We start from the raw sequence: 72,089 nt of genomic DNA, 5'->3' as shown, positions 1-72,089 counted from the left end.
CATTCGCATTGTTAAAGGTTGATAACCGCGCTTCCATTGTGAAGAAAAAAGAACACATCTACACCCTGCGACATAGTTCTTTCCCAATTCTTTAAGAGGGCTGGGCAAAAAATGTCTAATTTGAAAATGTGTAATCGGAAACAGAACAACAACAAAAGCCAATGGATAAATTCAAAAAAACTAAAAAGCATTAAATTTTTGATAACTGCTGAGTTTCGAAAAATAGCTGGCGGAACAAACGCTTTTTGACAATTAAAAGTGCTTTTTGAAAACGCTTTTTGACAATTAAAAATTTGTCAGAACTGGTTTTGATAAAAAAACTTCACAATAAAGCTTTGATTTCGAAAAAATTTATGTCTGATTGCTCTTTATGTTTGTTATCAGAGTTTGTTATAAGAGTTTAAGAGTTTAAGAGTTTGTTATCATGGGCTTCTATTCAATGATATTGCGAAGAAAAAAGAAATCAACAAGCCAAAAAGAAGTAAGAGCGTGAAAAAGTTTTCCTATTTCTTCCTGAAAAGATCGAAAAACGGTCGTTCATTGACATTTAAACGCGACACAGTTCGGTTGTCGGTCCTTTGATTTGTGAAAGTTTCTAATGATTTCTTGGCAAAAATGTTCATACCATTTATAGCTAGACTGGTGGCTAAGTTGAGTAGCAGTGTGGACTGTAAGTAGGATGAGAGGGTCTCCCCCGCATGTAACACGTACACCAGGTCCCCAAAGTCCCAGTCCTGGAAAACAGAATATAACTGTTAATTTGTTGTATTTCAAGTTGACAGTACTGATGCCTCATAAAACTATGACACTGTTTCCACATCCCCACATTGCAATATTTCCATTCTCATAAAACTTTTCCTTGCTATTTTGGCGTTGTAGGGCACGCATGAAGGTCAAATAATCAGAACAAAAAATTGCGGACCATCAAATGGGGGGGGGGGGGATGTTCGGGAAGGGGCGGCGAAAGGGGGAATTATCTGGTGTGAATAAAGATTTGCGTTTGTTTGGCGCACTGATCTTTAAGTCTGCCAGTTTTTCCAGTGATTTGTCACAAAGTCATAACAACAAAGTAACTGAAATAGAGAATTGAACGAGAAGTGGTGCTATGTGGGAAAAAAATAAAAATAGTTAAATAATGGAGCTTCCATACTCCATATTTCTGGGCTTGAATAACTTTTACTGTCAACTGATAGTGTATTTTATGCGTGTTTTTTCTTCGAGCTCTTAGCTTACTCATTTGTTGCTTTCTTCACATTCTGTATCAGCACACTCTCTGAATAACCACTCTGCTCTAAACTTTTAGCCAAATCTATACCGATGATCAACGGAATCGAAGCTAGTCAACCGAAGCTTATTTGAGTAAATTCTAAGTGAAATTTGAACCATTTTGGGCATGATTTTTATAAAATAAATGTTTATACTTATTAATACAAATACATTTTTCATGTGTTAATGAAATAATCAACTACTAACGCTGAATAAAGAGTGCAGTTGTTGTGGGGGTAGGTCGACTGGGATGTAGATGAGTGAGATGACGAGACTCTTCAGGTAGGTGACCCCCTGGTGACCCTGGATGATGTAGATCAAGGCACCGTTGATACTGGCCGACATTATTGGAACCTATAGAACACTAAACTCGTGTAACTATCAGACTAGAATTTTTTTTTATATTATTGTATTAGAAACTATAGCACTGATCTGATATCATCATACCATCTATCAAATTTTGGATGATAAATCTATCTAAGTTGGAAAAGAGAAATGAACGCAAAGAAACAGAAAAAAAAACTGACTTGTTTTTTGAAAAAACTTCAACTCTCAAATTTCAAACAAAAATTTAATGCCCTTAAAGCTCTTTGAAACTCACGAAAAAATTATGGCCGACCCTTCTTGATAAAATTAACCGAATTCGACAAAACTGGATTAATAGAAAATTTTTCATTCCGCTGGGATTAGGTGCGGATCTAGGATTCTCTCGCTCGAGGGTGGGGGGGGGGGGGGGGGGAACACTTTCAAAGGGATTTTATCTTTTTTTAGGTCGACCAAATTGATATTTTCCGAGCTCAACCAGAGCAAAAAAAAAATACCCTGTTTTGACAAAAGTTTCTGCGCCGCAGGCAAAGTTTTGAAAAATAACAGGCTTTTTTTGCACTTTTTGGAAAATTTTGACCAAAAAAATGATTCCCCCTCAAACTTAGTACATATTGGCGCCAAATGCGCCCTTAGAAAAAAGTTAGCGTCGGTGGATTTCTTAAAAAGTATTTTGGGTCGGCAAGGGGACAAATCCCTGACGGGGAAGGGGGCGTCCCCCCTATCCTGCCCCTTCCCCTAAATCCGCACCAGGCTAGGATATCCGTAAATTAAACTCCAAAGTCAAAACTAGAAGTCAATCACAGTTACGTGAGCATCACACTTTTGCTGTTTGAGATAGCCTTCCTTTTAAACAAAGAAATGAGAGAACTTAAAAAATTAAAATTGCCACGGCGAAAAAAAAATTGAGCGTGAACAAATTTTAAGACTTTTCCTGAAAAAAACTACAAAAAAATCATCAAGACGTTTAAAAGAGTACTCACTACGTTCAATAATATTGATATAAGCAAACTTAAATCGCTCAATGAATGCAGAACGTTCTAGACTCATTGAAAAAATTCCTTTTTCTCCAAGAGCGTGAAAAGGAACTGAGCCGAAGCCGCAACAGCTAACTAGTAACAGTTCATTAATAGTTATGTCCGGCTCGAGGGGGGATTTTTGAAAAAAGTCGAAAATTTTGCCGACATTTTTTTTGGGCAAACCAAATTGATTTTCTGAGCTCTCCCGAATCACTATAAAAACCACATTTTGACAAAATTTTCTTTGGCGCAGGCAAGTTTTTAAAAAAATAGGCCGAAAAAAAAACGCGTTTGAAAACTTTTTGGGAAAATTGGTATAGTTTGGCGCCAAAGGCGCGCTTAGAAAATTTTTGAAGTCAGCCAAACATGTCAGACAACCGTCAGTCAAACACGAATATCTCAAAATAGTACAAAGGGGGGCCCTCTGGGTCGGCAGGGGGTCGAAACCTTGAGAGGAAAGCGTCCGTAACCCTCCCCCCCCCCCCCCCCAAAAAAAATCCCCAGGTGATATCCGGGACTTAAAAAAACCCAACTATAAATTATTGTTCAAATTTTCGATGAAAATGACGGTTTATTTATACGTGGTGTGATTTCGTTCAGACAATTTTTTTAACTTTAAAATAAACGTTTTGATGGGACATTTTTGAAGCTATCTGGAAATTTGTTGTCTTGAGCTCAAATATAAGAAAAACATAAAAACCAAAAATTTGTCACAGGCGTTCTTATAACCCTCATATTAAATGTTTTTATTTGAATTGAACCCGGCTTTTTTTACTGATTTGTTTTTTTTTCTCAATTTTTGAACACTTGACGTCCTTAACGGTCTTCAAATTTCTCGTATAATTCATGATTGATAAAATTAACTCAACTTTGGAAAACTGTATCAAAAAGTAAAATTTATATTCCGCTGGAAAATTTAGACCTGAATATCAAATACCACTTTTGAAACTTGAAATTGATCTCGTTTTTTGTAACCTTTGCTTTTTGGTGCTAAGATAGAGGAGTTTGCCTTCCTTTTAACAATGGAAATGAACTGACCTGAAAAAATCACAAATCAAACTGGGAAAAAGTAAGTTTTCACGAAAAAAACTTCTTCATGACCCTTATAAAAGTCTGAACTGCGTTCATCGAATTCTAATCATTCAGGGTGTGAGTTGATGTAGAAGCAGTCTAAAAATTATTTTATTCCTTTCTAACAAAGACTGTCTTATTGTTTTGCCATTGAAATAACTTTAGAATGACAACCCGGGTTTTTCAACAACCCAGATTCATCATAATTGCTAAAACTACTATTTTTGATAAGTAGCTTGTTTGTTGATTTTTAACATCGAGGAAACCAATTTGAGAATTTTCTACTGCAATAACAGAAATTTGATTTGATAAGCCAATTCAACTTCTACGATATGTCATTTATATACCGGATTTTGCGTTAAAAATGCTTCCTAACCCAACATTGTTAGCGAAAAGCGCTGGTGGTGACCTTTTTAGCTTGAGATCATTTGAAAACGCGACAACTCAAGAAAAAAGACAACTGCAAGAAAAAAGCGACGACCATCAAAGTTTGAAAAAGTGACATTAGCAAATAGGACACACTTGCTTCGCTCCGCGGAACGAACTCAATTTCAGCTGGAGAGAAAAAAAACGCGTGAATTAGTGTCAGCCACTAGTGGAGATTATTTTCAGATTATTTGAAGAAAGTGGCTGAATATTGTGCTCGGCGTGTTTTTTCTCCAATAAATTTTGTCTTTTTAACTGATCTTCTGGAATGGAATTCTTTAATCATTTGAAAAGTAATACAATACGAGGCCAAGCTGGGCACTGGATAGGCGCTTAATTTGGTTTCTATTTGTTCCTCAATTCTAGAGACAAGTCTTTAATTTTGTTCTAAAATGTAAATGGATTCCACTTGAAAAATTTCCATGGATCCGCTTACAAATACCTGTAACGTAAATTTTGTCGTCACCGTCGTTTTGATGCGGATTCCGCAACGAAAGAATATCAGTAGTTGTTCCGGATTCCGTAAATTTAGGCGAATTCCGCAAATGTAAGCGGATTCCGTAAACTTATGCTTTTTTCTCGTACAATTTGCGGAGTCCGTTAAAAATTTGCGGAGTTCACTTAGAAACTGCGGGTTCTGATTACAATTTGCCAATTTCCTTTACAGTTGCCGATTCGACGACAGCTTAGGTTACGTAACACATATGTGATTAATTGTTTGCGGATTTCACAAACTGTTCCAGATTTCGAAAATTTTGTTGTGAGTTCCACGAATTTCCTTCTCAAAGTTTTTAGGGAAATTTTGAGCAATACAGAGTTTTAGCAATTTGATCGTGAAATCCAAAACAGCAATGTTGCAGATTCTGCAACAATTCTGCTTTTGGCCTGTTGCGAAATCCGCTTACACTTCACAAAATGCACAATTTGGCACAATAGGAAAAAAAAACTTTTACACCTGCTCAATTTTTTTCATCTTTTGGAGAAAGTGAGGAATATTTATGCTCTTGGTGACTTTTTCTCTCTTTTTTTACTTTTTAACTAAGCAATTTTGACGCAACTTTTTTATACCACCTGAAATATATTGTTGTCTTGAATTTAAAAATATATTTTGCCTGTGATTGTTTTTGTAAAATTATGGGTGTTTGAAAATTGGTAAGTTGAACTATTTAGAATAATTAACCCGAGATAATTTGCGTTTTTGAAGCAAAATATAACAAAATACCACGCAAAATTACTAGCTACCGTACTTACCAGTGTGCAGAATAGAGCCACCGCCCTCAATGGTATCTGTGGTTTGTTATTCTGTCTGCTCCCGTGACCTGTGCCTGAATTGTTGTTCTTCACTAGCATGTTGCACCTTCTTGGGAAGGACCACGCAGTGTGGAAAATAAACCCTGGCAGGATGAAAGTGATGTAATCATGCACGCCAATAGAGATGATGGGCTCATTACCTGCAACAAAATACGCATGCATCAAATTACCAATTGGAGGTACGTCAGATAAACCTTGCTTTCAATGCTATACGGGTCAACATTTTTGGCTGACGTTTTCCATGTTAGCCGAGAGATTGAACCCCCTTCTTTAATCGATTGGTCCCCTAGCATATTTGTTCAATTTTTCACAAAAATTTGGCTAAATTTACTCTTTTGTTTCAAAACGAAACACCTGAACCTCAAACTTGCACGACTTTTGTTTACTCTGTACCAAACTACAGCAATCTTTGAGATAATTTTGTGCTGATCTTCCGCCCAATTGTTAAAATGAGGGACGAATGAGCTCAAAATGAGAAACTTGGGCTCATTTTCTCTTTCAGCTAGTGCTTATAAAACTGAGCTCAATCATCTCCGATTAAAATTTTAACTCATTCAGCCCCTCCTTCCAGAAATTGGTGACCAACATTTGGCACAAATTTGTTGAAAATTGAGCTCTTTTTCTGCACTATTCGGGCTATTTATCCTGTTTTTTTCTTCAAAATTTTGGCCGCATTTAGCAAGCGCATTGGTAAAAAAGTCTTAAATTGGTCGACTTTTAACTAGAATCAATCAACCGCTTGATTCAGTTTGGTTCTTTTTGCTCTGTATTTTTTATCTAAAAAGATGAGAACACAGAAGACATTCAATTCAATTCAGTAGACTTAAAAAAATCCTTTTTAGCTTCTTTTTTGATTTTCAAATATAATATATAATATCAGCGATTTCTGAAATTAAAGAAAATTTTATGATACGCGCTTTCTGTGAAAAAAAAACAATTCAGAAGAGTTGATTATTTAAGTTTAGCTTTATGTCCACATTAGAAATTGAAACTCAAGTTTCATCTCTCCTGTAGATTTGGTGACTCTACTGTATTACATGCAATAATAACCTGAGCTTAAGATTGAATCGTCATTAAGTTAAGTAATACAGCAAAAAAATGTCGAGTTCAAAATAGTTCATTGTTCGAAGATATTGTCCATCCTATGCCAGAAAAGAGAATATGACAAAATAGGCGAACTACCCCCCCCCCCCCCTCCGAATAACTAAGGAAGCTAATGTTATGAAATTCAGAGGAGCGAGACTAGAGATGAATTGACCCGGGCACACGAAAAAACGGGACCCCTCAGACCCTTGGGGTGCAAGTGATAACGGTCCCCGGAAGTGAAAACGGCCCTATCAGAACTCGGAAACTAGAGGCGGTTTTGGGCTCAAATTTTAGTATGTTGTAGGCCTAGTTGAGGGAAGCTTAAGTTTGGAACCCTAGACTCCAAGGACCCCCACTTCCGGTTTTATGCCGTAAGTAAACAAAGCCTCCCCTAACTTCCGGAAGTCGTTTCTCGGCCTCCAATGAGCACAGGGAGCTGAAACTTGGAGGGATGATAGGTAATGGCAAGCTACATTGATAAACAACCTATTAGACGGGAAATAAGCAATTGACCAAAATAACGAACGGTGGCATAATAGTTTTATTGCGGCAATCGACATAAGATATGAACCCCGAAAAAAGACCCCTAGTGAGTGAAAAGCTTCCGGTGTTAAAAGCCTTTTTCCGGAAAAAATGATAATGGACCTTAGAAATGGGATAACCATTGAAGTATTAATGTGATTTGGATGGAAATTGGTAGTTAGGACCCCCATGGGATTCTGAACCCAAATATGTCATCTTGCTAAAACTTGGGAGGAAAACTTATATAATGGGAACTAGAGCAGAAGATGATAGAAATATTGCTTTTACATTGCAGCCTTGGAGTAGTAGAGTTAATTCAAAGTGGACTTGGTAAATATTGGATTCAGTTTAGCTCGGCGAATGATCTATTAATAGTAGGTCAACTAGACTAAAGAAAAGTACTCCCAGAGAAAATTGATAGTAATAGGACCACAGCATAAGAATTAAGTCTCCTAAATAGTATGAACGGACGGGGAATTCACTTAGCTTGCCGAAGGTGACTTTTTAGTTTAATTTGACACCTAATAGACAAACTACGTTTCCCTGATAGCTAGAAGGTTGGGGTTGGAACAGAGTACAGATCGAAATTTTACATGCTTGGATTGAATTAGCTACCCATGAAAAGGGTCTCCACCTACCCTTGGGAGGTCGGAACGTTAACGGGATAATTAAAAAGAAGACCTTGAGAGGGTCACTGAGTAAACATAGCATGCTTTGGAGGTTGAGTTGAACACGAGGACTGAAGTCACTGAGGTCAGGAATTAGCTGATTAGAATCGAATGACATTTGTTTACTTGGTCAAATTGTGACACCTACCACATACCGGGTATCTAAAAAGCGCGAAAAGATCGATAAAAGAAAGCGAACTTGGCACGTGGCAGAGTTGACAGGGGGAGGGATGTAGTCTTAAACATGAGCGGACGAGTTATTTAAGAGGATGTCAGGACCGATAGGGAATGGCGTGACTTAACTAAAACTAATTGAAAAGAAAGATAAGGAATTGGAGTATATCGGAGAGCCTGTAAGAGTTAGAAGAATTATTGCTAGCGAATTGAGTTGTTGGTTCTCAGAGTAAAAGAACAATTATAGCAGAAAAAGTAGATGTTTGATTCTCATCAGAGTTTATCTAGAGAGAGAGAATAGTTAAGTGTTAATGAAATTAGTGGAAGTTAACTAAGTTAACTTTTGAAGTAATTTAAATTTGGAGATCATTACGATTGTATTGACGAGACAGCCCGAAGAGCAATACACAGAAGGGGCAAGCTACATAGAGCAGTACAGAATAGTTGCCACCAAATTAACGCTTTCGGGATTGTAGATAGTTTGGAATCTAGGTCGCCCCGCTGAATTCACTACCAAAGGGACCACTTTCGAGAAGAAATCCCCTAAATCTATATCTCCATTCATTTGAATTTTTTTTCCTAATGATGGCGAGTAGTGCCTTTCATTTAGCAAATGAATTCAAAGCGATATTAAAACTGAATCAAAATCAAACCGTCAAAATGATAAGTTGTGCGTGAACTTATTGAGCGAGAACAAAGCCTGAAAAAATTGGATCTGAAAACTTACCTCAGTAATTAGACTAATCAGTTGATCGGAATAAAACCTTATCCACACCTGTTTAACTTATCGCGCTGTCGGGAGACGTTATACTGTAGCAGGTGAAATGAAAAACTGATGGTTTAAGAAAGGGTAGTTCAGATCATTTACCGTCAGTCAGTTTTGTTTTAATTGGAAAAAAATTTCCGCGGTGATTTTTGAGAGGAGGCGTTTAAGACTTTAAAAAATTGAGTAAGCAAGAAAACTGAAAATTAAAAACCACTTTCAAAACTAGAAGTTTGTGTTTTTTGTGATCTTTCCTCTTTCTAACAAGATGAACTGAATTCAATTCGAAATCAAAAAATAAACCGTGAAACATCAAATTTGAGCCTGAACACAAAATAAACATCACGACCTATTTAAGAGTCTGAACTAACTTCTTCGGCTCGGCTCTTTTTCTTTTTTCCCCACCTCGCATGATCAAAAACTTTATGGTGTAAATTTTGTTTGTCGATGCTTAATAAGCCCGTATGTCAATTTTAAAATTATTCGGATAATGCGAACAATAATTTTACTTCTTAAGGTTCGCAGGTGAGGGAACAAGAGTCATCGAGATTTAACCAATGGGCAAAATTAGACGCAAATTAAGGTTTTTACACCATGATTAACCTTATCTGTATAAACAATTTGGACAAGTTTTCCTCTATATTCATACTGACTTTCGATAGGGCGACAATTTGTAATATGCGACTATTAGAAACTGGTGACATTTTGTAACAAGCGAAAATTCGTAACAAGGCATTGACAAGAAGAATACGCTTGCTCGGCTTCACTCCGCTGCATTTACATGTAAAACGTTGGTTGAAAATAATCCTGGAAAGTGTGGTCCAAATTAGTATAGGCATACAATTTTTTGTGAGTAAAAAGTTGGCCCAGATTTTGATAGAGATCTGTATAGAGCGTTCGGCACCAACCTGCACACGTGTAAGCAATGAGCGCAAACACAAAGCCTGAAATGAAAAACCAAATGTTTCGCAGCTACGTTTTGTGAGCTTTAATCGAGCTTATAGTAAAAAAATTTCCCAACCTTTCGCCAAATCACTTCACATCAACAATATATATTTTTTGATGAGTAGAGTAATTTAAATCAATATTTTGCTCCTAATTTGAAATTTTTTACATCAGAATTCGTTTTTTTGTACAATTTTTACATTATAAGTTACTTTTTCATAAGCTTCTCATAAGGTTCAAGATAAATACATTGGCTCTTGAGAACCAAAACAAGATTCTTCTAAAAGTTTTTCGAACAATATGAGAATGCCAGCGAAAAATTCCCAGTTAGAAGCTTGCAGGTATATAGATGAAATGGCAAGTCAAATTGGGTGAAATTGTGACCAAAATGAAGAAAAAAACGACTTAGATATCTCTCCACCACAGTTACTGTGTTGCTATTTATTTTATGAAAATCGGGCATAAAGTAGTGTCAGTTTACTTATGTCAGAAAAACTGAATAATTCAAAGCTATATAACCTGGAGTAACCCCCCCCCCCCAACCACCAGACTGACAGGTGAGCGTACTTACTGAATGTCATGATGATGCATCTTTCCGGGACACTGAGAGTTATCAATCTGTTCCATCGGTACAACAAAACCACACTGCAACCACAGCAAAGAAAAAATAACAAATGAGCTTTTCTATTTAGATAACTTTTAATCAATTAGTCCGGCTGGTCTCATACTTGTTCTTTTTCTTGTTTATCTTATCTAGATTTTGAATTAAGGAAGAAAAACCTTACTCATCCAAGATTTTATTCAGAAGAAGCAATTTTCAGTGGTGTGTTTTGACCTTTTTCCTTGAATTCACAAATGACTGTTGCATCAGCCAAAGGCCAATGATCTCATATTCTATCAAAAATTGGGTTTCTTTAAAATTTACTATCGGTTTTTGAAATACCAGTTTTCGTCAACCTTTTTTAAGCTTTTTCTAATCAGCAAAAGTTTCATGAAAACTAAGTTTGAGAATATGAGGGAGAAGAAAAGTAGAGTTAGAAAACAGTTTTGAGTTTTTGTTGGACCATTTCCTGACTGTAATAGAATCATATTGCACAAAGTTTGACACAATCAATTGATCGATCACTTGAAATGGAATTACCGCAAACTTTGATTTAAATTAACTACCAAACAACGATAAGCTTCCTTGTGGACTTGCAATGAGACAAATGTTTTTTGACTTACTACCACCTCGACTAACTCTAGTCTCACATATACTGAATTATAGGACAATTTGATTAGTTTGACTATCAAAATGAACAAAAGGCTTGAATTTAAGATTTTTTCGACAATGCAGCTTCATTCAATTTCAAAACCCTAAAGCAAACTAGTCAGTTAAATTGAGTTAGAGCTCAGACTGTTAAAAAACGCTTCTATAGTTTTTATACACGACCACCATTGCAAGGCTGAATGCTTCTTCGTAGATACCGTTGAGACATTTTTTTGGTTTTGTTTTGTGCAAACTGGAGAATTTTTAAAATTATTTTCAAAGAAAAAAGAACCCAGAGCTTGATAGATTAACTAGCAAAACTTTTAGTAGACGGTATTGTACAAGGCACTACTGTTTTACCTCAAGTTTTCCTATTTATATAGTTTCCTTGTTTTGTTTCAAGATCTAATAACAATTGTCAAGACTAATTTCAAAGTTTTCTTGTTCATGAGCTTAAGTCAATTCACTTCTGTCCTTTTTGGAATATCTTCACTTTCTTGTCGTTTTTCGTCATTGCATGTATATGCGTGCAACATCTATATGCCTTGATGTTGTTGAATTTGTGTATCAAACGGTAGTGCACTGTACAGTCGGCCCTATTTTGCAATCGCAAAATAAAAAAGGAAAATCGGGAGGGGTTGGGGTGGGGTGTCCCCTAGCTTAGTCCTAAACTATGTCCAGATGAGTGTGCTAGCTTGTCGAGTTGGCCGACGTGTAAGTTGAAGTCGTCGGCTGTCGAGATCAGGTTCGTAGGATGTCAAGTTGAGGTTTCTCTGTTTTCCTGAGCTCACTGTTCAAAAGTTCGGCTACGGAAAAGAAAGTTGACGTCTGCTGATTGAAGGAACTGGTCGATTGTTGCAGTTGATCATGTTCCGGAGTAGAATGCAGATCTGATGAATCAATGAGATTGGCTGGTCGTTGTTTCTGCTGTTCCTTGTCAAAGAAGATCGACTAGTCGTTGTCGTTATCCAAATAATTACAGGTTGAAGAAATCTGGTTGCATTCAGAAATTTATGTAGAAAAAATTAGAGCATAAACGAACTTGGAGTAAACATTGTGAGAGTGTGCTCCAGGCAAATAAAAACTGTTGTTGCGTATTAGGTGTCGTTGTCATACAAAACATATTTTTGGCATCGATGTATCGTCGTTGCTGTTTGTCTAAATTCGTTTCGGAAGGCAAAGCTGACAGGCTCTTCCGTTTTACCATTTCAGGATGTCGGCGTTGGAAAAGATTCTTCAGTTTAATCAGTGTTTTTGGGAGCGGATTGTTGAGTGTAAAAGTCTGGACAAACAGGAGCGAGGCGTATTGCTGGTATTTGAACACTTCCACGGCGGGCTCTAACGTTGTGTTGTCGTATTACCTTGTCGGCTGATGGGATCGGCAATTCTATGCGACCTAGTGGCCATAGTCCTCGAGGAGCTAGATCTTCTAAAATCCAAACGGGTTGTCCATTTGAAATAGGCGGGGTTTTCGATGTCCATTTCTGTCGGGGAAGCAGAGTTGGAATGAACTCTTTCAGTAGGCGGTTCCAAACATGCTTTCAGTAGGCGGTCTGATAGCTGCTGTGCAAATTCCCATTGCTTCATCAATTTTATTAGCTTACAATTAATTCTTGGGGCATCTGTCAAATATTCTTCCGAAAAGGAAATGGTTAGGGGTCAGGGCTTCGATGTTGCAGGGACAGGACGATACAGTGTTGATGGGTCGTGCATTCATAAACGGTTCAATCTCGCTCAACAACTTAATGAAAGTGTCATCAGTGAGGGCTTTAGATCCAATGATGGCGTTAGAGAGTTTTTTACGCTACGAATGAGACGTTCCCAGACGCCACCAAAACGTGCTACCTGGTGGTATTCAAAATAATTGGTTCATCGATGAGCTGTCGAAGGTGGTCATCAGTTCTTTTTCTGCTGCTGTAAAGTTCGTTGCGTTGTCAGAGCGGATTCCTGAAGGGGTGCTTCTTTTTGCAAAGAAGCGGCGGAGGGCTGTTAGAGTTGCGTCGGATGATAGGTCATGGCACATTTCCAGATGAACAGCCCGAGTCCACCAAGCCACCAAAACCAACCACTTTGAATGTTGCCGCGTATTGCAACCAAGTTTAAAGGGCAGAATTTCGTCCAATTGAATTTCAGCAAATAATGTATATGAATTCGAGTGTTTTTGTTTTATAAGTTTTTAAAATATCGGATTACTAGATGATTTGATCCGAAAAGAAAAAGTTTCAAAAAACCAAAAAACCTTTCTGCTGTTGGACGGAATAGTTCGAATTGAAAAATCTCATTGAAAAGAATGATCGCGCAAACGAAAAAATCATATCTGAGAAAGAATTTTGATTAAGATAAACTTCCTTCTTTAAACAGAAAAATTTAACAAAAAAAGTTTTGAAAGAAATTTCTCTGCCGGGAAAATCCATTTAATAATACAAGTAACAGAATTTTTTGACAAAGCGCCTTAAAATTAGGTTGAGAGAAGCTTTTTGGGCACGAATAAAAAAAGTGTGTCGCCTGGCTTATTTCATGGAACTACATTTTGGGATCAATTGAGCAATCTCCTCCCCGTAATGACCAATTGAGCTATCTCCCCCAAGCAATAAAAAAGACGCTACAAAAAGACGTCAACAAGCGCAAGGAGATGGGTGATGTGTACATAACACGCAATCAATTGACCGACTGAATTTCATTTTAATTGAGTATCGAGAAAAATTTTGAAAAGGAAAAAATCGAAATCCGAAAAAAAATTTCGCAAACTTCTGTTTGGGCGAACATTGCCCCTCAATGAGGAAAACGAGTTATCAGGGTTGGAGCTCTAGTCTTGAATAAAAAAACTGTTGTTTTCATTGATTCTTTTTTCACTCTGAATGAAATTTTTGAGCTTTGATATTGTGAAAGTTGGCGTTCAAAATTCGTAGAGAATCTTTTTCATGATTTCATATTAATCAAAAACTTTTCAAATGGTTAAACATGTCTCAAGTACCTATTGAGCTACCCCCCTCTTCCTCCACGCCAGAAGGCGGGGTAGTAGATTGCTCAATTGATCTAACTTTTGTGTCTTGCTTCCACTACAATCCCATCAACCTGCTACAATCCGTTTCAGTATAGTTTGCAAAAAAATTAAACGGAATCAGAAGTATTTTGCTTCTAAGACTTCTGAAAACTTACATAATTTTCAGAATTATTTTCTCCCGCGTTTTGTACTGCGAACAGTTAAATTTGGTCATACCTGCAAGAGAGTGCCAATAGAAGTGCCACGACTAAATACTGTTTGATTTGAGAAATGTCAGCTTTGAACACGTGAAACCGCATCTCGTCATTTTCATGTCCCATTTTGACCAATCGCTGTATATTATTTATTGAATCAAAGAAGATTTTCAATAAACTGTTAACCAACTGTTAACCAAAATAACTCGTCACTTTAAAGTCAATTACTTTTGGAAAAAACGCGCCAAATAATGATGAACTAATGAAGAATCTTAAATGCATGTTCATGCCTTTATTTCTTGAGCACTTATTTGCCAGTTTAATAGGCTGTTTTTTTACAACAATTAGATCAGAATTCAAGTAGTAAATGATAGAGCAATTGAGAGCAAATTATCTCAGATACAACATATGGATGCATCGCTACTTGGATTAAAGCACTAACCATTTTAATTCGAGTCTGAAAAAGCCAGTTTTCTGCATCTGCAGCAGCAACGAGAATGTTTTTTAAAACAAAAAAGCCTGCTCGTATCAGTGAAAAGCCCTGAGTGTTCATACTGCCTTTTTTTGGCTTATGGAGCAGTAATAACACAAAAAAAATAAATGTAATAAAATAAAATGAAAACTTTTTTTCCCTAAAATTTGAGATTTTTTGTGAAAATCATCCCCAATACGCCATATAAAATATAAACTTTGCTCCTTGTAACAAATCAATTATGGCAAATAAGCTTCTTTCAACCACTTTGAAACAATTTATAAGTAAATTTCCGCTTACATGATAATAGCACGAAATATATTTCGCGTTTTAATTGCCCCAAATTGGCCAAAATGGCAACCTTTAAACCCCCATAACTTTACAAAAAACAATCACAGATGAAACAACTTTTCAAATTCAAGCTCAGGATTACAATACCTTTTAAATGATTGAAATTTTGTCAAAACTGGCAATTTAAAAAGTCGAAATTTGTCTGAAGAAAAAAAAACCACCCGAGCATAAAAATTCGGAACAACAAAAAATTATTTCGTTGCAAAAGTCGGAACAACAAAAAATTATTGATGAAATGTGAAATCGTATCAGCAAAAAAAATTGAATTGAACAAGATTTGAGGTGATGAAAATCTTGAGCTCGGCTATTTTAAGAGTTGGACTATTTCAAACCAGTGGGATTATGACCACTGGGATATTTCAAACTGGTGCGAGATCGCATATTCAGGCGTTTGATAAAACAGTGGGTATACTTAAGAAAAAAATTGATGATATCAACAGTGGAAACTATTTGCTCCCTCTCGATGTTAATGATTGCGTTAATTAAAATTGCTCAAATTAAGGCCCAAATTTTTCTTTTGGACAAAATTAAACAAAAGTTCAGGTTTTTACACTGTAGTATGCTTAAATTCAAGGATAATTTTGGATATTATTTTCCTAGAGTTGCGAGACACAGCCGAGCATAGGAAAGCTATCACACACAATCATTCATCTTTCTCCCTGCAAAAACTTCACATGAAATGATCAAAAATTTACTTCTTCGAGCTTATTCGAGAAAGTGTTCGTTCTCAATAAAAATCTACAGCAGATATTGAATACTGGCTGATTAGGAACAAAATAAACTAGAAAGTGCTTGAAACCAAGCAATGATATTTTGATACCGAGTACTTGAGATCAATTGTTACCTGAGATCAGTTTTTTAAAGAATAATAAGCCTGAATTTGTCTTTTATTTTAACCACTAGTGTACAGTGCTCATTTGCGTTATCTAGGCAAAACGAATAAAATGAGAAATTTAAAACGCTTTTTTCTCAAACTTCAAAATAGGTCGAACTAGACTGAAAACGCCGGTGGTAAAAACTTGCATAAATTTTCTCAAGAATTTATATGTGGCCATTTATTTTGCAAAAATTGGGCCCACGAATTTTAACCAAAAAAGATCATTTTTTTGGTTTTTTTGTCAGTCACAAACTACGCAAGAACTATCAAATAAATTTCCAATAAAGTTATATCAAAAAGAACTTCTTATCTAGCAACAAAGTTCATGACGGTTTTTATCTTCTAAATTTTGTATAAATACTTTTTTTTAGTTTAACAGCGCAAAAATGTCTTTTTTACTTTATATAGGCAATAAACTTATATTTGAAAACTCTTCTTTCATTTTTTAATTGAAATTTTAATTATACCCTTCTGAATGTTGTGCGCTAAATAGGAAGCTTAATATATTTGATAGAATTTGATTCGGAATGCATTTGATATTTCTGGTTTAAACCAAAATTGATTAAAAAAAATCAAGAAGATCAGTGTTGGGGTACCATTTTGGGCCTGAAATTTGCAAAATAGTTTCACAATAAAACTTTTTCTTTAATTTTGAAAATCTTTCTAAACCACCTTTCGTCAAAATTCAACAAAAATAGACAGCAACAGTTTCAAACATCAAGCTTTGTTTGTTTTGTCCGGGTACTTTTAATCAGCACTGTAGATTAAAAAACATGAAAATTGAAAAAAAAACTACAAGTGTGCGTTTAGCTAATCCAGTTAAGTATTTTATTCAAAGTTAATGTTCCTGTTATACACTAGTGGACAAACTTAAACGCAAATTCAAGATTTTACACTGTAAAATGCCTGTTTTCAATGTACATTTTGGATAACACTTCCTTCAAAATTCAATAGAATATTTTCATCGACCGAGAGCAAATGATCACAGCTGCCATCTGTGAAAGTATCATCATTTGGTTTCTATAACTTACCAATGTAATCGGGTCTAAAAATGCCAGTTTATCTCATCCGAACTAAGTTTTTCACTTTGCGTGAGTAAAAAACAAAGGTCTGAGTTTAGTAAAATTTTCACACTAAACATTTCCATTTTCTCGCTGAGAATGTTTCACGTTGCATGAACAAATTTTTTACTCTGCTTTTTCACTCCGCCAGAAAATTTTTACTACGACGCAAAACTTAGTGCAGATTATGAAGACTGGCATTTTCAGACCCGGATTACAGTCCTAAGTTATTGAAACCAAAATTGATACTTTCACAGATGGTAGCTCTGATCATTTGCTCTCGGTCGATGTAAAAATTTTACTAACTTCGAAGGAAATGTTGTCCATGAATTACATTGAAAACATACATTTTTTAGAGTACAATCCTGAATTTCCGCTTAATTTTGTCCACTAGTGTAGAAAACAAATACTCAGGGATTTTTTGGAGACTAATCAACAGAAGTCAAAATTGAAAAAGTAACAAACTCACTTAATCAACTCGTTGGTTGATCGTTTTTTAGACGAACACTTATTTCGTTTTGAAAACATGTGTGCAACATGTTGTCGTGCTTCAGTTGAACAACTAATGTGCAATTTTACCTCATTGCGCTTAGTTTTGTCCGCTAGTGTACGCAACAATTTATATTGCATCTCGAATTTGTTCAAACCCCTACTCTGCGTGTTTCGATTTGTCGGGTTTTTCAATTTTCTCGATGCAATACAAGCTGTTGCTTGTCTACTAAGATCAAAGATCCATAATTCAAGTGTCCCCTCTAAGTTTCAAGTTTTTCAAGTTTCAAGTATCTTGTAGCTGAGCGGTACAAATTGAAGAGAGCACTGACTTTTCGACTTGATTACCCTTTGTTCCAGCTGCATCTACTTTGCGATACTATTCCTCTGATTATGAAAATCTTCATCGAAAAAAAAAATCTATGTGGTATATAACTGTACAAAAAAAATCAGTGCTTAATTTAACTGTGCTTTGAGTAACCACTTATAGGTTTTAACCTTATTACTAAATCATGTGAATATCCATGCAACGTGCCTCAAACAACTTCTTACGTAAAACTGAAAAAAAAATAGTTTAAGATAATGAAAATTTCTTAAGATAATGAATTTTGCTTTGAATGTGCTGCACTAAACAAGCCAACAAGTCACCCCTTCTGCTCCGATTAATTGACTCTGATGTTGAAAGTTGAAAACTGGAAAAATAGTTAAATTAATCATTGATATGTGAGCAAAAAAATTTTTTCTCGAAACAAATTTCATTTCATAAGTTTTTGATCATGTTTGAAGTTGAATTTTTGGTCATATTGACTATCATGTTGAAAGTTGAAAACTGGACGATTAATTAATTTAATAATTGATATATGAGCGAAAAATTTTTTTCTCGAAATAAAGTTCATTTCATAATTTTTTGATCATGTTGAAAGTTGAATTTTTGGTCATGTTGACTATCATGTTGAAAATTGAAAAATGGAAGAATAGTTAATTTAATAATTGATATGTGAGCAAACAATTTTTTTCTCGAAACAAATTTCATTTCATAAATTTTTGGTATCATGATAAACTTATGTTTGTGAAAATGTTCGTGAAAATCCAAGTATGATTCGTGCCAAGGTCTTTGCCTTTTGTGAATCATATTTTTTAATAATAATAATAAATTGTGTGCAAATTAGATTCCATTCTTTGTAAAAGTTATTACATTTACAACCAAACGAAATCTCATTGCGAGAACACCGTGGAACTATGCAGCCCGTTTTCAAAATCCAAGAAAAAAACAGTTAGCAAACTGACGCAGGAAACAAAAAAACTAGGGCTAATAAATTTCGGATGTTACTGTTTTATTTTTCGTGGAAATATAATATAATTGTTTTCCTCGCTTATCGTTTCATTATTATTTTGCTTTGTTTTATCTAGTTTTTGAACGATGTCGCATAAAAATCAATTTTCAAATACGTGAAAAGTAATGGATTAGCTTAGAAATAATTGGTTTGGCTTCAGGCTTAGAAAGCTTTCCAATAAAATGGTTTTATGATTTACAATTTATTATATTTTGGCTTTAACGTTACTTTTTTTACTAACCTAGTTTTTTGTAAGCATACTAGGTTTACTAACTGTTACTAAACTCTACTACACTCGATGTTCACGCAGCACTGAAAATCAATGATCATTTATCCATAAAAAACTGCTATTAGTTGAAATCGTTTTTAAACCTCTTCTAAGCGCTTCTGCCATTAATACACATTAAAAAATATGCAGGCAGCCATATAAAAAATCATCCATTCTGTCTATTTACTTCAAGTTGTGCAAGAATTCTCTGGAGCTTCAAGCTTAAAATCTGAAACTGCTTCATGATTCTTAACGGTTATGCAGAAGAATCGATAAATTATCACAATGAGTGTGTCCAGACCGAGCATCAAACAAACTTGGATATGCTGTTGAAACTGTAATTTCTGAACAAAAATAGTTATGTTTGCTTAAATTGGTACCCGCACTGACAAAAAAGAATTAAGATCATTTTATTATGAAAAAAAAAATTAGAATAGAAAACATTGATTTGGATCAATATAAACTCGATGAATTGATCTTAATTCTCAGCTAAAAAATTGATGCAATTCTATTTTGAATCGACTTAAATCTACGTTTTGTTCCGACCACTGAAAGTGGGGAGAAACTTTGTATTTGTTTTTTTTTGGTTAATTTTTTCTTTTTGTTTTCCTCGCAAAATTAGGTACCACAATTATTCATTGAACAGGGTTGAGTAATGTACTTATTAAAACCCTTGCAGTCGTGATTTGAACGCTTTTGAACTTTTTCAAAAAATTACAGTTTCGAGAAAAACCAGTTTGAAATTTTTCATTTTTAGTATAATTTCGAGCGAATAAACCGAGGTTGCAGGCGTAAATTAGGCTTTGTTATAGAAGAAGGATGCGGCGTGAAAATTTTTTTAACTCAGCCTTTGACTACAACTGTTGTCCATCTTGCCAATTTTACAAAGATTGTCAAATATCCATAAGCCTTAGGCTCTTGTCCAATATTTTTTATCAAACCACGTACAAAAAAAAACGACTTTCAAGTGCAAGAATATGGTCGGAACATTCTGGGCTACTTAATTCAAATCGATTTAAATCAAAAATTTCATTCGAATCTTTTTGTTTTATCAATTTGGACTTTGTGCTACCTTGCTGCATTGCCCATCTTTTTTAAATTTGAATCTGTATCGTCTGGTATCATAAAAAAGACCAAAATTTTTCAATGTTTCAAAATAATTTCAAAATGGAATATTTTGAATTGCCTCTTAAGATTTCATTGCAGATTTTGAGCTCCAACTCTGGTATATAAGTGACCATTTTCTTGATTCTTTGCATGAATTTCAGCACAAAACTTGATTTGAAAAATTTTATATGATTCAATTGCATAATTTTCACCATGATTTTGAAAACCTGCTTTACGTTGATGATTTTCTAAGATTTTTTGCATACTTTTGAACTTTAAACCTGATTTGCTTTGACCATTTTCTTTTTTCGTTAAATAAATTTTGATCAGTCAAACCCTGATTTGCATTCATGAATTCATATGATTTAATGGCATACTTTTCATTTCAAAATCTGATTTATATCGACTAATTTCCTATTTTCAAGTAGATTTTTGCTCATGATTATGTTTACATTGATTACTTTCTATGATTTTAGAGCAAAATTGTGAACTCCAGATCTGATTCTGATTTGTTTCCGTCCAAAATGATATAGGTCGATGTTTTTGACACTAAAATTGATCCAACGTTTTCAGGAAAGATTAAATTCAATCAGTTTAAACCCCATTTCAGTTTCTCAAACGTTCCTTCTTAATCGATTTGAAATGATTTAAAATCGATTTAAAATCATATAATATCATTCCGAAAATATTTGTTGTTGGTGCGGGTAAGAATTCATAGCAACATTCTGTCTGTTTTAAAAAAACTGACAATATAGTTGTTTCTGACTTGCAATTTTCCCTTTAATTGGCTGCTAAACAAGAAACTTAAAATAAAGCTAACTGGCGAAAAAAGACCAAATGAGTTCGAGTGATATATGATAATTGAAGAAATTTGGTTCTTCAATTAATATATAAATCTCAAACTTGTGTCGTATTCCCAGTAAGAACTCCAGCAAATTTTCGATTTTGTCTCAAATGGTATAATTCCCAAATGGCATGAAAATTAAAAATTTCCCAAATGGCACAAAATTCATGCACCAGTTGCATTGAAAAATCGAGAACAACTTTTTCGTGAACAATGTGATAAAATAATTCAAGTTGTCAGTTCGAATATTGGTTGACATTTAATCTTGAAAAAATTGTAGAATTTTTTTATCAAAAGCGAAAAGCATACGCTTGCGGTTATTGATAAGCTTCCTGTGGTCAATTTTTTCGACAAACTTGTCGCTTTACATTCCTTTAGAAGCAATTAATTCCGAAACTTGTTAACATGTTTTCGTTCCTGATAAAATGTCAGAATTAGAAATTGATAGAAAATGTTTGAATTACAATGAAAACTTGAAACTTTTGCCATTTGTGAAAAGTTTTATTTTATGCCATTTGTGAGTTATGCGATTTGAGATTTTACCAAAATTTCTTTTTATCGAAGAAAGTATTGCAACGCTTCGTCGCAGTTGACAGTCGTAGCAGGCGACAAAGCATTGCGATTACGAAAGGCGACAAATCCTTGCAAATTAATTCAAATAGGACTCAATGCTTTGTAGTTACGAGAAAAATTACTTCTGGCTGGGCCTTGCTACTTCTTTTTACTCCAAATTGATGCTATGTTTTCTTGAGTTTATTGTTTCGAGACTAGTTATCGCTGTTTGAAATATTGCAGTATCGCTCGCAGGCAGAAAAAAAACTTTCGCAAGATTTTTTTGATTTTCAATGATTACTGGACCAAAACTAGTCCTGGCCAGTTCAGATTTCTTGTTTTATCTAGATCCCCCTCTAAAACATGTTTAGTCATTCTCAAGATTTGCCCTCACTAATTCTTTGTAATAATGAGGAATTAGTTAACAAGATCCATGCATTCTTTCCAAAACATCTCAACTAATATCACCCCTTCTAACTGCAAAAAAAAGTAAACTGTTTTCTACAAACAAAATCCTTTTTTTCTTGAATTAGTCAATTTGTTAAATCAATGATTGAAGTTTATTGTTGAATTAACTGTTTTTAGTAATAGATTTTTTATAAGGGGGATATACTTGATGTTAGAAGCTTTTCTAGGCCTTGTTATGGAGGTCCTTAATAGAATCAGCAAATATGTCTGCTTAGCTGCTCATTAAGAACATCTAAATAATTGATCACTTTGTTATAATCGTTTTCATTGAACTCTTTTAGAACTTTGTTGATGGCGGAAAATAACTTTTGACTAAGATGGGCAATTCACTTTTATAATTTGACTTTGACGTCAATCACTTTTTGAGCTTGAGTTTTTCTTTGAGTGCCGACCTAATTCCTCCCTATAATAAAAATCAATTTATTATACAATTTCGTAAGGTGACGTATATCGTAAGGTTATGGGGGTTGAAAGGTTGCCAGTATGGCCAACATGAGATAACTAATAATCTAAAAATACTTTATGCCAGTAACGCGTTAGCAGAGATTTAATCCGCCTTAGAAATCATTCAAAACTGAACTGAGGCATGCTATTTGACCTATTGAATGATTAGCTATATGCTAATTGTATTATGTTCTATTTACAGATGTTCCAAAATGTAAGTGGATTCCATTTACAAAATTTCTGTGGTATCCGCCTACAAATACCTGTAACGTAAATTTTGTCGGCACATTGATTTTGTTGCGGACTCCGCAACGAGCGAATATAGGTATTTGTTCCGGATACCGCAAATGTAAATGGAGTCCGCACAATTATGCGGGTTCCGCTGACAATTTGCGGAGTCCGCTTATAATTTGCAGATTCCGCTTATAATTTGCGGATTCCGCTTACAATTTGCGGATTCCACGACAACTTAAGTTTACTAAACACATATAATATTATTTGTTCATGGATTCCACGAACTAGTTCGGGATTCCACATGTTTTGTTGCGGATTCCGCAAAGTTGCCTGCTTTTAGAGCAATTTTGAGCAATACAGTGTTTTAGTTATTTGTCCGTGGAATCCAAAACAACTAAGAAGATCAAAGAAAAATAGCTTTGTTGCTAATTCTGCGACAAATCTGATTTTTCCCTGTTGCGGAATCCGCTTCACGAAATGCACAATTTGGCCTCTTAATGGTCTGAAAAAAAAACATGTTTTTTATATTTCATCAATTTTCTCGAAAGCGAACTCCCTAAACTTTAAAAGGCAGTCGGAACGTTCAGGGTTTTGCCCTCAAACGAACAGTTTCGATTTGACTTTGAGTTTGACTTTATGTTTTGAAATTATGTGTGATTTAATGTTTTTTCACTGGCTCAATTTTAAGTTTTGAATTTCAATTCGACTTCAGTTGAAACATATATCGCAAACCTTCATCCGAGGATCAGTTGCTCCCATAAACGACCTTCTAACATATGTTTCGAACTAGCTTGTCCTTTTGGGACTTTTTGAACTAGGTAGTCCTTTTGAGACTTTTTCCAACCTGAAACTGCAAATTTTCGAACTCCAGCCAACAAACGCTTAGAATTTTGAAAAAAGTGAACATTTAGCACATCGAATGCAGTCAGTGTTGAAGTCTCAGCTATCTGGGTTGTTGAATATTCCCAATTTTTCAATGATTTTTGAACGCTTTCTGTTTTTTGAATGCATCAAAAATTTTTAAGAGATTAGAAATTTCAGTGAGAAGGGGTCATAGAAGTTTAACAAAATTATATATCTATGCGTAACTATGCAACAAAGTAGTGAAGCGTTGCAAATCATTTGCTTAAGCTAATCGATTTCAGTAATGGTTTGTCTAAAATCCTGTGATGTGTTGCCATTTGAATAAAATTTGATCATTTGTGGAACCTTTTTTCAAGCAGCTCATTGTTTTGAACCATAAAACTGCGTTTAATCAACCATTTATAATCTGCTTGTTCATTCCAGCGTTTTAAACAAACTAGCGTAACTAGGAGACCTAGTTTTCCAGCTTAACTAGGAGACAAATTAGTGAAGCCTTGCAAATCATTTGCTTAAACTAATCGATTTCAGTAATGGTTTGTCTAAAATGCTGGTGATGTGTTGCCATTTGAATAAAATTTGTTCATTTCTGGAACCTTTTTTGAAGCAGCTCATTGATTTGAACCATAAAACTGCGTTTAATCAAACATTTATAATCTGCTTGTTCATTCCAGCGTTTTAAACAAAACGTTTAAGCGAATCATTCAAACGTTCAAATTTACGAGTTTGTGTGTATTAAAACTAACTTTGAAGCATCACTCTAATAATCACAACAGGCTTTTCATTCTTTTGATTCTTCTTGATAATTTAGCTGTTTCAAAAAAAAATCAAAACTAAATCAAAAAAGATATTTTTTGTCGTTTTAATAGCTGTTTTGGATGGTTGTTGATTTGTTGTGATAACAATGGCTGTGAACATCACTTCGCCACGTCCTAGTCCTCGACTACCATACATTGTCGGATACCAAGGTAAGGATTTTTGAACAAAAATATAAGGTGGGAGGGTTAATAAAAGTCATTTTATTAACCCTCCCACCACGAATTATTTTGACGAACATGCACGTAAATACATGTCGGTAGGTAAAAAAATGACGCTCCGAATAAGTAATCAATTTAAAGTGAAGTTGATATCAGACATTGTTCAACCCACAGAGTTGAGAAAGTACAACGGTCGACTTTTTGGGTCGATACATATAACGACCACTTCAACTCGAGAGTAATTACGATTTTCTTGTTTGCACGAAGTTGTAAAAAAGAGCCAAGGTGAGCTATACTGTGTGCCATAACGAAATGTTTACAAAAAGAATTAAAATAAATGAAGCAGAACTACGATTGACTGGTTCTGAAGGTTGCTTGCAGACATACGCAAACAATTTTGACAGCTTCAAATAAAAGCAAAAGTTTGTCAAGAGTAGTTCTTATCAAGTTAATTATATTTAAGAAAAAAAAACAATTTTTGTACACAAATAAAGCTCATGAGATGTACATTAAAACTTTTTTGTCTAAACTATTCTTTCTTTTGAATTGCAGAACTTGATCAAACTTACAAACTGAATTGCCAACGTTCCACCCTATCCTCGATTTTTTGTCGTTACACTTTTTATTTCTATTTAAAGCTCTCAAAAACATATCTAGTCAATGTAACGTAGGTTTGTTTTATTTTGTAACTTAATTTTGAGCTTCCTATTTTTGTCGCACAAACAAGAAGTCACAACATGAGGAGCAAGGCTACAATGTTGTGTATGATGCTAACATATGGTTGAAATTAGGTGTTTACATTCCGAGTTGGGGTGACCGACCTGAATACCGACCGCATTTGTCAACCACAGTTGTCCTTTCCCGATTTTGTGTGTCGAACAATGTCCGCTGTTAATTTTTTTCGGAAGTATAAAATAAATGGATTGGACTGTACTCATCACTGCAATTTTTGAATTAATTTAAAGGGATCGCAAAGAAATTTTTGTACTTGGTAAAAAAATGCATTCAGATCAACCAGAAGTTGATGCCAGATCTCACAATTTTAGCGATTACTTTAGAGATTACTTTTAGAGATTTCTTTATTGACAATGCCGAAAAATTTTGGGCAACATGTATATAATGTAAGGTTCGTGTTCGACTCATGTATTGACGCGAGTCAACTTGTCTATCAATCCTGTATAAGTTGGGTCAATCGTGTTATGTTTAGAGACTGCATATTATAGTGGTTAACACTTTGGCTCAATAAGCAGATGGTTGGGATCAATTCTATGAATTGAGTACATATTCTATTTATAAAGATTTAAACTAGTGGAAAGTAAAACGTGCAACCTATTTTAATATATCACCCCTTCTGACTGTCCATACTATCGATACATTTTTCGCCCACCTCAACCCCCTAACTCCTTGCCAATTTCCAGTACAATTTCGTTTACTACTTGAGTTTAGGTTTATAAGTTGAAAATAACTTACAAGCGTGACAGATATTTTTCTATTGCAATAGTGATTGATAACTGGATCTGAAGAAAAAAATAGGAAAAAATTTAATTACAAAAAATATTGACACACTTTTAGGAAAAGTCTCATTTCAAAAGAAAATTATTCACTTTTGTCAAAAATTATCCTCCATAAAAATTAATTGAAACCTCTAAACTAAAAACTAGGCCGCCTTCAAATTGCTCAAAGTTTTCTTAACCTTTTAACCAGCCAGAGGCCTAACCCGGAGGTTAATCATACGGTGCAGCAGGTTTTTTTGGCATAAAATACTTAACTATCCACACAATCGAAAATGTCTGTGAAACGCTTTTTTGAACGAAACATCGCAAATTTTTTCTTCTCAAATATATAGCACCTCCCGACAAAATTGCTTGTGAAAACGGTGCTTTTCACGTTTCACATTGTTTTCACGTTCACACAAATATTTGGCATCATCTTAAAAACTATCTATTTTTTGAAGTTGTGCAGCATCTTGTTTTGTTTTAATTTGTCTGTAATATTGAAACAAGCAGCTAAACTTTTGTCGTCTTTAACTAAAAAAATTGAAAAAAACACGTACTCTATAAGCTATTGTTCTTTTTTCTACCGGTAATTGTGTTCAAAGTTCTCAATCTTTTCATTTTTTGAACCGCACAAAAAACTGTGGTTTTGCAATTTTTTATTCGAATTCGTGGATGCTTTCAAAACAGGGTTTTCTTCAGTTTATAATTGCAATCTTTTCAATGTGAATAAGTTTTATTTATTTTTCCAAATTCGCAAACTATCAGTTCTCTATAAAGAAAAGAGTAATCTTAGCATACGAATTTCCTAAATCTGTTAAATTGATTAGCCTATAAATCAAAACACCATACTGTAGAACTGGTTCAATTAAAGTCTTGCAAAGCCGCACAGTAGGTACCATGTTGAAAAAACAATTTGTAGTAAAGTAATTTTGTTGATAAACATTTTCAAAAGTTCTAAATTATTTTCACCATTTGCGTCATTTCAACAAATGACGTGCGACCATTGTCTAATCAATATTCGTATTTTCTGACAACGCGAATTTGTGAAGTTGACTAAAAGCCCTGAATTTTGCTCAGGTCATGTTCCGGAAGTGAACACAACAACTAAGTGTCTGGGGAGGAGTTTCGCAGCCACTGCTGAAGATACAGTGAACAAAGACAGGGTGAAACTGCAGAGGGAGAAGAAGGAGATCTATCTGGGCATCAACCCCAGAGGGGAGAAGTTCCCCTCATACGATAGGTCACACTTGTATGGACCAGAGTGGGCCATAGCTGGTAAAAGCATTAAATTATTGAGTGACTAAGAAGCCAATAATACAAAGTGCTCCTTTCAGACTCCCGCTTGGAAAGTGCTTGGCTTTATTTCGTATTTTCAAAACAAGTTCTGTGATAGTAATAAAAACAAAGGGCATTTTGAAGTTTAGTTCAAAATTACACAGCCAGAACTTAAAAATATCAACATTCAATGTAGATTTTTTTTATGAATCAAGAAAATCAAGAATTTTGTGGTTTTATTCTTCATAACACAGTTCCTGCAAAAAATATCTGATAAAAATCACTGTCATTAGATATTTAACTTTTGCTAAATTAAGTTTACTTAGTGGAACTCTGTAGGACGAATAGCTCATATAAAAATCAAACCATAGTATTAAATAAGGACCGTTTTTTTTAGGTTGATTTGTTAATTCAATTTCAGAAATTGTTACAATATAATAAAAAAAGATCAAATTTTTATACTTTTTAAGGTTACGACGGCCACATTCCACGATACATGTAAGTATGTCTTCTTTTTTTCAACTTTACCAATGCTTTTGGTACTTTCCCATACGCTATAAGTTAATATTAATTTAAGACAAACCCTCGGCAAATCATTCAAATACACATCACAAGAAGCCATAGACAAGTTCCAAAATGAGCATTCCCCGAGAAAATCAAAATCTACAAGAGAAACAGGAAGCAGCGAAATGAGCAAAAGTGTGAACGACTTATCAGGGCTCGGCGTGGATTCGCAGAAAAGTTTAAAACCAGGATCAATCTATCCCATTATCATACCCAGATATGGAGGGTTTGTTCCAGGTTATTTGTTTGCATTGTTTGTAATTGGGACAACGAAAATTTCGGGATGAAAAATTGTAATAAAATAAAAAAAATTGAAGCAATTTAAGAGGCAAAAATCGACAACAATATATTCACAATAGACTGGAATTTATGCCAGCGAGAGAATATTTTTGTTCCGACTTTCCACGAAAGTGACGGAGTGTGCTCGGGTGGTTTTTTTCTCCAGACAAATTTCGGGTTTCTAACTAGCAATTTTTGACAGTTTTTTTTATATATGTTGAAAGATAGTGTTATCTTGAGCTCAAGTTTAAAACAATAATTCACATGTGAACCTTTTTGTAAAGTTATGGGGTTTTCAAGAATGCCAATTTTTGGCCAATTTTGAGACAATTGAAGCGCAATATATTTTAAGCTATTGAGGCGTAAGCGGTGATTTAATTCGTATTAGAAGTAGTTTCAAATTAAATTGAGGCATCCTTTTTGGTCTTTTCAAAAACTTGCTACTGTATAATTTGTACTCAAAATAGCGCGTGGGGATATTTTCTAAAAAAAATCCACAAAAAATTATTATGAAATTTTTTCAGTTTTTTTGTTTGAAATTTTCAGGAATTTGTTTATTTTAAATTTCTATAGTAAAAAACGGCATTGGGAACTTTCAGGGTTTTGCCCTGATACACGCAGTCTGGTTTTCTTTTAAGCGTAATCAGTATTGTGGGATGTTCAGGTCAGAAGTTCCGATTTGGACACAGTAGATATTACGATTAGTGAGAAGTGAAGCACAACGTCAGAAAAAAGAAGGGGAGGCGAAAAAACCATTTGAGATGATGCCATTGAGAAAATCCCTAGGGCGTTGAAAAGCAACTGAACTCGCTGTATATATGCTTAATTATCTTGCAAACTTGAATTTGATCAATTTTTTCTCCCTCTCCCCTCTCTCTCTCTCTCTCTCTCTCTCTTTCTCTTTGATACTAAATATTTAAATTAAAATATTGATATTTTCAAAGATGGTACCTCTGACGATTTGCTCTTGGTATATGCCAAATTTTTATCGTAGGAAATTTTGTCCAAAATGGATTTTGAAAAGAAACTGTTTAGTGAGTAAAATCCTGAATTTGCGTTAAATTTTGTCCATTCGTGTATTGCAAAATGTAAGTCACATTTTTTGCGCCACTTGCAGTTTAGTCAGTTTCAAAATCAATTTTAATTCCATTTTGCCGTAGAACTTAGTGTACTTACAAAAATAAACAAAGTTTATATAAGAATTAATCATCTTTTCCACTCAACTGCTCAGTTAAATGCGGCAAATTTAACTAAAAATCAAAAATGGAAATTTTCAAGATGTTAAAAGTATAAACTGAAAATTTCAAGTTTTGCTTTTACTTTGGGTCGCTTTTTGCCTGAAATTGGGACAGTGCAGTTTTATTTCCCCCAAGAACTAGAATCTTCTGATAATACAAAAATAGCGCAAAAGTTGACTGCACAAAAAAACCGAGTCTACAAAACTGTCTCAGAAAATTATTCTCTGCTGACTGAACATGCTCACAAAAAAACTACAACCCAAACAATCAACTTCCCGTGTTCGAGACAATAGAAAACAGAAGCTCTAAAACTATACAATAAGGAAAGAAGCTAAAATAACAAAACGCTCATTGGAAGAAAGATTAAATCAGAGAAAATTCAAGAATACGGGAATTCGAGCTCGAACACTCGCCCATGTTTCGAATATTTCCGGGAATAATCTTGCAGCGATTTTAAACCCGATTCAATTTTTCTCATTATAGTGTAAACTGCAGCTCTGAACCATGATCAATTTTTTTTAAAACACAACACTGGAAAATTTATACTTCAGTAGTTTTTCATCAAGGAATCAGTGGAAAAAGGATAAAATTGACATTTATGATTCTGGTGCGCATATTTTCATAAATAAAACAATTTCTAATTCTAGTGGATTTCGGAATGTTTTATGTTTCAAAATTAAGCCACGAGGCACTGGCGAAAAGGGTACGAGTGTCCTTTACGAGCTCTACATTGTGGAGTTGATCACTATGGTAAGTTTTCTCTTATTTTTCTCCTTTTTCTGTAGTGTTCTATTGCTACTTCTTGTACGAATACCTAAATCTTAAGCTGATGCAGCTAATGTGAAATGAGAGTTCAAGATAGCTTATAAACTGCATACAAAACTTTTGCAAAAAGTAAGCTTGTATCGTTTTTTTCTGGGAACAAAAATTAATCTGTTCACCCAATAATAGCAAGACTGTTTGTGATATCAATTGAACACTTAAGCATAACTCAGAAGGGCTACACTGTATTTTAGTTATATGGTTTTACTTTTGGTTTTTGAATGATCAAAACGTAAAATCAAATATACCAAAAAATTTTAAAAAAAAGTGGATTTTGATTAAAAACTTGTAAATAACCATTCGTTATAATCAGCAATTTTAATACTTCTTCCCTCATCTCCAGTCTTGCATAGTAGCGAAAGAAAGAGGAGGAAGGGAAGGGATTCTCCCCGCTTCCCTAGCTGTTACATTTTTTTGAAAATTTCTTCCCTCCTGTCTTTTGAAATATATCCAGTTTTGACTGACCAGCCTCAAACTTATTCTCACGGCGTATTTAGTGCCGTATTCAACTAAAATATAGGGGAGCCGAAGCCAAAAGAGCAAGCTCAAGATAAATTTTTTCTAAACCGTGCACAAAATATGCTCAAAATTGTTTTTGACATATTAATGACCACTCTCACAACAATTAAAAATGTTATCACCTGAATTAGATATGACAGGAAAGAAACGAACCTACTATTTTCATAAAAGAAGTCTTACTAAAAGGGTAAAAGTTTCAGCAGCTGTATTTGAAAGTTTTTCAATTTACCTACTTTGATGTAACACAATTAAAAAAGAAAATAGTGGTATTTGTATGATCACAACATCTGAAGTCCTAGGAGCCTTTCTTGAGGTAGTCAGAATCGTGGGAGAGCGTGGTTGCCAAAAAATGGTGATCAGATTCTACGCTTTAGCTTCTTCCCAACCTTGAGATTTTTCAAAGACAATAAAGAACATTTTTTTGTTAATATCAAGTGTTGATGAAATATTTAGTACCAACTGATGATTTAACTGAAAGTACCAGCTGATGATTAAACTTGATATCAACCTTGTTTTTGAATTAGAAAAATACGCACAAAAATACGAAAAATATGCGTTTTTAACAGCTGCCTTGGCAAAAAAGACCCTCACAGAAGAAAACTTGCGAACAAGCTCAAGTTCTGATCCAGCAATTCAGGAACCGCTACCTCAAAGACTATTTGCAAGCACTGACTACACAATCCAAATGGGCAAAAAACACCTCAGAGCATCCAAATTTGAGTTTTAGTTGGGTTTTCTAGAAGACCTGACACCTCGCGGTCTTTGGCCCCTAGCACGAGTACTCCGTACTTTTCCCGGATCTGACGGAATTTTTCGCTCATGCGGAAATCAGATTAGCCGTGGACTGCTGACCGGACCAGCCGTTAAACTTTCAAAAAATCGGAAGAAGATACATCACGAAGTGTTAGTTCGACTACGACAAAAACTAAGCTATGATACAACATAGCGGTTTCGACAATTACCAGGGCACTACTACAATTACAATTTTTTTTTGCAACCTGCAAATGGGCCCGGCCATGTGCATGCTATCAGTACATGAATTGAAAACTCAATAAAATCAAGTTCATCACTTTGAAACAACAGAACTTCAAACTTTAAAACTGAAACACAATGCAACAAATTAGCTTGAATTCAAGTCTCTAAAATGTCTTTAAATTAAAAGCTAAGTACTTCAAATGTTACCCTTTTTCTAAACGTTCTATTTCTTTTCTGTTAATTCTAGTTAATTCATAATTGCCCCTTCTCGATGACTTCATTTTTCTGTTTCACCTACTAATCTTAATACCGTTGCAAGTTACGTGCACAAATACGGGGACAACTGGAATCAAAATTTACTCATGATGAAAGCTCTTGTGAAAACAAAATTTCTGAAGCAATTTAAATTTAAAATTCTGGAAACAGAGCGTCAGCGCCTAAGATAGGCCCCGGTGTAGTAGTACGTGTGAAAGAGCCAACTGCTAGAGAAGCCACACTTTTACGCTCTTCCTTCCTAAGTTCAAATGAGTCATCTTTGCTCAATTGGTTTTTCAATTTCGCATTAGTCCCATTGTTTCCTTCTTCACCACTAAGGCTTCCATTGGTTGAACTCTGATTGCTTTGATCGTGAGTTGTGTGATTTTTCAAATTGGTATGTTTTTGACAGCTTTCATTGGATAACTTTCGATTGCATTCATTGGTTTCTGTCTGATGAGTTTCATTCACTAGCGTCTGATCACTTTCCTTGACTAGTGTCCGATCATTTTCATTGGCTAGCGTTTGAGCAATTTCATTGGCTAGCGTCTGATCATTTTCATTGGCTACTGTCTGATCATTTTCATTGGCTAGCGACTGATCTTTTTCATTGGCTAGCGACTGATCTTTTTCATTGGCTAGCGTCTGATCATTTTCATTGGCTAGCGTCTGATCATTTTCATTGGCTACTGTCTGATCATTTTCATTGGCTAAATTCTGGTTTCGATCCTTTAATGTTTTATGATCAAATTTATTGCCTTTTTTCTGATCAGGGTTTTTCTTTTCTGATTTCGGAACTAACTTCTGATCGTTTCCATTAGCCTTTCCCATTTTCTCACAGTTTGAATTGATTAAAATTTCATCATTCTCCATGGACGCATTCTGACTTTTTTCATTGCATACTTTTTGATTGGTTTCATCTTTTGATTCACTGGAGATTTCATTCACAAGTAGATTTTTGTTTCCGTCGGTGAATATTTGATTAGCTCCGCTTTCTAAGTTTTGATTTTTTTCAATCGCCAATAAAGGAACAATATCAATAGGCGTGTTTTCTTTGCTTTCAAGAGACCGTGAAAATAATTCCAGTTTTTCTGCATAATCTTCATTTCGGCTTGGTGCTTCGTCGGTTGGTGATGTATTGCAACTTGATGTCAAAAGATTATCATCAACCAACGCCGAGCTTTCAAAGTTTCTACTCGAAGAATAGTCGCTAGTTGCACTTTCCTTTTTCTCTTTTTTCCTGACCTCAGAACTATCTTCGCTTGTGAAATTCGGCAAATCGTGTTGACCAAGTTTAGGCAACTTCACTACGCTGATTTTTGAATTTCTAGTGGTTCGTATATCATTTTCAGCCTTTTGATTGCTTTCTTTTTCAGTTTTTCTTGGTTTTTCAGGAAATTTCAAAATTTTTGGAGAGGATAAGCGTTCTTTTCTTCTCGGCGATTTCAATTGTAATCTCATTTCATCGTATTTCTCAAAATCGGTCAATTTTTTAAATTTCATCTGTTTTTCGGTGTACTTCAGTTTCGAAACATTATCCAGCGGAATATAAAATCGGTTCACGTCATTTGATGAACTTAATTTGTGGCGACTCGAGGTATTAATTGGTGGAAACTGGTTTGAAGGTTTGAAAATTGTAGGTTTTTTGTTATTTTGTAAACTTGAACTAATTTCTTTGGTATCGTTTTGAATCAAAGACTCTGGAAGTTGTTTCACTTTGAAATCTTGAATACTGAAATGGTGAATTTTGTAATCTAAAATTCTCTCTTTGTGAAAAGTTTGTTCAGTCCTGCTCGATAAAAACTTTTCTTTTCTCGGGCTCAAATAGTGATTCGGGTTTATTGGCATTGACAATGGGTTGTTTTTCTTCTGAGACGCAAATTTTTCAGCAGTAATTGAACGTTTCATTTTATCCAACTTTTCAGCCAGAATTCTTGGGCTTGGCTCAAATTTAGGTTTCTGGGAATTTTCAAAGTCATCACAGTTATCGTTTTTTGTTTTATAAGCAATGATTTGACATTCAGTTTCTTTGAGGTAGTATCCGGCTATCATTTTGTGTTGGCCTTCAAGAGTTTTGCGGACTGATGGCGATGGAGCTGAACTAAAAATGGACGTGAGCTCTTTGCGGAAACAGGAGTATACTTCCTCCGTCTTTTGAGATTTAATTTGAGGCAGCCCCTGAAAAATAAAAAAAGGATTGAAAAGCTGACAGTCCGTCTCTCGTATCTGTATGACTCATTGTTCCGAACTTTTGAAAAATGAGGAGGAACTTCGTATCCCTGTGTATTTTAGTATTCGAGAAGTTTTGTATTCGGGCGTGTTTTCTTTTTGTTTTCTACGCAAAATCAGCTAACACAAAAAATCATCGGACTGGGTTGAGTGATATATCATTTTAAAACCATTCCGTCGTGATTGGACTGACTTTAAAAATTTTGAAAAAATTTTCCCAATGTCGAGAAAAGCCTGTTTGAAATTTAAGCTGTAAAAACCCAGTTTGACTCAAATAAAGTTTTACTCAGTTATTTAGGAACAAAAAATTTGATAATATCAAAAATAATTCCGAAAACTTTTTAAAATATTTACGATTTTTTTTCGTTTTGTTTTTTAAAATCGTTTTTCAATAAAAACTGTTCAAAAATTGGCTTATTATACTATTGAGTTAGAACCGAGTTGGTTAACTCATAGAGTAATTTCGGATAGGGTACACCGTCTGCTCGTCACGCTATCTTATTTTCGGCCGGATAGATTCGTGCAACTTCTTAGTCTAATACCGATCCTAATCTTACTCTTATACTATCTAGTCTCAGGTTGTTTAACTAGTCTCTGCTAGGCTCAATAGATCTAGGGTATACTGGTTTATTGCGGTTGCTGAAGTGCTCGGGAGAGTCCAACTAATTTCTAAGTTAAATTCAAATCTCTCTGGTGCTGAAATTACAAGTAACTTCAGCACTTACAAATAAGTGGGTTGTTAGTTAGATGGATCATGATTGGTTAATATTAAATACTTTACATTGGTAAAATATCTAAATTATCCAATCATAAAATGTAGTTTAGATCAGGTTCCACCCATCCGGGTTTTACAGAGTTTTTTAGAATAGTTCTTCTGCAATTCGAAGGATGGATGATGGAAGTTGGTGTTTGGCGAACATCTTATTTCTTCTGTTTCCTTTTTGTTAAAGAAGTTCCAGGAAGCTGGAGTTAGAGACATAAGACGTTGTGTCTTCTAGTGACAACGACTAAGTCTTCGCAACAAACTCAAATCTGATTTCAGAATGGTTGGCTATGTCAGGTTTTTCTGTTCTGCGTGGAGAACTTCTTGTGTGTCTGGTCTAGTTTGGGAATGGCGTGGAGATTGTGCGTGGAGGGGATGCCTGGTTACTCGGATCTGTACGTATACTTGAACATCGAGGTGGTCATTGGTCTAGTTCAATGAAGTCCTTTTCTGCGAAGTCAAGTCGTACTCTAAATCCTTTGAGTTGTGATTGTGAGTGGCATATCGATTGTGGTTGATCATTCTCTCTCGAGTGTAGTGGGGTCGTTTTGTCTTTAGATGTTCGTCCTTGGTGTTGTATTCTGATCTATGTATTGCATAATGTAATTTACATTTTATAAAACATTTATTAGTTTAATATTTTTTAATTATGATTTTAGTTAGTTGTTTTCACAAAAGCTTTTTGTTTTAGTTCGGTTATTTTGAAGAGTTACTCACACTTGAGTAGCTCTTATTAAAAATAGAGGTGTGGTCACAAAGCGTGGATGTAGCGCGGTGGGTTAGGCCGGCTATAGAGCATGCTCAGGACGTCCTTCCTGGTGGGTTAGGCCAGGAGTGGGAGTATGATTTCATGCGGTTTTTGTGAGGGGTCCTGTTATGTGACAACGTTTTATGTTGGGTTTTTTGTGGTTTTTCTTATGTCTTGTTGGTTATGTCCTTTTTCCAAAAAGCAAATTGTTCGTGGTATGGGTTTGTCTTTCGACTTTTTTGTGTTTTATTATTTCTTTCTTAGACTTTATAATAGTCTTCAAAAGAATAAATTATCCAGTTTTAAACTGGGTTAATCCGGTTTGGGTACCGTTGGTTTCCTTTTCTTAGTCATGCTGTTATTCTATGATTTGTGGTATTTAGTAAGCTGCGTTGGTTAGTTTTGTTTAGTATATGATTCCTTTCCAACCGGGTTAAAGGAAAGTTTGAAACATGTTATTATATGTTAGAGTTGTTGAGTGTGAAAACTTGAAACTGAAATTCATTATTTTAAACAATTCTTCGTGGGCGAGCTGTGCGAGTGTGGATAGAATTTCTGTGCGAATGAATGAAAATAACAAAAGGTTGGTACTGCAATTGCATTTTATTAATTTACTGCATAGAATTTGGAAATTTACTGCTAGTTATGGGGGAATTTTAAGTTACAAATTTTCATTTTAATTAGATTTACTGCTTGTGGGGAAAATTTTAGAAATGAATTTACTGCATTGGTATTAAATTTATAAATTTATAAGTGTAAGAGATTAATAGAATTGTTGAAGTCTGTTTGATGAAATTTGCGATCTTTATTTGTTTTTTGTGGTTTTTGTAGGTGATCGTCGGATGAAGGCTAAAAATCTAAGGAAAACATGGATAAAGTATGGTGAGTTTTTTAATATTTCAATTAGTTAGTTATATTCATTTAATTCATACTTACCTGTTAGTCGTCGGGGAAAAAACCGTGGGGGAAGATGTCGTGAATTAGTTCTGAAGTTGTTAGTAGTTTAGCTAAGATGCGGATGATATTTTTAGTTTGAAGCAGTGGCCAAAGCAATTGAAGTGCCTTAATAGTGGTTAGTTCTTCAGTGCCAACTGCAAACTCATAAGGTGTGTTTTGGATTAGATTATATAATTTGTGATTGAATTTAGTGTTGTGGATGAATTCTAAAATTGGGATTTCTATAGGTTGTACAAACTCGTGCGGGATAAGGAAGGGTCGGGATTCTTCGGCGTTGAAGGTCTTGGTGATGGGACAGAAGATGTACATTTGGGTTATGGGGTCATAATTACGAAGAATACCATGGAGGTTAGTGTTTTTAATACAATATGTGAAATTTAGGAAAAATGGTGAAGTGTATTTGGAATTAATGAATTGAAAACGATGGTGTGGTTGTCTAGAGGGTGTGTGTAGGTCAAAGTGATTTTGGATGAAGCGATAATAACTATATGTGTGGGTTTGTTTAGTGCGCAACATAATATCGTGTGAGCAGTGTAAATCTCTTTCGTGTGGTGCAAGGAAATGAAAGGTTAGTGAAAATATTTGGAAGCGTTCTTTGAAACTTTCGTATGCTTGTGTGTCTGTTAGTGCTTCTGAAATAATGTGATCAAACTTTCGGTCGAAGATGTTTAGTGTAAATATATATGGTGTCTTGATGAAAAATTTCTCAGTAATTTGTGGATTAGCGAAGCGATCGTCGTCTAAGAATTGATCTTGGTTAGCTCTGATGATGTTGTGATCATAGTATTCGAGTGTATATTCGTTAGCTCTAGGTGCAGTGTGTGTTTTTAGTGATTTTTTATATCCAACGTAAGTAAATTGTCTAGCGGTTAGTGGTGTAGTGAGTCGATATAGCATGTCCGTATTTCGCTCTATATCGATGTGAGTGTTAGATAATGGTAAGCAAAGAGGGTTAGTAAAATGATAATATGAGGTCCAAGAGAGAGTGGGCATTAAAACGTATTCATCTACGAAGTTGCGTGTTTCGTTAGTGTCGTGGGGGGTGTTTAAGGTGTATTGTGGGAATGAGGGTAAGGTGATGGCTAAAAATTCTTTTGTGTTAGTATGCTTGGGGTGGTTGATGTATTCACGGGCTGTTCCTGGTTTTGCTGGGAAAGGATGGTTGGGGAACTTTCTTTTAAAAGTGCGGTAAGCTCTATTAGTGTTGAGTGAAGATTCAGTGGATGTGGATGATGGTGCTAATGATTCAGTATAATTTGAAGAGGGTGTAGGGGTAGGGGGGTTGGATGAATTTATTGTGGAGGAGATTTGGTTTATGGTTGGGGTATTAAGGTGGTAGGGTTGTTGTTGAAGGGTAATAAAATTATCTAGCTCTGGGGAGATTCGGGGGGTGTCTGGAGAATGAGATGATTGGTCAGAATGGTATGAGGAGTAGGTTGGGGTAACTTGGGAAGCATAAGAGGGTGTGGGGGTGATTGGGTCAGGGTTATTGGATAATATGGGTTGAAAAGGGGGTTGAGAAAAATTAGAAGAGGTATGAAAATTATTGGATGGGGATGGTTCTGAGTCGGCAAATTCATCGGGGGTTTCAATATTCGGGTTATTGAGTTGTGAGATGGAATATAAAACTGAGATGTGTGAATTAGTATCGGAATTCATGCCTGATGTTACATTACTAGATGGAAAATCGGGTGGCGGAAAAGCAAAAAGTGATATTATTGGGATTGGGGAGGTAAGATTGGTTGGGTGGGAATTTGATCGGTGTAGTGATCCAAGTTGGCGGCTCATCGTGGGCTAAAAAAATGATTATTTTGAGACTGAAAAGCGGTGGTATGGGGTTGTTCAGTAATTTGTTCATAAGTATTATCATCTTGTGACTGGTGTGTCATTATATGTTGAATGGGACTTTGTGATGTGGTGAGTCGAAAATTTGGATTATGTGTGATGGCTAAGTTTCGAAAATTTCGTGGGACTAGGGATAGTGGATGGTTATTTGGTAGGGGTGGTAATTGTGGTGCCGTTGGCGTTATGTCTACATTGTTATGTTCTTCGTCGTATGTATTTTGTCGTGTTGTTATTTTTGTGTTATATTCTTTTATTTGTGCGTCTAAAAGAATTTTGTTTATAGATGTAGAAAAGATTCCAAAAAATCCTGCAAAGAGTATGCGTGCTACACTTGCTTGTCGATTGACCTGTGTGTGTATAGCACATGTGTTGTAGATTCCTTTTAAAAGTGAGAAAAGAAATCCAATAAAGTTAAACATTGCGTATAAAATAGTCAATTTTTCTAAGATGTAGTAGGGCCATCCTAGAAAATCAAGAATTTCATTCTTGAGTGTAACAAAGCTAAAAATATTGATAGGTGATATATCTTGGGGACGGTATTTTTCACCGTTTAGATATATATAATCTTTAATGTCTTTAAAATATCCGCTATAGTCTTGCGTGTAGATATCGGCAAATCCTGCGGTTTCTGCAAGTTTGCGTAAATTTTGGTCTATTGATTGTCTTTGTATAGTGTCCATTTGTGTTAATAATTCTTGGAACTGTTGTGTTCTAATGTGATGTTGAATATCTGATTTTGAATAGATTCCTATTGATTGTAAGTCTATATTTGGGTTTCGAGCAATAGCGCGAATGCTTTCTGGTGAAAATTTTTTGAGTGATTGCATTAATGTGGGATATGGAGTGAGAAGATAATATTTATTTTCATCAGGGTTTAGTTGTACTACATTGTGGCTGTTTTCTGATCCACATGGGACTGCGGTATCCCAGAAATAGGTTCTTCGTGAAAGTGTATCCACGAAATGTACTTTATTCTTATAAAAGATAGGGATTCTTTTATAACATCGTTTATCTTCAAAAACGTATAGTGGTGATACTTTTTTAGTACAAGTATAAAACCATAAGATGTTTCCTTCATAGTCTAAAAAATTTGATCTATTTCCAGATAATAAGTATCCTGCATAGGGTATTTTTAATACTGCTAGTGCAAGTGATTGTAATATTTGTGTTCGTTCTAATTCGCATAGGTGGTGTAGTGTTTCTAATTCGGAGAGTGACATTTCTTGAAAAATTCGGCTAATTGTATAATCTAGTTTCATATCTAAATGAATATCATAGTGGATATTACCGAAATATGTAGTATTCATTAGTGATAATTCTTGTAAGCGTGTGCTTCTGGTGTCATGGGGTTTTAGATGTCCACCAGGTTGTCCGTTGCTTTTTTCAAAATTAACTGGTATATAGGATGTTCCTTCGTTTAGAGGATGACCTGTGGCATATGGGTCGATTTTTACTTTTCCAGTGGTCATGTCGAATCCTTTTTCGTATTCAACTAATATTTCAGAGTATTGTGTTCTGTGAAGTGGATTCCTGTATTTACATGCAAGTTCTGTTTCTTGATATATTTGAAAACGTGTCAATTTATTTTCTATATTGTCTATGTTTCTAAAATTAGAACTTAGTTTTCGTGATGGATGGACTTGTTCATATGGAATTGATTGTATAAAATATTTTTCGTGAAATTTTATCATACGAGCGTGTATTTTTGCTACTTGAAATGTTGTACATGTATCTTCGGGGAACCAAACAATTGTTGCTTGTGTTCTCGTTGTAGGGTCGCAATAACCTTGATCATTTTTACAAGGTAATCGGATTCCTTGATAGATCATTGTATTATCTGATAAATCTCGTGTTAGTTGTATTTTTTCGAGTTGTATTTTCCAATCGAAAAACATTATTTCTTGGTATCCTTTATTTTTTGTGTCTGCTTTGCAGTTTGATGGGTCATTTATACCAATGTGTGGTATCCAATGTTTATCGTGTAGGTCATAGGTTAATCGTCCGTGTGCGCCGTTATACGGGTATTTTTCGTCTAGTTTTATATGTCCTTGGTGTCTTTCAAGTTGTGATTGATGTACAGAGTCTGGAAAAACTTGAAAATTAACTAACTTTCTAGCGGAGTTTTTATTTTGTGTGATGTTTAGTCTAAGTAATTCATTTTTACAATCGTCGGGATTGAGATGTAAAAGACGTTCTATATTGCTTTGATAGAATGATTCATGGTCAAGTCGGTTTTTGTTTCCATTCGAGACTTGTGAACAATGTACTTTCTTTTCGGAAAATGTTGCTGTGAATTTATAACCTGTAACTGTTGTTGCTCGGGCTTTTGAATAGAGTGTTGCTATTACATCTGTGGTTTCTATAGCTTGTGGTTCTGTTTCACATTGTGATACTTGATTTATTGCATATTTATGTAGTGTTTTTTGTTCATTTTCTTCACAATCGTAATGTGTTACTAGTAAATCTTGTGGTCCTGTACGAGGGGAAGCGTTTATGTTTTGATTTGAGATTACTAGAAAAAGGAGTTGGAGAAAAATTAATAATTTTAGAATATACATGTGTATGATAATCCTGAGTATGGATTATAAAATGTAATGTAGCCAATTGTGTTTTTGGTATATCTGTCGTATTTGTATATTACTTCAGTAGTTATAAACGGTGGTGGTAGTGATTGAGCTGTTATGTTAGGTGGGTTTAATGGGTAGGGATGTTGGGTAATATTGTTTAACTTAACTGTGATTTCAAACTTTAATTGTAAACTGTTTTGTTGGAGTATTTGAATATTGTGATCACGGATATCGTTGTGAATATCTTGGCGATATTGTAATCTATTAAGTGCCCAGTTATGAAGGCGGTTACTTTCTTGATGTTGTCCAAATAGTGGTGGAGGTGCTGTAAATGTATTCCAATCTAGTCTTAAAGGAATATTTATTGATGATTATTCTCGATATCTGGCGTCGAGATTATTTGGAAAATTTAAGTTAAAGGGTGGTGGTGAAAACTGGCTTATTGATGGTGTTGATGGTAGTGATAATGTTTCTGGTAGTGATGAGGATGTTGTTGTATCCGTAGAAATATCTATGGGGTCATTGACTAAATTTGGTTCACCTTGTGTAAATGAATGTGTAGTCCAATATGGGAATCGTGATGTTTGGTTTGTGGGGTTGAAAGGATTTTCACGTATTTGCTCAGATGTTGGTGTTGAACCTAAGTAATCTGATGGTAGGCTTGAGGTGCTACGTTGTGAAAGAAGCGTAGGGGTTTCTGGTAATATACCAATGGGGTTTTCTGGAGTGTTTTGTGATGGGGATTGAGGTATATCAAAATGAACTCGGGGAGTTTGAAAATTTCTGTTTCGTCGAGGATGTATAATTTGTCTATTTATTTCGACTGTATTTTGGTTTTGACTAGGATTTCTTATTCTACTTAGTTCTTGTGGTAGTGTTGGGTATAGGTTATATGTTGGTTCGCTTAGAGGTGCTTGTCGTTGAACTGGTTCTAGTGGTTCTGATAAACGAGCATGTCGTTCTTCAAAAGTGTATGGATTGTCTTGAAAAGAAATTCGTGTAGATGTTTGAGGATTTTGAGTAGTTGAAGGTGGTGTTGGGTTATCTTGGGATGATGTCGGTGAAGACTGATTCTGTGACTGTTGGGTAGCAATTTTTGATGGATTTTTGAATTGTTACTTTAGTGGGAAGGTTTATGTTTATTATAATATTCTTCCAAAAAAATAATTAGAAAAATTGTTGCTAGGGCAAATGTGATGATTGCTTTCTTTATACATTTGCATATTGTCAAAATGAGGGATGATAAAAATGTTATGAAAATTACAAACAATAAAAAAATATCAGTTCTACTGAAAATTGTTCGTATCATTTAGACAAGTTGTATAAATCGTACCTGTGGATATAATCAAGGGTTTTGGAAAGTTGGAGGAATAGTTCGAGTATAGTGTAGAAAATTAAAAAAATGTTACAAAAAATGATTAGGATTATTAGAAAAGATTCAAGTATATCAAAAAGAAATATTATAAAGGTTTCAAGTATTGTAAAAAAATGTTTAAGATTTATGAGTATTTGAGTAACTGATTGAGAGAAGAGCATTTAAGAAATGATCTCTTGGTCGAATATTTTTTGCTGTTTGAGGCGATTTTCAAGTGTGGTCGGATTATTTATTAGTTTTTTGACAAGTGGGTTGAGTTTTGTAAAAAATTGTTGGGGGCAATTTTCATGGTGATCGGGAGGTCGTCTTTTTCTTTATTTTTGTTTGTCAAATGATCCGGGGTATGGTGAGATTTTTATACTTTAGGCTAATTAAAATGTTCATTTTGTTACTTTAGGCTAAGTTAACAAATTTGTTTTGGGGGTATTCGTGGTCTGAGTTGGGGAAATATTGTTGATCTTTGGGTTATTAGATAAGGGAGGGGTACGGTATTATGGTGATATTTATTTTAGTTGTCAAGTTGGAGTGGTTTGCTTATTTTTGACCTGGAGGTCGTAAAGTTATAGTTATAGATGTGCCTGGAGTTCTATATGATTCGTCTAATTGGTCTTAGTTTGAGTTAGAGAAAGTGACGGATTGGATGAATCCTATTGGTCTATTTTGAACTAGAATTATTGCGTACTTGTCAGCATGTTATTTTGAAAAATGTAAATGAAAAATGTTTCGAAGGTTTCAAGATTGTGAAGTATAATGTTAAAATTACTTTTGAAATTCCACTTTCTTTAAAATTTTAGATTGGGGGATGAATATTTTATAGTTTTTACGTGGTTGATTTCGGAGTCTTGTTGTTTTTCTATTTTCTGATTTGTCGATTTGTTCTTGGGGTATTATTTGTTCGGTCATTTTTCTATTTTTTCTTTGTTTTGGGGATTCTTTATGGTTTTGTGTATTGTTTTTGGTGGCGATTGGTTTTGTGTTTTGATTTTCGGTGGGGTTATCATTTTGTTCTGTGTTTTTCAGATGTGGTTCATTTTGAATGATTTTTAATCCTGTGAAAGAATATAATTGAGTTAATTCGCGGAGTGCGTATTCTTTTGGGTAATAAGGTAATAGGTTGTTTCGATGTTGAACGATTTCTTTTTTGTTTGAGTCGGTAATTTTATATGTGACATCAGTGGGTTTTGCAATTATTTGGTATGGTCCTTTTCGAAGGGGTTGTAATTTTTTAGAAATTCCTTTTTGTGTATTAAAATTAGGTATTAAAACAAATGTTCCAATTTTTAATTCGGAGGCTGGTGTAAAACGTGAATTGATTTGTTCATTAATGTTTTGTCTTTGTAATAACTTTTTTGTTATTTTTTGATAAATTTCATTGTGTTTTTTATCTCTATTTAGAATCCATTCGGTGTGTGTACCGGAGGCTAGTTTAAGAATTTGTGGGTGATGAAAATGATCTTCATCGTGTGTATGTAAAGGTAGGTTATAACAAATTGAGTCTTTATTTGGTTGACAATAACCTTGTGCGTTTTTATGAGAATTTGCTGTAAACATTATTGGTTTGCGTGGCTTTTGGTTAAAAACCATTTCGTATGGTGACATTCCTAAAGTTGTCGTAATTTGTGAATTATATGCTAAGGGAAATAATTTTACATCTGCTGACCATTCGGTATATTTTGTATCATTTCCGTTGATGATACATCTAAGATATTCTTGTAATGAACGGTTCATACCTTCGACTAAGCCGTTTGTCCAAGGTGCATGAGATGTACGTGGTTTGTGTTTAATGTTATATAAATGACATAGTGTGATAATTTCATTATTTATGAATTCTGTACCGTTGTCTGTAACTAAAATTTCTGGTAGTCCGAATTTTGCTATCCAGTGTTCATAGAGTGTTGTGTAAGCGTAATAAGCGTTACAATGTGGTACTGGGTTAAGTGCTACATAATGTGTAAATGCGTCAACAATTACCATAATGTAGGAGTTTCCTTCTGATGAGGGTGAAATTGGTCCTTTAGTATCAAATGAGATACGATGATTAAAGTACAAACTTTGTCCTTTAAAATCTTGTTTTTGTGCTATTTGTTTTTGATTTGGGTAAGGTTTATTTAGTTGACATACTATACAGTCATTGCATAGTACTTTTATCCAAATTGGTGCATTTGGGAAATAAAAGTTTTGTATAAAATTTGAATATGTTTTTTCTGATCCAGAGTGTCCTTTAATATTTTGTGTATGTGAAATATTAAAAGCTATAAGAATCATACTTAAAGGGAGACAGGGAACTGTAGATTCATTCAGGTTATACTCTAAAAGGTCTGTATTTTCGTTAATTGTTGTGTTGTTAAATTTGCGAAAGTATCGGAGGAGTGTTTTGTTTCCTAGAATGGTTGAATCTGCTTTGATAGGTTTAGTTTTATATTTGTGCCATGATTTCAGTTGTCGAATTACTGGGTCAAGGTTTTGACATTGTTTCAGTGTTGAAATTGTAATTATTTCTGTTGGGGGGAGAAAAATGTTTTCGATTTCTAATTTAGATAAGGGTATTGTATCAAGTGGGTCGTGAAGGTCAAAAACTTGATTTATTGTGTATTTTGAATCATTTGTTTGTGGTCCTGATAAATTTATTTTATCAGTTAAATCTTCTTTTTCAATTAGTGGAAAATGGTCTTTCTTAGGCGGGTGTTGTTTTGTTCGTTTTTGTTGAGTGTTATTTTTTATCCATTGAGAATATGGGATTGGTTTGAAAGTTGATGTTCCAAGTAAATCAACTTCATAATGATTATTTTGACAATCTAAATAAAGTGGGAAATGTTGTAAACTATTTATTTGTGATTGTTCAATATCAGTTTTTACTGCATATTTGCATTCCAATCGGGGTGATGTTTCGTTTTCTGCAAGGTAGAATTTTATGTTTTTGGGTATTTCAACTGTTGTTTTTCGTGTAAGTAATTCAGGTGGTGTATTTCGACTTAAGGTGTCTGGTAATGCAAGATTTTTTCCTGCAGTCCAAACTATATGTAAGTTTGGAAATTTCATTAGAATTAGTTGAAATCTGTAAACTCGGTGGTTTGGGTTAGATTTTTGTGTAAAGAGAAAGATGATTGGTTTATGGTCTGTGAATAGAACTGTGGGGTGTTTTGATCCAAGTATCAGAAATTCATATTCTGTCAGTGTATATATTATGGCTGTACATTCTCTCATTAGAGTTGAGAGTCGTAGCTCTGCTTGAGTGAATAATCGAGAATTTGCTGATATGAGGTTCATTTTATTTGTACCATTATGTGATTGTAATAGTGCTGCACCGATGCCAAAGTTCGAAGCATCGCACATTGCATAAAATGGTTGATTTGAATCTGGAATTGTGTTTGAAATTTGTTCAGTTAAAAGTTTCTTTATTTCTTCAAATCGTGTTTGATGTTCTGTGTTCCATTCAAAATTATTTTGTTGTCTAAGGATGTTATAAAATGGTCGTAGATATAATTGCATTTTATAAACATATTTACTTAAAAAGTTTAACATTCCAAGAAATTCTTGGATTTTCTTTTTATTTGTTGGTGGTTGAAGTTTTTGAATAGCGTCAATGCGTGATTTCAATGGAGTGATTGTTTTTCTTTCTATATTATGTCCTAAGAATTTAACTCTTGTCAAAAAGAAGTGTGATTTATCGGGGGCGGCCTTCAGATTTTCGTTCTGAAGTATTTGGTGATATTTTTCTAAAACATTGAACATCTCGTCTTTTGTTTGTGATTGCATAAAAACATCGTCTAAATAGGTGATTGCGTTTTTCTTGAGTATTAGTGGTCTAAAAATTTTGCTCATAAAAGCTGAAAATGCTGCTGGTCCTATGGATATTCCATAGAATAAGCGGTTGAATTCATATTGTTGGTTTCCGATAACAAATTGTGTTAAACGTCGTGATTGTTCATCTAGTGGCATTTGATTGTATGCACTATTCATATCGGCGGTTGTAAAGTATTTGCCGTTTATTTTTGTTAAAATAACTTGTATTGGTTCAATGGGCCAATTACATTTTGATTCATCTATAAGTGAATTGAGGTATCTAGCATCGAGAACGATTTTCAATGATTCTCCTTTAGCTAGTATGATAACAGGGTTGATGAATGTGTTGCCTTTTGGTTGTTCTTCTTTGTTTACTGGTGATATAATGTTGTATTGTTCTAAAATGTCGAGTAATCTGTTCACTTTATCATGTAAGTGAATTGGTACTTTACTTGCTCTCTGTTTTTTGAAAACTGCGTCTGGTTTTAACGGGAGATGTAGTGATGAACTGATTTTCCCAACATCGAATTTTGATGTTGCATAGACTGATGAATATTTAATTAGCTGTTTGGCTAATTTTTCGAATTCGTCTTGTGTTATTTGTGAATGTTGGAAATTAAACATTGTTAAAAATTTCTGTTGGTCCTCTGTGTAGTTACTTATGTTGAATGTAGGTTTGAAATATGGAGTTTTTGTGAAATAATCCGTATTTCTGTTTTCGTTACTTATTATATTATTTATAGATAATTCTTCATTAAGAATTGTAGATTGGCAAATATCTAGTAATTGGAGTATATTATTTACGCGATAGGCTTTTTCGTGTATTGGTGATATTGTAGCGTTGGTTTCACAATATCCTAAAAGTCCTAAAGGTAATGTTACTTGGTAAGGTGTGTTGTTATAGACATGTAAGGAAATGATATCGGAATTCGAATTTTTCAAATATTTTATGGATGAGATTGTGATTTTGAAAAATTTGTGAATAGGTTTGAATTCAAATTCTGACATATAAAATTTTTGTTTGTTTTGTTCTTTATCATATTGGTGAACTTGTTTGATTGAAAAATTATAGATATTTCCTGATAGTGGTTTTAGGTGTTTTCTTTGTTGGTTAAATATCGGGTAGAATTTTGAAAAGAATGGTGGTTGTTTATTTAATCTTTGAAAAAATGTTAAGGATGTTTCTTTTGTTTTTGTATATTTATCTTTGATTAATATTTTACTATTTAGTATGTTAATTGTTGGTATATACTTCGAAATAAATGGTATTCCAATGATATTATATTTAATGTCAGTGATATGGAATATTTGTTTAAATGGCTTATTTAAAATTTTGCTTTGTTCCATTGTTCTGGTGGGGAGGAGAAATAATTGGATTTTTCCGTAGTTTATCAATGTTGATCCTTGTGCTGTTGCTAGTTTGCTGGAGGTTTCAAGAGGTGTTAGCTTTGGGTGTAAGGTTTTTATTTCATTCCATGTGGGGATGTTTATTATGTTTGATTCTGCTCCTGAATCAATTAAAAAATCTATTTCAAGGTCTGGTGGTTGAAATTCTTTATTTCTTGGTCTTTCTAAGAGAAATGGTATTGTCCAAATTTTTTCTTTGGGTTGTTCTTTTTGTATATTTTGATAAATATGGTTTGTATTCAAGCATTTTGTTTTGGTATTTTTATTGGTTTGATCTGTAGTGTTAATCTCATTTGTTTCTTGCGTCGTTGGTGTGGAATTTATGGGTGTAGTGTAATAATTTTGAAGAAATTCTGATTGATTTTCATATATGTGTGATGAAAAGGGTTGTTCATATATGACAGATTCATAGTCATTTTCGACTTTTATCATATTGATAGAAAGAGTGTTTTCAGTATCACTTTCTGAATCTGATGATGTACAGTTTATTTGATTGAGTTGTAACGTATCAGTTACTGTGTCATCAATACCTGGAGGGTCTGATGTTGTTTCTGGGTTAGATTGTACTTGATTGATTTGTCTTTGATGTTTAGGTGTACTACTTCTGTGGCGATTATTAGAATTATTATAGTTATTATTATTCCGGTGTGGTGATTGGGAATAATTTCTATAACGATTATTATAACTTGAGTGTCGATTTTGTGAATTATTTCGCGATCTGTTTTGGTAATTATTGTTTGGTCTGTTATAGTTCGATCTATTATATGAGTTATTCCTTGATTGACTGTTCGGGTAATTCTGGTTTCGGTTGTTTGAATAACTTCTATTTCGATTATAGGAGTAGTTTCTATTCCTATTGTATGATGAATTTCGTGATTGGTTGTTTGGATAGTAGTTATTTCTTGATTGGGAATTAGATCTAGAAACAAATCGTTGTGTATTTGAATTTGATCTGGAGTAGTTATTTCGACTATTTGGTCTATTGTAGTGATTTTGTGATGAATTGTTCGTGTTTCTTCGTTCTGGTGATCTTCCTCTATAACTTGAGTTATATGGTGATTGATTTCTTGTATAATTTGTATTGTTCGGGAGTGGTTTTCCTGAACTATTGTTGCTGTGGACTGTTTTGTTCGGTAGATTTTGATCTTTTTTCATGTATTGATAGAATGATTTATTTGGTTCTTTATATTTTTGAGGTTTATTTTGATTGTCTTGCTGTTTTTGTCTACATTCGGAAATACTATGTCCGTATCGTCGGCAATAATTACACCATTTTTTGAAAGATGGTTTGCCTTTGAAGTTTGGGTTCTTTTCATAAATATTGAGTATTTCAGTGATTTTTTCAACGAGGTCTGTCTCTGATTCCTGTATATTATTAATATTAGTGGGAGTCGTTTCAATTCTGTTAACGTATTGTAGTTTCAGATTTTCCGTTTCTTCTAGTTTCATCGTGATTTCTGCTTGTTCTAATTTGTCTACTAGTTTTCGAAAATCTAAATCGGGTTCTCGAATTGAAGAAGGATGGGATGCTCTCTTTTTTATTGCTATTTTCCTTAATTGTGGTGTTAAGGTCATCATTAAGATTTCTGTCATCTTTGTGTTTTTATAGTCATGTGTATTTAATGAATATGCTTTTCGAACTAGTGTTTCGATTCGTACTGCTATTTGCTTGATGGTTTCGTTTGGTAATCTGCGAATTTCATTACATAAAACTCTTTGTTGTTGTTTGTTTCTTTCGGAGTCAAACATTTTTGAAAATTCCTGTGTAAACCTTTTCCAGTTTGATTTTATTTCTAGAGGTAGTACTGAAAACCATTTTTGGGCTGCGCCATCTAAGGTTGTTTGTATTAACGCTGTGCGTCGATGTATCCAGTTTTGATGTAGTGGCGTATTAATTGGTTCAGGTCCAATATTTAAAATCAGGTTTGCTGTTACTGCATTTAAATAATCTTCTACAGAGTATTCAGGGTCTGTTCCTGTGAAAACCATTAAAGGTTTGTTTGATGTTATTGATGATCCACCCATAAGGTATGGATTCATTGTCATTTGTAATGATTCTGCTGCATTTGGCATTTGAGAAAAATTTGAAAGTTGGTTTCTTGTTATTTCATGTTGTTGGAGATAATATGGGAGTGGTATTTCATTTTGCATTTGTGATGGTTGATACGAGTGTGCAGTCATTGGATTTTGTTGTTGAATTGGTTGAAAAGATTGTGTATTAATTAAATTTTGTTGTTGAATTGGTTGTTGATGTTGTGCATCTATTGGTTGTGGAGAAAAATTTCTATGATTTGTACGTGTTCTCTGTATTCTTTGTCTACAATATTCTTGAGTATTTGGTGCAAATATATCTGGTTGTAAGAAATCATCATCTGAGGATAAATAATCCATTTGATAAGATGTCTGTTTTTTATTTTTATTTTGTTGAAAAAATGGGTAATTTTCACTGTGATCCTGTGGAGGATTTGTTTGGAAATTTATTGAATTAGGTTGGGTCATTGGGTTATCCCAATTTCGAGATCTTGTATATTGGTTAAAATTCCTTTGTGGTTGATTATATGTTTTTGATGGATGTGTATAATTATAATTATGGTCTGTAAAGTTGTTTCTAGTGAATGTTTTGCGTGTTTTTGATGGTATTGTCATGGGTCTGTATGTTTGGTAATCCATATGTGAATATTTAGGGGCAACCGAAGGTTTAACGGTTGATTGTAAGGTTACCTGTGTTTGTGAAGGATTTGTATTTCTTGGTGTTGTCAAATTTGGGCGTATTGGTGAAATACTTTGTTGTGTAGTTGTTGTGTGTACAATTTCTTCATTTATGAAGTGTGATGGTGTCTGGATATCTTGTTGAGTAAGATTCCTAGTTCCATTGAGGTTTTCATTGTGTATGACTGTAGAGTTTAAACTATTATTTTGTGTATCGGGCAAAAATGTATTATAGTTTAATGGTGTTGCATCAATGGTGAATGGTATTATTTTTACATAATCTCTTATGTAAGATATCGTACTTATTGCTTGACTTGAGATTGATTGTGGGAAGCTTATAAATGCGGGATGAGACCATTCGGGGTCCCAAACATAATCTGATTGTTCTGTGATAGCGGTATCATCGTTCGAGTTTTGGGGTCTAAAATTTTTTCTTGCTTGTGCAATTAAATCAATATTGTGTGTGAAATAATCTATTATGAACCATGCCAAAATTTTTTGTAGATCGTGTTTTGTATGTTGTGAAACGTCGTCTTTCGTGAAATTTTCTTTAATGATGTTTAAATAACTAGAGAGTAGTGTGATTTCATGTCGTACTCTTAAATGTTTAGATGTTTCTGTCGGTGAGACATTTGTTATTGGGATTTCGTTTTCTAATATCGAAATATAACTATATATTATTGCGAAAACTTCATTGGTGAATATGGAGTTTGCTCTTTGTGAGTTTTGATATTGGATGCTTTTTATATATTCTGAAAAAACTTTTGAAAATTCTAAATCAAGATCGTCTGTTTGAATTGTATATTTTCTATTATTATGGTTTGGTGAGGTGAATTCTATGGAGTAGATTCCATACTGTTGTGTTATGTTGCATATATCTTTTAAGTAGTGGTCTATGATTTGTCTTTTGATTTTTACATCTGGGAACTCTGTTTTACATGGACTAATTCCGGGTTCAAATAAATTTACGAGTAAATTTTGACAAAATATGTGTTGTCCTCTATCAGTATCTGCGTCTACTATAAAAGGAAAGATTTCATCATCATCTGGAGTTTCTTCACCTGGAGTGTGCGTTGAGCTCATTTTTTCGTTCGATGACTGTTAATATGTAATTATTAATGTGTCGAATTGGTTGATTCCAATTGTATAAATGTACTGGTTTGTGTTTGTACTGCTTTTTTATTCTTCTTTTTCCTCTTTGTGATGAATTTGAAGTTGTTTCTGAGTCAGAGAAATATAATTGATCGTGAATTGGGCAATTTTTATCTATTGATTCTTTTAGTTTGTAAAGTTCGTCTAAACTGTTGGTTTCTGATTCTGAAAATGCGTTTCGATTTTTTGAAAATCTTTTTCGTGTTATTTGTCTTTGTTTAGTTATTATTTTTCTCTTTAGTGTTTGTCGTTTTGTTCGAATGTATCCAACTGTTTGTGTATGAGGTGTGATTACAAGGTCGTATTTTTTGTTATCTATTTCACAATTGTGTAAAACGATTGTTTGTTTATTTCCTAGGTTTTTAAATGACATAAGGTTTAGGATGACGGATGCAAAAGGTTGTTAAATGATTTCTATTTTCCTAAACTGTTAGTTCTTACGATTTTTTGGTTAGCTTAACCTGGGTCTATTTGTTCAGGGTTGGAGAGAAAAGTATATCGATTCCGAAGAATGATTTTTTACTTTCTCGTGGCTAGTATAAGTTAAGGTGTTAACTTACTTAATCTTACTTAGGGGTAGTGATTGTGTTCAAGGGTTGGAGAATAGTAAATCGATCCACAAGGTTCAGGTATAATTAGAACGCGAGTAGTTCGTTAGATACTATTTTAAACTTACTAAGTCTAAGATTTATCCTGGGTCTGGTAAGAGGGGGGGTCAAGTGAAGGATGAATAACCGAAGTTCTTCACTGTTTATCCTAATTTGAATGATTAGTTTTGTTTAAAAATTTCTATTAGTCTTAGGTCTTTAGAAAGGGTTGGGTAGTGAATCGACGTTTGAGGTCGTTAGACACTAATTAAGTGGGTGGGGGAGAACAAAGTTGTTCTGTTTGATCCAAGGATAAGCCTTGATGATCAAATTTGAAATTTAATTAAGTAGAAAATGATTTAAGATCCAAGGATAAGCCTTGATGATCTGGTTTTAAAATTAAGTGAATTTAAGTTTTAATAAATTTTTAAATGTGTGTAAAGGAAAGATTTAGTGTTTTGATGATATTAGTGGGTTTATGATTGCTGTTATGTTTTAGATGATGGAGCTGGAACAACAGGATGATTTATGATTACTAACCATTTATTGTCATGCTACTAATTTTTATTTTTATTTTTCAATAAATATTTTTCAAACATGTTTTGTATATTACTGCAGAATTTTAGAAAACGATCTTAGATCTTTTTATCAATCGTTATTGTATATTAATAATTTTGTTTAGCGCCTGTAATGATTTTGAAGATTAACTTCAAGATTTTATGTTTGCAAATGAAAATCTAAATTCATTGCCAGTAGTATTCTAAATATAAAAGTTTGCTCTGGTTTTTGCCTAACTATCATATAGCTATATGGCAAGTTTCTACTTTGTCGTATGTCGTCTCTGGTTCGAGGTCTTCTTCCAATTCCGGGTAGTTCTGTTATGGTTCGGAATATTGGCTCTGATCTATTGAGTCGTAGAGACATTTCGATTAAATTATTGTCGTATAACATTTTGTAAATGTTTTTGTCTAATTTCTAATCTATTTTGGTTAATTCTAAGCTATTAAGGTCTTGTTCGAGACTTAGGGTCGCACCAGATGAGTTAGAACCGAGTTGGTTAACTCATAGAGTAATTTCGGATAGGGTACACCGTCTGCTCGTCACGCTATCTTATTTTCGGCCGGATAGATTCGTGCAACTTCTTAGTCTAATACCGATCCTAATCTTACTCTTATACTATCTAGTCTCAGGTTGTTTAACTAGTCTCTGCTAGGCTCAATAGATCTAGGGTATACTGGTTTATTGCGGTTGCTGAAGTGCTCGGGAGAGTCCAACTAATTTCTAAGTTAAATTCAAATCTCTCTGGTGCTGAAATTACAAGTAACTTCAGCACTTACAAATAAGTGGGTTGTTAGTTAGATGGATCATGATTGGTTAATATTAAATACTTTACATTGGTAAAATATCTAAATTATCCAATCATAAAATGTAGTTTAGATCAGGTTCCACTATGATTGTCAATTGTTCTTTTGGTTCTGTCAATTTTCGACATTCAACTATTATTGTTAAGTATTAGAATTACTGTGTTCCAATTTGAATTGATGCAAGTCATTTGGTTGTACTGGGGGCTAGAAAACTAGGTGACAAGCAAATTAGGCAATCAAAAAGTAATTGAATTTAGGCCATAATTTGGATGCAAAAAATGTTGGCTAAAAATACTCATCAATTTACAATATTTAAACACTAGTTGTCCAATCACAAATAAGATTAATAATGTCACAGTTGTATATTTTATGCATTTCAAAAATGAATTGAAATATTTCATTCATCGTTTTATAATCAATTTAAAAAATAACTCTTTCAGTCCTCTGATAATATGAGCCTTTTGTTTTTGTTTAACTTCATTCTAAACCAATTTTTTTTGAGTTAACTCTAATAGTTTGCCGAGTTTTTTTGCCTAAATTCATAAAATACTTCTCGTCTAAGTTCGGTTATTTTACAATCGTCTAATTTTGTCGTCTATTTTTCTTTCTTTCTTTCTCCAGACCAATTTTAAATTTTAAGAAAAAATATTATTGAGCAGAATTTGTTATACCAACTGAAAAACATTGACGTCCTGAGCTCAGTCTTAAATTTCAACCTAGCGTATGATTAATTTAAGTAAGTAATGGGGGTTTGACTGGTAATGCCAGTTTGGCCAGCTTGGGATCAAAACACGCGAGAACTATCGTGCTATTAACGCGTAAGCGACTATTGAATCGACCCAGAAGCTGTTCCAAAGTCAAACAAGACTGCTTGTATATCAGGGCAAAGCCCTGAATGTTCCGGCAGCCCCTTAATTTATATCAAATACTCAAATGCTTTTTGGGAGAAGTTATTGAAAATCTATAAAAATTGGACAATATCATAGTGGGAAATTTTGAGTCGTTCCGCTAGCCTCAATTCATTTCAGAACAATTTTGTTGTGCAGAACAATTTTGTTATGCCACGCAAAATTAATTCGCGTTACGCTCTCAGCATTATGAATAAACTCCTCAAAGCGCGCACAACTTAGTAAGAAAATGGCCAACTTGGCAATTTTCAAACCCGCAGAACTTTACAAAAAACATCGGAGGTAAAATATTTTTTTTTAAAATTTGAAGTCGATATCTTCGACTGAGTATAAAAATTTTTGTTGGAAACTATTATTTCGATCGGCGAAAATTGACTGAATGAAAAAAAAACACAACGAGCATAAGTTTTCCGTTTTCTTCGAAAGTCGGAGCAATGAGGCAACAACTTTGGTGTATATAATACGGATCTAATTGCTAAAACCATCAACTTGAACTTTGCTTTTTGTGTGTGGCGCCGAATTGTTAGTAAAATGACAATTTCAAAGACATCGATGGGCAGTCAGAACGTACGTGGTTTTGCCCTGATAGGTCAGTCGTGTCTATTTTTATACATATGTGATATCCTACGAGGTATCTTGATGGAAAACTAAATTGTAATTCTAAAGAACTGAATTGGTTCTTGAATAAATAATTTTCTCTTTAAAGAGCTGCTGAGATCTACATAGATTTATGTTTGTCTGATCTCTCAGCGGTGTACCGAAGGTGTTAGATACCGTGACCTTAGACGATGGTATAATGTAAATAGAGTAGTTCACTGAAGGTTACATCACATTACTGATGTGCAGTAGCAAAATCACAACATGCAGCGCTCTCTCTGCTTGAAACTGAGTATCTCAGCAATTTCTTTGACAACTACTTTAAAACCAGGGAATTTCCGTAACGAATAATCTCGGGCGAACTTAATATGAGCGTTTTATGATTACTGGCGTTCAGCGGGCTGGAAAATTAAATGTACCATTACCTTGAACATATAAGTTGCCACCGTAATCTTACAAGTGTTCTCCCAAAAAGTCTTGTTCCGACTTTCGAATTTTTATGCTGTGGGTGTTTTTTTTCAGTCATTTTTCGACGTTTTATCTTTGAATTTTCGGCATTTTTGAGGCAAGTATTTCAGTCATATTATTAGGATACAAGACACTAAATACAGATTTTTGTAGTTTACAGAAACGTGTGGAGGATAAATATAAGAAAAAATGGAAAAAATTAAGTTTTTTTTCGATAAGTTTGTCAAGTTTCATCCAAGAAACGTTTGAATTGACCTTAAAATTCAGGCCGAACATTCAGGGATTCGCCTTGATGTACGAGCAGTCTTATGAAACACCAGAGATTTTTATTTATCAATTCTCTTACTGCGTCTTCATTGCTCGTTAAAGATAGTGAAAAAATGAATTTCAACTGAAGAAACTCGTTGAGCCTTTCAATGGGCGTGGCTTATATCCCCTCAATCAACCTGTATAAACCTTTGTGAAATCCCAAACTTCTTAAGGAACAATTCAACAAGTCCATCACCGTATGACCAAACTGATTTTTCTTACAAATTCAGGAGGTTTTTGCAAAAACAGATCCAACGGGTCCCCTGGTTGAAATAAGTTTTTTTGAGCTCAATGATGTTGAAAAAAATACCGTCAAAAAGTTGAATATTGTCTCAACAAAAACGATACAAAACTGCACCGAGTTTTATTCTTTTTTCTTTTGTGTTTTAGAAAGTCAGAGCAAACATATCCTTTTTATTTGAGATTATTGATGGTGTTGGAAGAAACTAAGAAAAAAAATGCATGAGTTGATTTTTTTCTGACAATTTCTCTAATCGAAACAATAGTTTTAAACAAACTTTTTCCTCAAAAAAGATCTCAAATCTCTGAGTTCAATTCTACAAAGCGCCTCAATCTAAATACATCCAGATCGATCCTAATTGACTTGAAATTTAATGCTCAATTATTTCAATTGGTTTTTTGGGTACGAACTAAACACTGAAAATATATAGCTTCGAAGGTTTTTTTTCTAACAAAGCAGTTCGAGACCTTTACAGGGCAGTCAGAATTTTCGCCCTGAGATTCGAGCAATCTGACTTAAATTATGAGATACAAGTTTCCAATTTAAAACAAAACTTTAAAACTTTCAAATCAATTTTCTTCGTAATTTTCCTAGGCCCAAACTGTCCGTGCGATCTTTAAGAATTCCTTAGCCACGCTCTCGGTACATAGCTCTTAATTTTTTATTAAGTATGTAAAAGAAGTCGCTTACCTTTTCTATTGACGTATCGGATGAAGACGTTGACGATTTATCGCTCTTTCTGCTTCGGTTTTGACTCATCTTCTGAAGATAATCGTCAGAAGATGCGATTGACTGGCTATTAAAAAACAAATTATATTCCTATTTGGCAAAATGCAGCTTAACCCAGAAAAGAGATCATAAATAAAATTTCCCTGAGATTAACTCCGTAATTTAATTGTACTGTGATTTCTATTTTGACTACGGAAAGGTTTCATCGTTGATATAAAATGAACACAACGTTTAGTGGTGGGGAGACGAAATTTTGTTTTTGTTATTAGAAATAAACCTCGCATATTGTTGGACTCTTTCAGAGCAAACCAGAAATCTTCCACATAAGCCGGATTATCCATGCAAGATAAGAGCGGACATTTTGAAAGCAGAAATTGATTGCATAGTCTGTGTTTGGCTTCAAAAAAAGATAAAAGCATCTTGAGACAAGGCGAAAGCGTGATCAAACGGATGAAGTTCAACTGCAACCAATATCAGAAACAAGACTGCTCGTATATCAGGGCAAAGCCCTGAAAGTTCCAACTGCTTTTTTATTTATATCGAATAGTTTCTGGGAAAAAAAATTCAAAAACTATAAACTTTGAACAATATCAAAAATCAAGTATCAAAATTTGAGTCGTACGAAATTAATACGGCCGATTAGCTAGCCTCCATTTAAATTGAAAATCTAAAATTGAGGATCAAATCAATAAAAATGGTTTGCTGTTTTTTAAGCTAAGCTGAAAGTTCCGATTAATTTTGTTTTTAAATCAGCAGTGTGTCGTTGCATAAAATAAAGAAAAAGGAAAAGTCTCTAATTTAAAAATTGTTTATTTTTTGTTTCAATTTTTTTTTCAATTTTTTCAGCAGATGTCAAGATGTATGCCAAAATAGCCGTCTATTAAAATGATGAAACTTCAAGTCGAACAAAACTGCTCGTATCAGTGCGAAGCCCTGAAGGTTCCGACTGCCTTTTCCGGTCTATGGAGCAGTAATAACATTAAAAAAACAAATGTAAAAAAAAATCAAATTTTTTTTCATTAATTTGAGTTTTTTCGTTAAATCATCTCTCCACACGCCACATAAAGTACAAAAGGATAAACTACACTTCTTGTAACAAATCAATTGTGGTACATAAGCTTCTTTCAACCAATTTGGAACGACTTCTAAGACTGATTAAATATCCGCTTACGCGTTAATAGCGCGAAAAAAATCACGCTTTAATTGTCCCAAATTGGCCAAAACTAATTTTTAAACCCCCATAACTTTACAAATAATGATCACAGTTGAAATATCATTTCAAATTTAATCTCAGGACAACAGTACCTTTTGAGTGATATTTAAAAAATCCCGTCAAAAACGGCTAGTTAAAAAGTTGAAATATGTCTGAAGACAAAAACACCCACCCCGAGCACAAATATTCGTTACTTTTACTACTAAAGTCGGAGCAAAACCAAATAGGCTCCGATTTATACTAATTTTGAGAATGAAACGCGTGCCAAAAACGCACTTTTTCGTCAATATTTCAAAAACGTTAAAAACATCGTTTTTTGTTTTTTTTTTCTCTAAACGTTCACCTGTTATGCAGGAAAGTTTCTTCATTTCATCTTGAGAGATTTAGGAATTTAGGAAGAGGGTTTTGATTGGTCTAAAAAGGATAAAAGTTAAAACTTGTATCCTTTTGATAAAAGTTAAAACTTGAAGCTTGCCAGCCTCTTCTGCAAAATCTTAGATCCAGTTTTTTGGAAAAAATCAGATTCCACTAATTCTAGAATTATTTTCCCAGTTGAAAGTTTAAGGATTGAAACAATCTAAGCCAATCAAAATTTGACTCATTTTAGGATATCTTATCAATTTTGAAAAAAAATAAGTTGCCAGTTTTGAGTACCAGTTTAGTGTGATCAAAATTTTCCATGGAATAATAACAACTCTCTAAATCCGTATATTCCGCTCAAAAATTGCGATGGTAATGGCCTAAGATACGCAGAGATTTTCAAATGAGGCAACCGTTTTTTTTTGGTGTCAAAAAACACCAAATGTTTCGAAAATTGATTTTATCAAAGAAGATGGGACAATTAACGCAAAATAAATCATGTAAATAATGAGTACACGGAGGTTTAATCCGTCTTAGAAATAGTTCCAATTTCAATTCAAGCATGATGTTTGATCTATGCGACATGCGAAATATATGACTTTGTACTTTATATAGCGCGTGGGAGATGACTTCAAAAGAACTGAAATATTTTATTTTTCGGAATTTTTTTCCGGAAATTTAGTCTATTTTTTAATGCAAACACTCATTCCATCGTTTTTTCTCAGATCAATGTTCATTTTCTAACAGATGTTGATTTTAGATCCATTCAGTTTTTTAAAGATTTATTTATCATTCTGAAAAAAAGTAAGCAAATGAAAATAACTTAGATCAAATTTCTGTCACTACCGGACACGAAAAAAAGTTATATAATTGGAAAAAAATTGCTGGATCCACCTTAGAGCTCGACCAACTTTTCTATCCAGTAGCAGTTAAAGGACTTTCGAGTTTAGTAGGCCCCCATGAATTCGAGCTTCTGGGGTATTCCCAAGATTCCACACTTTGAGGCTTTTTTAGTACTGGGATTGCACAATACCAGTACACCACGCCAAATTCATCCAGGTTTTCAAAAGGGATCAGGACCAGGCAAGATCTTTTCAAAACCTGTACTATCCTTCATACAATATGCATACAAAAAAAAAACAATTAGTTATGGCTGCGTTTCATTGTCGTATTGGTTGCAAGTACGAGTTTGATTTGAAATTTTACTCAAAATTGTGAGTGAGGCTTTTTTCACTCAAAGCACCGAAGCCAGTTTTTCGTCTCAAAAGTTGTGATTTAAACAAAAATACATAAATGTCATTTTCTTATGTTGCTTTATCTTTTCATACGTCAGAAAAATTTCATCAAAGTTTTTAGATACGTTTCTGGCTGCACTAAATTAAAATACTGAAAAACTGCTCGGGGAAACAACGATAGATTTTGAAAAAAAAAAGTTTTTTTTTTTGCATTTTTAAGCTTTGTGTTCCTGACCCAAAACATTAATTTAGACTTCTTTTTAAAAATTGCAGTGTAGAGTTCCTAACTCATCTAAACATTACAATCAAACACAAGGTTGTTAAAAGTTCTGCAAAACTTCAAAATGGAATAGAAATAAACAGTACGCGTATTAAGGTTTCTTAATCAATGTACCAAGGTTTCAAAGTCAGTTGAACTTTTCTATTGGCTTCACAAAAGTTCTCACTTACACACACAAAAAAAACTGCTGTCAAATTCAAAATTCGATGTTTAATTGCCTTAACTCACATAGACTAAAAAAACGTTTTTAGGCAACATCACGCACAATATTTTTTAAATATGAAACGCGGACTGTCGTCAGGAACGGTGCGTTGCTAGGGCATCCTACAACCCACTTCAACAAGATGTTTTCAATTTATCGGAGCTTTTGTTACCTTACAAAATTATTTCAAAGCTTGTTTCGAGCTTTACGCTGATCGCCTTCCAGCCTTACTAGTTTGTTCGTCAGATCAAACGTACGTCTTCAAAGTTGGTTTCGCCAAGCTTTTGTCTCGCTTGCTAGTCATCTCTAGCTTTTCTCGTTTGCTCCACAGAGCAAACTTTTCTAATTAAAGTTGGTTAAACCCAGCTTTCTCGTCGCTTTGCTAGTAGTCCTAGCATTGTCCGTTTTTTCGTAAGTGCAAACACTTCTCCTGAAAGTTGGTTCCGCCCAGCTTTTGTCTCGCTTGCTAGTCATCTCTAGCTTTTCTCGTTTGCTCGATAGAGAAAAACTTTCTTCTTAAAGTTGGTTAAACCTAGCTTTTTTGTCGCTTTGCTAGTAGTTCTAACATTTTCCAATTTTTTTTAAGTGCAAACACTTCTCCTGAAAGTTGGTTCCCCCCAGCTTTTGTCTCGCTTGCTAGTCATCTCTAGCTTTTTTCATTTGCTCGACAGAGCAAACGTTTCTCCCTAAAGTTGGTTAAGCCCAGCTTTATCGTCGCTTTGCTAGTAGTTCTAGCATTTTCCGTTTGTTCGTAAATGTAAACACTTCTCCTGAAAGTTGGTTCCGCCCAGCTTTTGTCTCGCTTGCTAGTCATCTCTAGCTTTTCTCGATTGCTCGATAGAGCTTTTCATCTTAAAGTTTTCTCCTAAAGTTGGTTAAACCCAGCTTCTTTCTCGCTTCGCAAGTGTTTCTAGCATTTTTGTCAAACAGTTTTCCGTAAGGTTGGTTAAACGCAGTTTCTTTGTCGCTTCGCTAGTGTAATTAGCATTTTTGTATGTTTTTCAGAACAAACCGTTCTGCCTCCTTAAAGTTGAATAAACCCAGCTTTTTCCCCGCTTCACTAGTTGTTCCTTACTTTTACCGTTTGCTCGTCAAAGCAAATTTTGCTGCTGAACAGTACTCGTGCTTGTGTTATTCACAGCAAGGCTCTCTTTAAAATAACCAGTCGCCACTGGTTTTACCTTGCGTGCCGTAGGACACTACTTGACTAGTTATTATTAGTCTTTCATCCCTTTATCTATTTTTCGTAGGCTACGCAATGGGTCCCAAAGTTAGCAAACATATGAATCAATGGTACCGTCGATATCGTTCATTAGAAGAACTTGCTTCGACTCTGTTAAGCTTTCCCTCGAGGAATTTGTTGCTCTGGTATTAAAAATTGAAAGTATTGCTGATGAATTAGCTTCCTTTTCTTCTGACGATGTCAACGACTCTTTTGAACGTACTTCTACATTGCTCAATAGAAAATGCAAAGCAATTAAGCAAGTGAAAAAGTAGGAGAAGTCTTGCTTGGGAAACAGTACATCATTCAATCGTAGCTTAGTTGCTCCAGCTGAAAACAACCCCATAGCTTCTTTTAAACCAGTGTGCAGTTCTAGAGTTAACTGAGTTCGTACAGCAACAATAGACACAAGCCGGTCTTCATTTACAGCTGAAACAAACTGAGTCGGAATGTCTCATATTGAACAGGGGTGCTCCGTTTTGGACAAAGGTCCATTAAATCGTGTGACATTTCAAGACTGCAACTCTTCTGTAGATGAGAATCTAATTAGAACTCCACACAATTCAAACATCCTTCTCAGCTCTCCTTATGGAGCAGAGGCTCCAATAACAGAAGAGATGACGCGAGATTTTAACCATTTCACTAGAACATCCACTGAGCCTCCACAACACATTAAAGGCTTGTACAATTCAAGTTCGAAGAACATTCCTTCTCCAATTCTGCATTCCAGAACTATGGATTTTTTCAAGGTCAGACTCGAACCTTTGACAAGCCGTTGCCAACCGCTACACTTAGTAGCCCTCTTTGGTCAGGTTCACGATATGGTCATCGATGGACCTCAACTGACGAAATGAACATCAATCAAAGTTCGCAGCCCATGTTGACTCTAAAGTTCGTCTAATCCACAAGAAACCTATTCTGCTTATAGCTTGAGAGGTTTCAAACTTCCTGATATCCTCGTATAGGTCTTGTGGAGAAAATTACATATTTTCAAACACTATGTACAGGCAGCGCAAAAAGTTTAATAGAAAGTTATGGCACAAACTCTAGCCAGTATGACCAGGACATAGAAGAACTCATTCGTAGGTTTGGTAATCCAAAATTCATGGTCGCTGCCAACATAAACAATCGACGATTTCGAGCGTCCAAATCTATGCGACCCTTTGTCATTTGTGAGGTATTCGACTTTCCTCCGCATGCTCGCCTATAACTTTGAAGCTAACGGTCATAATTCCGATCTAGGATCAACAAATTTATCCACAATTGCGCGCAGCAAGCTTCCTCCTGCTGTTTTGATGAAATGGGAGGAGTTTTGTGTACTCCACGGTTGGGAACATGCTTCCTTAATCGATTTTTCAAATTGGCTTAACAATTATTGAAAAGCCTGCGAAAGTTTGGATTTGCAGATTGGAAAATTGCCACCTTGCCACCGGTCAAGACTAAATACTATCAACAGCAACACAACGAAATTCTTCTTTCCTCAAAAAAGACCATAGCGCAAGTGGTCTTATTGGAAGCCCATTTGCAATCGGAAACTTGCTTGGATGGACCATCACTGGTCCTCTGAGCTCCAAGTACCTGGACAAAGAACCACGACAACAACAAATTGCATTGATGTTCGCAACAGAGAGCAGCTAACACTAAGCAAACGTGTCGAAAATTTCTGGAAAGTTGAGGATTCTGCAATATCTGTTAATTTTATGGAGCTTTCGCAATCGCAAAAGCTCAATTAGGCTCACTTCAAAAACGCTTAACTGAGGACTGATACCTCTTGGATTCATATAATAAGTCTCTTGCTACGGACATTGAGTAAGGTTATGTCAAAACAGTTGTTTTCATAAATCCTCAGGCAATTAACGTCTGGTTTTTACCTCACCATCCGGTTGTAAATCCAAATAAACCTGGAAAAATAAGACGAGTTGCAAAAACTGCTTCAATTTTTCATTTTATATCTTTGAACTCCCGTTTAGAAGCTAGGCCTGATCTTCTCAACAAAATATTTGGGTTGCTACTTCGTTTTCGGGAACAGCCACTCGCGGTATCTGCCGATATCGACGGCATGTTCATGCAAATTGGTACTAAAGAATCAGATCAAAATGCTTTACGATTCCTATGGAACACTGCAAAAGGCATTAAGCAATATCAGTATACCAGATTGATATTTGGTGCGAAATGTTCACCTTCAATTGCAATATTCGGATTGAATCAGACTGCAAAGGATTTCACAGCTAGCGATCGCAAAACAGCTGAACTCATTAACCGGCGTTTTTATATGGATGACTTTGTCCGTCCTTTTGAGTCCATTGAAATTGCTCAAGCGTCCTCTTTGAATGTAAAGACGGTCCTGAATAAGGGTGGTTTCATTTTAACAATTTTTTTTTTTCAATTAAACCTGAAAATTTGGTCAGGTTTCCTGAAACGGACCTTGTTGGAACTAATTCGACACAAAGAACACTCGGATTGCATTGGGACACAACGATGACACCATGTTTGTAAAAACACAAATGAAATACGAATTTCAAGGCAAAAAATTGACTCTCCGTCGAATGCTTCCTTCAATAGCGAGAACATTCGACCGTTTGGGATTTCTTGCACCGTTTGTAATCACCATGAAAATCATGCTGCAAGTTAATTGGAGATCTGGAACTTCATGTGTTGAACAAGTACCACATGAACACATGAGTACCGTTGAAAAATGGCTGCTGCAATGTCAACAAGGATTAACTGTGAAACTTCCGCGCCACGTAGGAATTTACTCTCACAACACAAACGTATAGCTGCATGTTTTCGCATACGCATCCCAAATTGCCATGGTAGCTTGTGGTTACGTTCGAACTAGTGCAGCTTCTAAAATCAACTTTTTTTTTGAAGAACCAAAGTAGCTCCACTGAAGCAGGAGAGCATCCCTAAGCTCGAGCTACAAGCCGCTGTGATTGAATCACGGTTCTTTAAATTCATTTTAGACGAATTGCGGCTTAAGCCAAACTCTGTTTTCTACTGGACCGATAGTGCTACGTTTCTGGCTTGGCTTAAGAATATGCCTAGGCGCAAAAGTTTTTGTAGCTATTTTGCCACTGAAATACTTTCCACTTCCAAAGAGTCACAATTGAATCATATTTCAGGGAATCGCAATACAGTTGATCATGGCACAAGAGGAATAGAACTACGATGGTTCTAATGTTTATTAGCTCGCTGGGGAACAGAGGAAAAAAATTTGCCGTACGCATATTACCGGGGTTCAGCGAAATCCCTTATTTTTGAAATTTCTCGAAATAAATTTTTCCCAGAAACCATCAAACGATTCCAATAAAATAAAAAATTGGACAGCAAGACATTCTGTTAGCATTTTCCCCTTTCATGGATGGTAATACTCTGAAAGCTAGGGGACCTCTTCGACATTCACCACTTCCCGAAACCGCGAACTACCCCATTATTTTTAATGCTGAAGAACCAGCGGCGCGATTTTTCATCGAACACTCCCATGCCTACGAATAACTGGGCGCAGAATATGTCAGCATAACCTTCAGCAAAATTTTCTTATTATTGGTTGCCGCAGGCTTTGAAAAAATCCTCCATTGCTGTTTATTCTGTCGGCGACTCCAAACTAAAGGGCTCAGCGACTTCATGTCGGATCTTCCCGTCACTCGCTTTCAGGATCCAAATGAAAACCCTTACCCATTCAAAACTGTCGGTATAGACTACATTGGATCTTTTCATATTGCCGAAAATTCATCAACGACGAAATATCTGCTTGTTCACGTGCTTTACTACTCGTGCTATGAAACGACAGAAACAACAGAAAGCCTCACAACGGACAGTTGCGTGACAGCTCTTCGCAGGTTCATCGCACGCCGAGGCTCGCCACTACGACTACTCTCGGACAACGCGACATTATTCATCGGAGCGAAAAAGCAGTTGCGTACAGAGCCACTGTCATTTGATACAGAGATAGCAAACTACTTACATGATCAAAATATCAGCTGGAAAATGAACCCTCCTTCTGCTCATCAATGGTATGTGGAACAGACTCGTTCAGATGATTAAACGAGTTTTCCTTCTCAATCTTGGATCTGCACGCCTCTATCGAGATCTCTTCATCACAATCGTCGCTGAAACCGAAGGATCTTTGAATGGACGACCAACGACGCAGGTGAACAGTGATGTCGCGGTCGACCTCCCGTTGACTCCAAACCATTTTCTTCTTGGCAGACCATTTTTGTACACACCCTCAGCGGTCTTCAGTGAACAGCCAACCAGTAAGTCTTGGAGATTGGTGAAGGAGAAGATGAATTGCTTTTGGCGCCGACTGCTGAAAGAGTATGCAAGCCCCGAAACTCATTCGGCGCACGAAATGTTCACAGCCAGAGGATATCATCAAAACAGGAGACCTCGTATGAAAACTGGAGGACTTCACCCCGCGTGGCATCTGGCCACTTGGACGAATCATCGAGACTTTCACCGGGCCTGACGGCAGAGCGCGTTCGTGCGTCCTAAAAACACCGCAAGGGAAAATAACTCGACCAGTCGTAAAATTAGCTTTGGTAACACCTAGGGAAAACACTAAGTGCTCCACCGAGGATCTTAATGATCAGTATCAATAATATTATTAAGGTCGATTTGTGGTTTCTTGATATGTTAAATGTAAATGTGAACACTCTTTAACATTTCACTGTAAGATAAAGTTGGGAACTAAATATAAGAAACCATGGAATTGAAAGCTCAAAAGACTAATGGTTCGGCAATCGTTATCATAAACAGTTTGCCTAAAAACCTTGATTTCAAGAACTGCATAAGAACAAGTTTCACTTCACTTCTAATTTTTTTTTATCGCAGAACCCTAAGATCCCAAAACTTTTCGGGGTTCTATTACTGATTTGTTACTGCTGACTGCAACACACAGTCAGAGTTGTTTTTAAGCTGTTTGATTTGCCAATTTTTCAATTTTAGAATTAAAAAGCAAATAAGTATTTAGATCAGTTTGAGTGTATTTTGACTGTTCTTGACCTATGTTTCTCAGTTTTGAAATATACCTAATAAGATTACCTAAACTTAATCATAATAATCATAATAAATTGTTTCCAAACGATATCTAGTTACGAAATTATTTATAAAAACTGAAAAATACAAATTAGAATAGATTGGGAGAACACCATTAAGCCAACATCGCCCATTTTCTGGTGTCTCATGATGATAAGGGTGAGTGTTTATGATAAAGCAATTTTAACTCTATTTGAGATTACTCCAGTGAAGTATTGGTAGCTCCTGATCCTGATATGGGTCATAGCTTAAACTTAAAAAAGCCAAACAAATAAAAGGTGCATCATGACAGAAAACTAACTTAAGTGCGTTTGTGTGCAATAGTTAACAATAAGATATTCGCAGAGTTTATTCTTGGGCACACACGAAATTAATTCACTGAACACCCACTTTCACTGACAATTTAAAGGAAGTTTTTCCGCTCTGAAAAAAACGCGGTCTTTTGTCATAAAATTCATATTGTCACATTTCATGAATCTTTTTTGATTATGATTTTGCAGTGTTTTCGACCCAAAAACATACTGCAAAAGCCAATTTGATTCTGTTTTTGAATACGGTATGGTTTTCCTCATCAAAGTGAGTTTGGTTAATCAAGTTTCAAAAACATCCAGTTTTTGCGTTACAGTTAATTTTGAGATATATCTGCTGTTTTATAAGAAGCAAAAAATTAAAGCATTTTCAAATAGAAAATCAATTAGAAATACGCTTCTTCGCTGATCACGTAAGCTGATCACGTAAGCTAATAATAGTTTTTCATGGAAACGGAATTAATTTAGGCATCTGCCTTATCGGGCTCTTTTTCTTTTCCCCACCTCAAATGTTGCAACAATTTTACGGTGTAACGAGATGTTTTATTAGCATGAAAACCGAAAATGTTTATCATGGCCTAATCAAGACGCATGCGAATTTTCGTAACAATAATTGGAAAAATTTAACAATAAAATACTTGTAAAAATTAGCAGGTGTGGAGAGGGGAGCCCCATTTGTTATTAAGTGTTATAAAAAAAGACAAACTAACCCCAGTTCCGGTAATTGCCTGAAATGAGAGGCAATGTTCAGTATCAGAAAAAAATCAATCAAAAGAAGAGAGATAAAATTTTTGAAAATCAAGGCCATCAAAGAAACTAATAGACGAGATATTTAGGCACAACAATTAATGATGACGTACTGTGCTAAATATATAACCCAGTTTGCGGAGTACCATTTGTTATCTGATAGAAAAATCAGGAAATTGAACCAACTTCCTCTTGCTCATTGTAATCATCGCCTCCTAAAATCCAGAAGACTTCATGTATTTAAATAATAATCATATTAAATTGTTTTCAGATCAAAGCGTATTCAACAAACATTCGTCAGTTTACATAATATTGATAGATAACGACATCAAAAGACCCGATAGGCGTACTCAGGTGATACTTACTTAAACAGTACAATTTCTATGAAGTACAAAGAAGTTTCACCTGCAAAATACCATCAGTTGTCGAAACTATACAAACCCCGCTCTTTTAGAAAAAAAGATCTACCATTACTTTATTATTCCTGTTGTATAAAATCATGGAGAAATGTTCAACTATTTATCATTAAAAATGCTGACTGTATCAACAAATTCTTCAAAATACTTTTGAATAAAATTGAATGTTTTCCTAATTGTACGAAAATCTTCTAGGACTTTACTAGATAGTTTTTTGATGGTTTGATTTTTAAACTCTTTTATGTTCCAATATCTCAATATCCGAGTCCAAAAATCATTTTTTTCAGGGATTCAGTTTTTAAATCTTTCCGTAAAAGCTTAAATAAAAAATTAATACCTCGTCTTAGTGCACTTTTTTCACTGCGCATATCCTGTAGGTTTCTTTAATATATGGTACTGACTGATGTCTCCGTTTTCTTTAAATTATTCTAAAAATTTGGCTTTGTTTTGTTTCACATTTTTGTAGTGATGTTTTTCTAGCTGTGCCGTACACTATAACCCCATATTGCAGTTTTGGCTAAAATGACTAAAAAAAGCTTAAATTAGTTGTGTTGTCGTTAGCACGTAAGGCAATCGGTAGATCAATCCACAAAAATTATTCTTTTTTGACGAGAAAGACAATATGAAATTTGAAATTTAATTTTGCGTTCATGCGAATGCTCAAAAATGTAGCATAGACGCCTTTTTCAACAACATCGGTTCCTATTCTTATATTGTCTATTCCTATGATTATTTTCCGAATAAAATTTATAATTTTTGTTATATCTCTGTTCATTGTTAGCTTATTCATTTTTCTGATGATTTTAATGATGGTACTGTGAAGCAGAAAGAACAAAATTTACATGCTTTCGTAAAATTCTCCTTTTTGTTCCTTTCGCTTCACTGCTGTAAGTTATGTTCCTTTTGCTTCATTGCTGTTACATTAGTGTATAAGTACGTGTTCATTAAGTTTGTAATCGTTGGTAAATCATTTATCAACAAATTGAACAGTAGTGGCCCGAAGAATGATCCCTGTGGATCTCCACAGTGAATAGTTTTCAATTTCAACATTTTGGAACCTATTTTGAACAACTACTTGTGATCTGTTTGCCAAATATGGTTTCAACATTGATTATATGGAACCTCGTAGGCCGCAATTTTCAATTTTTGTTGAATTATTTTATGTAAAACGGTATCAAACGCTTTTTTGAGATCTATGAGAGTTGCATGTGTTACATTAGGGTTCAAAACCCAATAATTTCGGATGTCTTCCAGGAAGGTTACCGAAGCATCTATTGTACAGAATTTAGGTTTGAACCTAGTTTGGTTTTTGTTCAAAACACCGTGTTTCTCTAAGAATTCATTAATGCAATTATGCAGAAGTTTTCTAAAAGGTAGTTGAAAAGCGGTAGAACAGATATTGTCCTAAATTTTCGGGATCAATTTTTTTCCATCTTCATGAATTGGTATTACTATGGCTACTTTAGGACAATCTGGACAAACATTTTTTCTAAACATTGGTTGATTAATTTTGTCAGTATTTTATTTATTGTAGTTTCTATTTTTTTATGACAAAACAATTTGACCACAAAATTCACAATTGTATTTTGTATGAAAACGGAAAACCGTGGAAATATCTTTTTAGCTCGTTTTCAAAAGAGAAAAAACTCTTAGAAAATTGCTTCTGATGGACTTATTGAGATGATTTAATTTTTTCAGCCAATTGATGTCCTGTATTAGCTGAAAACTGATCTAAAGCTTGAAAAAAGCTGTAGAATTTTGTCTAGCATCATTTTCGAACTTGTTTTGTTAAAAATGTTTTCGTTTCTTGCCTATCAGTTTTTGGTGAATTACTTCTAACTTTTGCAAAATTCGCTCTATGATTGTCACTTCCTGAGCTAAAGAAAATTGCAGAATCGTTTTGTTCTTTGCTAGCCATTTTTTTGCTTTATTTTGTCTCTAATTTCAATTGAAACAAAATATTTTTTCTTCAGAACACTCACTTTTCGTTCCTAGAGGTACGTAATTACCGTTGAATGATATGTAATCAACGTAACCGACATTGAACAACTGTAGAATATTCTGAACAAATCTAGACTACTTCAATGCAAGTTTTGGAAGAAACTGTTTTGCAAGTTGATTCCTAATTGTTTTGAAATTTTAAATTAAAAGCACTTAGACAATATTCGCATGTATTTTTTTAAGATTTCAAAATATCACGGTTGAAATCTCCACAAACATGTTTTTCATCGGGTCCTACATTCCTCCCATCCAAGTAACCTTCTAAACTCTTCATTGAACCAATCAATTTTGGGCCAGGACTTAGGAAAGTTACAGTACCAAGTAAACTGTTTTCTATGCTGTAAACTATGTGTAATTATGATTTTAAAAGCCAACTCCACCACCGCTCCTCTCTCTCTCCCTCTTCCTTGCTTTTCTACTTTTTGATAGTTTGTACGAGGAGGCATTTTTTGCTCGAATTTGTTTTTAATCATGTTCCTGTTAGTGCAATACCTATTATTTCACAATCTTGTATACTCAGATCAAGCTGAAATTTGTCCGTGTTTTATTTCAGTGATCTTATATTTTGTAAAATCACACACTTTCGACATCATTTTCAGTAAGACAAAAAACGGGCCAGTGAAATCCTACAATGTGTTACTTGAGCCCATTTTGTTTGTGAAATTCAACTATTCGTATCATGTGAGTCTTACTAGCCCTCAATTTGTTTCAATTAAGCTTTTTAAAGTTTTATACATTATTTTTTTTTATTATATTTCCGCTTTGACGATTATTTTTTATCAACCAAGAAGACATGATGGAAAACAGGGGCTATAGATTGTTACTTTTTTCGTCTTTTTTTCATTTCAATGTTTTTTTAAATATTTCTCTGCGGAAATCGCAAAAAACATAATTGCTATTCCAAAATATGGATCCTAAATTTTTCATTTTTTTAAATCGCTGCTTCAGCTATCAATTATTTTATTTTAGTAATTTTGCATTTGGTACAATTTGAGCTATCCCGCTGATATCGCTAGCTAATCAAACACAATTCATTAAAATACAAATTACTTGAAGTTTGATTTCGATTTTGTTGATGTTGCCAATTAAAATTAATTTTTTTTTTCAAATAATATTGTTTTGAATAAATTTTTTCAATCCTAAGAAAATGTGAAATTGAAAGATTTCGCAAAAATTCCAAAATTCCAGCTTTTTTTTTTTGAAAATTTTTTGAGGCTCCTCGTGAATATCATCAGTTCTCTTTCTATATTTTGTTGCATTGTTTTTAGCACAACAACTCATAGAAGTAATTTGAGCCAACCCAAGAAAAACCCAACACTTTTGCTTTTCATATGAAAGATAATCAACTTTAATAAATGAGTGTTTAGCTGAAACAATTTGGGGATATCGCAGGATTTTCCAAATTTTGGACATTTTTCATTATTTAAATAAGTGATAGCTCCGCGGATATCGCAAATTTGTCAACAATGCATTTCGTTTTTGAAGCTGGGGAAAACATCATCCTTAGCGCTAGAAAATTGAAATTAATCGACAAAAAAGTATGTATTTTAAAAAGCTTTAAAAAAAAACAAAAAAAAACTTTTAAAATATTTCTTGGTTTCCTGTTAAGATAGAACCAGGTTTATTCCAAAATAATGATGTGACTGGTTGAAATGTTATTTACTGAAATTCGATTCAGCTTGAAATGCAGTTTCGCATTTTTGTGATTTTTTGTGCAAAAACTGACATGATTGGCTCATTAACCCGCGTTGCTAAGCATCATTTTTGTGAAAAAATACACTGTTCAATTGCATCAAATCTAGATAAAGTACTGATATTAGAAGTTAATCTGAAAAAAGGAAAACTCAGAGAAATTTCATTTAGAAAGCGCAAGCAGTACGTTTTATCTATGGGCTAAACCCAATTGATTACGCTCTGGTGTCGTTTTTCAACAAGCTTGGCATTACTCACTTCAGTTGACATACAGATCTTTTAAGAGCCTCCATGGCCTTTGCTCGTTGTTTTTTTGACATTCCAGTTGACATACATATGTTTTCTGATCTCCATTACTTTTCTTGCTCTTCTTCTCTGCTTCTTTCAAACTCGCTTTCAATCAAATATTTTGTGAGCTCCATATCTTTTCTGGCATTTTCTCTCTGTTTCTTTGACACTACAGTTGACATGCATATCTATGTGAACTAAAGATCCTTTCTGGTCTTTTCTCGTTGTTATTTTGACACTCCTGTTGACAAACATACCTGTTGTGGGCTTCATATCTTTTCTCGCCTTCCCTCGCTGTTTCTTTACTACTCCCGGGACCTTCAAACCTTTTGTGACCTTCATATCTTTTCTGGCATTTCCTCTCGTTTTCTTTATTTCTCTAGTTGACATACATATTTTTTGTGAGCTAAACATACTTTCTGGCCTTTCATCTTTATTTTTTGACACTCTATTTGACAAACATATCTTTTGTGAGCTCCATATCTTTTCTTGCCATTCTTTGCTGCTTCTTTGCAACTCGTTAGCATTCATATTTTTTGTGAGCTTCATATATCTTCTCGCATTTC

The 72,089-nt window shown here is 34.5% G+C and overlaps 2 protein-coding genes across 2 annotated transcripts; one reads left to right on the top strand and one right to left on the bottom strand.

Annotated features, from left to right (window-relative positions):
• Positions 1-24,063: 24,063 nt before the first annotated feature.
• Positions 24,064-28,954, top strand: LOC134854425 (ciliary microtubule inner protein 2B-like). Its single transcript, XM_063870666.1, has 5 exons — positions 24,064-24,352; positions 26,935-27,132; positions 27,603-27,630; positions 27,710-27,933; positions 28,640-28,954. Exons 1-5 carry the CDS (start codon positions 24,289-24,291, stop codon positions 28,678-28,680), a joined length of 555 nt encoding a protein of 184 aa, XP_063726736.1. The 5' UTR covers positions 24,064-24,288; the 3' UTR covers positions 28,681-28,954.
• Positions 28,955-31,937: 2,983 nt separating this feature from the next.
• On the bottom strand, positions 31,938-56,816 carry LOC134854765 (serine/threonine-protein kinase pakD-like). The gene is made up of 2 exons (XM_063871122.1): positions 56,484-56,816; positions 31,938-33,962 (listed from the first exon to the last, which is right to left on the bottom strand). The coding sequence occupies exons 1-2, from the start codon at positions 56,550-56,552 to the stop codon at positions 31,938-31,940; spliced, it is 2,094 nt and encodes a 697-aa protein (XP_063727192.1). The 5' UTR covers positions 56,553-56,816.
• Positions 56,817-72,089: the final 15,273 nt, after the last annotated feature.

Source organism: Symsagittifera roscoffensis, chromosome 9 (assembly GCF_963678635.1).
Source record: "Symsagittifera roscoffensis chromosome 9, txSymRosc1.1, whole genome shotgun sequence".
Lineage (NCBI taxonomy): Eukaryota > Metazoa > Xenacoelomorpha > Acoela > Convolutidae > Symsagittifera > Symsagittifera roscoffensis.
Note: the sequence above shows the minus strand (reverse complement) of the source record. Positions and strands in the feature narration are given on the sequence as shown.

Excerpts from the sequence above, each read along its gene's own strand:
- LOC134854765 (XM_063871122.1), bottom strand. The coding sequence starts at position 56,552 with ATGAGTCAAAACCGAAGCAGAAAGAGCGATAAATCGTCAACGTCTTCA. Across the intron at positions 33,963-56,483 it reads CCGATACGTCAATAGAAAAG|GGGCTGCCTCAAATTAAATC; the intron begins GTAAGCGACTTC and ends TTTATTTTTCAG.
- LOC134854425 (XM_063870666.1), top strand. The coding sequence starts at position 24,289 with ATGGCTGTGAACATCACTTCGCCACGTCCTAGTCCTCGACTACCATAC. Across the intron at positions 27,133-27,602 it reads ACCAGAGTGGGCCATAGCTG|GTTACGACGGCCACATTCCA; the intron begins GTAAAAGCATTA and ends ATACTTTTTAAG. Across the intron at positions 27,631-27,709 it reads GGCCACATTCCACGATACAT|ACAAACCCTCGGCAAATCAT; the intron begins GTAAGTATGTCT and ends TATTAATTTAAG.